The 72,089-nt window shown below is 39.2% G+C and overlaps 1 protein-coding gene across 1 annotated transcript; it reads left to right on the top strand.

Moving 5' to 3' along the window:
- The first annotated feature begins 23,048 nt into the window (after positions 1-23,048).
- Positions 23,049-65,203, top strand: znf644b (zinc finger protein 644b). Its single transcript, XM_053635971.1, has 8 exons — positions 23,049-23,053; positions 23,286-23,486; positions 39,553-39,599; positions 47,768-50,560; positions 51,549-52,073; positions 60,073-60,195; positions 60,388-60,493; positions 61,827-65,203. Exons 1-8 carry the CDS (start codon positions 23,049-23,051, stop codon positions 61,996-61,998), a joined length of 3,972 nt encoding a protein of 1,323 aa, XP_053491946.1. The 3' UTR covers positions 61,999-65,203.
- Positions 65,204-72,089: the final 6,886 nt, after the last annotated feature.

The raw sequence follows: 72,089 nt of genomic DNA, 5'->3' as shown, positions 1-72,089 counted from the left end.
CTGCTGACCCTGGTCATGTGTGTGCTGGGATAGTGGTTTCTCACCGTATATGGCAAACTAAACAGAAACACACAGGATTATGACCCTGGACCATTTACTCAAAGTGACTGCCTTGTTTACTTTAGTGTCCTTGACAGTTTTATTTTTCTTGCTGTAATATATTAGCATGATGGGACGGCTGTAGTGGCGCACTGCTACACTGAATACCTCAATCCAGAATATTTATGATACATTAACGTGTTGGGTTAACCGCCGAACTAGCTATATTACACTGAGCTGTGATGGTGAAAGACAAGGATTTTAAAGGTTAATACTCTACTGAAAGGAATGAATCCATGAAAATATTCCTCTTTTTCTTTATCAGGGACACATCTGAGTGGATTTAAGTGGAAGGACCATTTTAGTTATGGAGGAGCAAATTTTAGGATATAGAAACACTCTTCAGAGTCTCCCCAAATTCGTGTGTAATGCTGCCATGTTCTATGGTATGACACTTAAGTTTGAAAAGATGATTTGCGATTGGTCTCATTTATTGCCTTTATTTTATTTTAGACAGTTTCCAAATGTTAGCTGAGTCCCTCTCATAGCTATCAAACTGGGAAAGTAATGGCAAACACATTGGTCCTTGACCACCTGCTGCATCTTTGTGAACTGTGGGCGGCTGTGGCTCAGGTGGTAGAGCGGGTCGTCCACTAATCGTAGGGTTGGCGGTTTGATTCCTGGCCCACGTGACTCCACATGCCAAAGTGTCCTTGCGCAAGACACTGAACCCCAAGTTGCTCCCGATGGCAAATTAATGCCTTACATGGCAGCTCTGCTACCACTGGTGTGTGTGTGTGAATGAGACACAGTGTAAAGCACTTTGGATAAAAGCGCTATATAAGTGCGCCATTTACCATTTTACCAACTGCTGTAATGTCACAGGGTAGGCTATCTGCCCTATAGATGTCACAGATGACTGCAATCAGCCAGCATCACTCTGTGTGTTAGAGGAGAGAGAAATATCACCTTTACCACCCAAAAAGAAGGGCAATAATGCTCTATTGGTATCCCAAGCATGGATGACTATGGTGTTGTTGGGTTTTGGCCAGAATTCCTCTCCAAACACATTCCAGTGGGAGTAAGCTTCACTGCATGACTGAACCAGTCATGCCAAGATGCTTTCCATTAACCTCTATTCATTTTCAGACATTTTCTAAATGCAGATAAATTTGACAACTTTATCATTTGGTCCATAAGCATGGCAATCGCTTCGTAGTTTCAACATAAGAATTTTTCTATGACAGTGGAAAGTCATAAACTAATGACTCAAAGGACTATGATGTTCGTAAAAGAAGGTTCCACATTCAGTATTTATTTACCAGACCAGCAAGAAGCATTAAATCATCCCAATTAAATAATAAAGCGAATTTACCCTTTCAGTGCTTTTTGCAACAGAGCTGCTTTAAAGTCCCCTGCACTGCTATCTGGCACAATCCAATAACAATTTCATAAGAGGCCCACCCAGAAGTGATGCACTTGGTTTAAAATCCTGACAGCTGAAATAGCCTAACCCTAATGAGGGCAAAAGAATGTTTACAGCAATTCATTTGTATAGTACTCTTAAACAATAGACATTTTCATAAAAAAAAACTTTGGAGAAATTCAGACCAGAACCCTAACAAGGCTAAATGTAAGTAAATGTAAATGTAGGAAGTAAAAACTACCCAGCAGAGCATAAATATTGACTTTAGGATTCTGCAGCTCATTTTCTCTTTACTCTACTGTTGGAGTTGGGTTTGGTTTGTGGTATTGAACAGACACACTCCCCAGTGCATCAGACACACTGATTTTAAGACCAGTAAGCATCACATGATTTCACGTCACCTCACCTTTTCAGTGCCGCTTACTTTTCAGTTTGCCCTTTAAATAAACATTCCAGATCTACAGATGTTCTCCATCAGCCTCAATTAAACCATCAAATAAACAAAAGGAAACAATTACTGCAAATGAAGTAATAATCACCAGCATGGCATCATCTACAGCGACATTTTACTCACCCCAGTTCTCTGAGTGTTTATGCTCCACACTCACTGGGCTAATGTAACAGCTCATAAGGGGTGTGTGATAAACAAAAGTCAATGCAATATGCAATTACCTCTATATAGAGAGTAATACAATGTCTTCATGTGATTAAAGCAATATAATAGACTACCTGATGAGGTGCAAATTTGTTCCATAATGTTATAAACACAGTGGCTTTTTCTCAACAACACTCACGTGAAGAATGGGCATGCATTCCTTGAAAGAATGTTCTTGCCAAGTTACCTTGTAAGAAGGATATAAGAGCAGAAAATACTTCTATAAGAATTTTAGAGGAGCTGTGTACTTGCTTCTTGAACCAGAATGATCCGGTTAACGTAAAGTTATGACAGACAGTTATTTTTGCTTATCTAATTAGCTAAACTCTCTTCTCTTGATGAAATTTGTATAATCACAACTGCCTATACTAAATCTGCCTTTGCATTATACATTTGTTGCCTGCCTTATTGTATTTCAAAACCAGAATTTTAAGGTACCATTTATTTAAAAACACAAACAAAAAAGAAACTGCCTCATCCATCGTGAATAAATGGCTAATTATTTTGGGTTATGGGTCTTCCAAATCACTCTTTAAAAATCCCCATAATTAAAGCACACTTCATTAATGGAATTTGTGCACTAGAAGATGATGTAAACTGAGTACACAGTAATGCATTGTATCGAGAAACCCGATGTATTGAGGCCATGTATTGAGAAACCCCATGTTCAACCCCAAAGCAAAGTATATTATTATAATCACATTACACTCATAAATTACTAATAAGAAAAATTAAACAAACCGGTGCCAAGAACCTCAATTAGCCTCTGAAACTAACATGACCCTTTTGTGGGTCCAGACTTACATTCCTCGAGCTCATAACAACTTATATAACTTTATCATTAGGTTAACTGCAGTTACTGTGTTCTGTTTGTTTATAAGCACACTAATGATACAATCTTTATGTAAATAGCGTACATATAACTGCAGCAGTCATGTCAGATTTTCTCTTGTTATTTTCCTTCTTAGGGTGGAAATGTACTATGATGTGAATTTGTAGGAAATCACATTTTAACATTAGCTAGTTAGCTGTTTTTCTTTGGAAAACTCTTGGGTGAGGTCCACTTAATAATAAGCAGTTCCATAGCTTTCCAGACAAAAGATATCAGAGCTCATTCACATCTTCTGTGTATGCTTTTGGATGTTCCTGGAATCCATAAAGGTTTTGGGTTTTTCAACATCATGCACACTCCTCCAGGTAACACAGTTGAAGCTGATCAGAGTCTTCACTTTCTTCACTCCCACAATGCCCAACACACTGAAGGTTCTGGACAGAGATTGGGCAGCAAGACTTCTCCCTATGATGGTGTCAGTGTTAGGAATTTGAAAAGGATCCCAGCCCCCCACTCTGCCCCAGGTTACAAATCCCACCAGTGTTATGATGGAGCCTTAATTTTGCAGAACATTGTCATCTACTCTCCATCCTCATCTCAGGATTTAGACACCTTTGGATTGCACGACTCTCTATACTTCAGTTAGATGAACTTGCAGCTGTTGTTCAGGCACTCGGCGAGGCCCAGACATCTCATGAGACCCTCTCCAGCACCCTAACTGCTGAGATTAGCAGTTATGCTGCTAGGCCTTGCAATAGAGATTGCTCTATGGGCATCCTCTCACACGTTCCTCAGCTGAAGGTCCGACATGTCAAGATCAACTTCTTGCTTCAGAGGATCTACTAGAGAACTACATTCTGCCAATTCCTGGGACATCAAGGCACTTTGATGGTATGCTGATCTGTTGCACTCTTAAGTGTACAGGTATATCCATTTGTGCTGCAACTGTAAGCTTCTAATGATGACCCATAACTGAATGAAAACATTTGTTTTTCTAATCTTGGGAAGTATAAAAATAATTGTGACTTACTGGATATCATTGGTATACCTGCCTTCTGCAGTGAATAAACCTGGTAAGGCATAAAGTGCTCATAATTTTAACTTTTGCTCCATAAGTTTTGATATATTTATTGTCTGCGTGTGTGTGCGCGCACGTGGCAGTAAATTCTCTGTCTGTCTTAGTCTTTTCATGGTGGTAAAACCTGCTAAAGTTCCACCTGCTCCTCTCAAAGGAGCCACAGAAAAACATGTCACCTGGAGATCACCCAGAGAACTGGCTGTGTCTGGAAAAAGAGAGGGAGAAAAAGTATAGGAAAGTGGTGAGGGAGGAAGATAGCAGTGAAATAAGACTGAAGACAGAAGGATGGAAAGACAGCAAGCAATGCAACGCAATAAAACACAGTGTGTGTGTGTGTGTGTGTGTGTGTGTGTGTGTGCCATTGTGTAAAGGGACATTTCTCTCTTGTGCCAGGAGACAGATACAGCCAGACAGAGGAGGAGGAAGGACAGACATGACGGAACATTTAGTGCTGTGTGGGGAAAGGGCTCCCTCAGGAGCATTCACCATCACTCATGCTACACTTAACTGGCTGTCCTCTTAAACACACCACAGTCTGGACAGCAGTGTACATGTCAGTGTATGCATGAACTGTAAATTAAATATTCTCAGTGACTATACACATCTGATGCTGGTCAGACATATTTACCATTCCTAAAGTTTTCCTCAATTTCTCTGAATTGCAGGACGGGAGAGCAATACTGGTGCATTTTCAGAAATATAAAACATGTTTATTCAAATAAGAGTTTATATTTAGTGGACAAGGAAGAGCTTAGGAGAAGCTGGAGGAGTGAAGTTTCCAGGATGGTGGAAAGGCCTTGCCCTTATAAGCTTATTCGAGTTGCATAATGTTTGAAAGCTCAACTTTGCTCACAGAGCCTTTCAGAAGCAAACCATCGCTGTTCATATTAGAGACCTAATATGACATAATGAGACATAATGTAAACATTCTTAAAAATTGCAAATGTGAAGAAATGTATCCTGCAACACCACCATGCTTTGTAGCAGGACATCCATCCATCTTCTACCGCTTACTCCTTCTTCAGGGTCACAGGGGAACCTGGAGCCTGTCCCAGGGAGCATGGGGCAAAAGGCAGGGTACACCCTGGGTGTGACAGGGTGCCAGTCCATCGCAGGGCACAATCACATACACACCCATTCATATGCTACGGACACTTTAGACACCAATCAGCCTACCATGCATGTCTTTGGACTGGGGGAGGAAACCGGAGTACCCGGAGGAAACCCCCACAGCACAGGTAGATGCAAACTCCACACACACGGCCCCAGCGGGACTCAAACCCCAGACCCTGGAGGTGTGAGGTGAACGTGCTAACCACTAAGCCACTGTGCACCCCTTGTAGTAGGATATTTCATGTGAAATTGCCTGTGTAACAGATTTATTTATTTGGTTTAAGTGACTGTAACTGATGTTTGCTTCAGCATGTATTGTTTGCTGTTGCTTGAAGTATCATTAGCTAACTTAGCTAGCTATGTTAGCTAGCCAATGTTCTGTGCAAATATCACCTAGCAAATAGCACCTTACTAAGCAAGGCACATTTATTGTACTGAAAATCATTGTTTACAAAACTGCAAGTGTATATGAAACTATAGATCATAATGAAGGGGTCCTCAGACTTCCATGGCAAATGTATGAAGGCTAATAATAATAATAATAAGAATAAGAATAATCTGACAGCTTTAATTACTATTATTATTAACAAATATTCAGTATATTTATGTCAGGAAACCCCAGGTGGGATCTGTTGAGAAATTACAGGGTTGAGAACCTGTGTCATAGTGTATTATGGATTCAGATGATAATGTCATATCACAGCAAACCAGTGATTACATTTCCCATCCTGCACTGCGGCCTACAAACATTTCCCAGAATACTTACCTTGACAGTCAGCCTGGCAGATAAACCTGCCCTGCCATTCACCGCCTATTATATTCAGGCAAAGAGGGTGGGCCCCACACCAGAGCTCCAACCTGAGACCCACGAGGTGGTCTCACCCTCAGAGCTCCAGCTGGAGGTCAACATGGCAGCCTCCTCTCCAGAGCTCCGACCTGAGACCCACGAGGTGGTCTAACGCGCAGAGCTCCAGTCGGAGGTCAACGTGGCGACCTCCTCCTCAGAGGTCGAAGAGATAGCCTCCCAAGCCATGTTCCTGTCCAAGGTCGAAGAGACAGCCTCTCAAACTATCTTCACGCCCGAGTCTGCTTACACGGACAACCAAGTTCTGTTCACGCCCGAGTCTGCCAACGCAGACAATCAAGTTCTGCTCACGCCCGAGTTTGCTGACACCGTCAACCAAGTTATGCTCAGGCTTGAGACTGACATCACGGCCAAGCAAGCTCTGCCTACACCGGAGTGTGGTGACACAGCCAACCGAGTTCAGCCGGCAGAGCCGGTGAAGAACGACACTCAGCCTCTCTGCGTGACTGAGGATGCCGCTCGGCATCCCTGTACAACCGAGGATGTCTCTCCACCTCCCTGCTCAGCCGAGGACGTCGTAATTGGACACTCTGGATGGATAGATGGATGGATGGATGGATGGATAGTGTCCAAGAATAGCTATTTGTCTAATGCTAGCTAGATAACTTTGTTTGGATACAATCATTTATAGCTGCTAGATAGTGCTAGATAGTGAGATGTAAGGGAATTTCATCTAGCCAGGTGACCAGGTAATATCGAGCAGGCAATGTTCCCCACATTTGAAGACTTAAGATGTTCTAATCTTGTGTTTGAATGATCCACAAAATCCCACTTACATTGCAAAGATGCTAGGTCAAGTACTAAATGAAGTAAGATCATTTGCTTTCATTTATTTTCTGCCTACATATCTGAAAAGACATTTTGGGAGACCCTTTGCACTGACATTCTTTAATTTAACAGTGTTACAAGAGATGTAATAGAATTGTAGGATGTCATGAAGGCTGGAATGTAGTGATGCTTAAAAAGACAAAAACATGGAGAAGCGTGTCTTCAATAGAAGAGAGAAGACAGCACTCCTTAGTCCTTCAAAATCATTATTTGCAGATGGGAGCTGGTTGGACTGCATTGCCAGTGAGCTGTATGATTTGACACAACTGGACTGTTGTGGTTTCTCACGACGAGAGATTTTGGATGGACTTGGGCCAGACTGAGTTGTGTAAGTTAAAACCCACCAAGCCATGAAAACCTCACTTCTTTCAGTGTAACCTTAAACTGTCTATTCAGAAACATTTAAGGGGACTGACTTTTAGTTTATGTATAGGCTTGAAGATACATACAGTGTGTCTTCAATGGGCAGTGCAGTGGTAGCTCAGTGGAAAGTACTGGACTACTGATTCTAAGCTGCCAATGCTGGGCCCATGAGCAATTATTTTAACCCTTAACTGCTCAGTTGTATAAATTAGATAAATGTGAAAAAGTCACGTCCTTTCACTTCTATAAGTTGCTCTGCCCAATGAGTAAATGTAAACATAATGTACATCCACTAGTCTACAAACTGACCTTCTTCAACTGTGGTGAACTCTGACCTGTTGAACTGCAACGGGTGACTACTGTGTTATAACAGACTTATTGTTCTCACTCTTTTAGACAGCAATGAACAATCACATATGTGACATGTAACAGGTCCCTTAACAGCACATGTCTGTTTTATTGTCTCTGAAGATGAGTCACAGTTCTGACATTTCAAGGTAAGTGGGTATATATGAGAGAAGAGGCCTATTTTTCAGTATGGCCCAAGAGGTTTGCTTGTCTGGTTGTCTGAATCTCTCTTCCCATTCATCACTGGTATGTATCAGCAAACCACATCATGCATATGTGTGTTTGACCTCTCAGAGGGAAAGATCTAGAATCAGATGCATGCGTACATGTGAATGCAATTACGGGCACTGCCAAGCATAGCTCATAAAATATGTATAGGAAATCAGGCATATGCTAGCCAGGTTAGCCAACTTGAAAAAATGGAATCAATTAGCAATGAAAACAAATGAAATGTTAATAAATGGATCATAGTAGTGAGAGTGAAAACTTTAGTCCAAATTCAGTTTAGGGAGAAGCACTCCTTGGGCATCCTGTTAAGGCCAAGACTAATAGTGAGAAGAGTTGGCTAGACAAATCCTCAGAAGAGAAGCACGCCTGTCATGATCACTTAGAAACACACTTTTTGTAATATAGTTCATACGTATTCCAGCTCATTACTACAACAATAATCATATCCAGTATGATATCTGTGTGTCAGTACAGTACTGGTTGATTATTATGCTGTGAAGCTGGTACGGTCCAAGCTGTAATTTTATTACCTGTAATTCCCTCTAGTGGTTACTTTGTGTAAGAGGAGGTTAAAAGTTCTCCTGACATTACAGTTTTATCTGTTTTCTTTGCAATTTGTCCAAATGCATTCACAGCATGGCCTGCCTTCTGAACTCTTAGAAGAGTAAATATTTTCTACAGACCTGAACAAATATAATAGTTGCTTTGACTTAATTTGCAGTTCACGTTCACTGCAAAACACTACACACCCTTTTAATTTGTAAAAACATTATAATAATGCATTAGTCTGCTAACACATGAATCATTAAGTAAAATTAAAAGTGCCAATGAATGATGGCAATTCCTTTCCTGAAGAAACACCAATCTAGAGTCATAACTACTGAATACTGTATCCTCTTCACTAACCATTAACATATATTCCTTATATGCTCCAATTCCTAAAATATCTTATATAAAAAGAACACAATTTCCAGTATCTGTCAGAGGGGGATGAGCTCCCCCTACTGAGGATTGGTTCCTCTAAAAGATTCTTGCTCTTTATTTCCAGCCTAGGGAGTTTTTCCTGCCTCTGTTGTGCTTGGATAGTTCACTGAAGGTTGAGGCATGGTTGTCTCTAGATGCACCAAGACAATCTCAAGTATAATAAAATCCTACTATATTGCACGGTGCAAAAGTTTGCTTCCCCTTAGAACAAAATGAAGACACAAATATTTTTCAGTATGAACAACAACCAAATTATGTAAGTAAAGATATTAACAGGAAACAAAATATACAAATATAATGATATAAATATTCTTGGTACATTTTAAACCTGTATAACCCTTATAACTGCCTCCAACCTAATTTCCATCCTCTGAGCGACTTTTGCATAATTTCAATTGTAATATTCACACCAAATATAATCTCCGCCCATCATAATGAATATCAGTTACCTTTTGGTTTAGATATTCTATTTTTGTGAACCTCCAATTTTTTAGATTTGTGATCCAGCCACAAATTTAGTTTTGCGATTATACACACTGAGCCAACTACCAGAAGGTTTAGGTTAGCCCCAACTGCAGCCATTTTTAAGTCTGGCCTTAAAAAAACACCTGTTCCCCTGTGCCTTTGATTTATCTCTTAATGTCTCAGCGTATTATTCAGTTATTCGTCTTAGTCAGAAACTGTCATCACATACTCACAGTGAAACAGAGATCAGAAGCATTGGTTGTGGTTGCAAGAATGAGGAATGCATTAATCATTCCTTAATCATTTAAAATATGTTGCTTAATTTACAATTTAATTGATCTTTGTGAATTATTTATGTAGCACTGTATAAAGCATTCTGAATGACCTTTGTTTATAAAATATGCTGTACAAACAAACCTGCATTGCCTAGGTTTATAAAAGCTCTTTAGTGGGGGAAAAAAGTCATGTAAAATGGTAGGTTATGCATGTCAAGTCCAAGTGAAGGAATGCCTGGGCCATTTTCCAGAGCAAGTGGAGTTTTCCTATGTGTTCATTTACCAGCCAAGTACTAACAGCAAAGACTTTACCTTGTGCCCATGACCTTGCATGTGTAGCTTATAAAAGGCCCTTGCTACATCACTCTTGTCCTTTGACCATTCTTGTCAATCCAAACAGTGGTGCTCCATTTAGCTGTAAATCCTCGGTTACATATGTAACCTGCTGTTCTACTTCCTTACCTTACCTTCTAGCGCTTTGCATTCTCAGGAGAATACTTACAACATATGTGATAAATATCTGTTTTGGTGGGAAACGATGACCGCTCAAAGCATCAATATTGCTCTCTCTTGAGGATGACAATCACTGATGTGTGATGCTCATCCTCATTGAGGGTGAGATCCACTCAAGTGCTTACACTTATTTGAGAATAAGAATCACTCCAGTGCTGATACTGTTTCTGTTGAGGTTAAGAACCACTAAACTATCTCTCGACTGATGATAAAATCACTCTATTAATACTGTACTTTACTGAGGATGATAATCACTCCTACTAGTACATTCTTTTAAAGGTGTGACTCACTCAAGCGCTGATCTTATTTGAGGACAATATTCACTGAAAATAAAGTCACATTACTGTACTCTGTTGAGGCTGGGAATCATTCAAAGTACTAACACTGTTTTCTACTGAGGATGAGAATTACTCAGGCTCAAATACTATTCTTATTTAGGGGTGAATGTTAAACTCAACACAAAAAACAGAAAACATGGAGTGTGATGACACAATGTGTAGCCTGTACAGTCTGGTGAAGCTGGACAGTGAACTCCGTGTTGCCATTTCATGTACACCAATCACCCTCCTCTAAGTGTCACCCAGAAGGTAGCTGTACTGTGTGTATGGTATGGCATCTAATGGAAGAAGGCACCTCTTGCCCAGCATTTAGGTAAATCACTTCCTTTAACCAGCAGTCACAAGTTGAGAATACTTGGACCGCATGCCAAACAAACTACCATACTAAATATTATGCTAATAAACCACTGGCGTCATTGCAATTTAAGAATACTTAATGTGCATTATCTTGTTGTTGTTTTTTTTTTAAAAATCTTGCATTTGGACACAGTCTTGAATTTGCACAGAATTTGTATTGATTTGGAAGTTTGTGAGAATAATCTGTGTAGTGCAGCCAACCCACTGTACTGTACTCCAAACTATACTGAACTAAAGCTCCACGGGAGAGAATTTGGTCCCCCATCGTCCAGGCATGGAAATATACTACTTACACTATGTGGCCAAAAGTTTGTTGACACCTGACCTTTACAAACATTTTGCTTTTTAAATATCCCATTCAAGATTTAGTCCTGCTCTTTGCTATGATAATAACCTGCTTTTATAATTACAGTAATAATTCTCTGGGAAGTCGTTCCACACGATTTTGGAGCATGGTTGTGGGGATTTGCTCATTCAGCCACAAGAGCATTAGTGAAATCAGGTATTGATGTTAGACAAGGAGGCCTGGTGCACAGTCACCGTTCCAGTTTATTCCAAAGGTGTTCAGTGGAGTTGAGGTCAGGGCTCTGTGCAGGCCACGCGAGTTCTTCCACTCCAACCTTGGCAAACCAGGTCTTCATGGAGCTCGCTTTTTTTGCACGGGGCAATGTCATTCTGGAACAGGTTTAGGTCCCTTAGTTCCAGTTAAGTGAAATTGTAATGCTACAGCATACAATTGTGCGCTTCAAGGTTTGTGGCAACAGTTTGGGGAAGGAGCACATATGGGATTGTTGGTCAGGTGTCCACAAACTTTTGACATGTGTGTGTATATTTATATTAGCTGTGTGTGCTGTATGTAAATGTGTATGTATCTAAATCCGGTGTGTGTGTGCGCTCTGTGTATGTGAGTTTATGTGACTTTATGCGTTTATAACTCAGACTGCTTACTTGCCAAAGTCTGCATTCCACATCACTGCACTACGGCTCCAGAGCACACACACTAAAAGTCGGTTGTACAGGAAGTTGCTTGGCCGCACAGGGCTGCTGATGGAGCCAGAATGCTGGAACGTGATTTGGAGGAGAGTGATCTGATCCTTCTCTATTCTCCTACACAATGACACAATGTCTGTATAAACACTCTAAACCTAGAAGAACATAAATCACTGTCATATTTCACACTGTAGTCAATTAACCGAACAAAAAAACAAAGATTTGGTGCCAGTTGTGATATATACAGATGAGAATTGTATTTAGTTTTAGTTCAACTTACAAAAACATCTGTGAAGAAATATTGGTGTGGAAAATATACACTGATCAGGAAATTCTAAATAGTTATGCCCTTAATGCTATACCAGTATAGATAGTGACATCACAAAATATGATTCCATCTATTCCCAGATGGAAATCATTATAACATATAATTATGGTGTGAAATGACATACTGAAAATTATATGGTGTAATATACTGAAACTGATATACTGTGGTTTTATTTTGTGTATTTTAAACTAAAAATAGCCAATTTTGTAGTATGACTCAAAAAAATGTAATAATCCTTAATCACGCACTGCATTTCAACCAACGCAGTGTTTACCAACTTATTAACCAAATTTTGTTGCTTTTCACATTTATGTTTCACATTCTATTAAAAAAATGGATAGAAAGTATTTAGAAAGTATAAATCTGTACAGAGGTTGAATACAAAACAAAGAAGGGAATGGTGGAAGACCCTCAGTTTTTCTCTTTATACACAAAACATATGAAGCAGTTTAGTTCACTAAATATATAGCCTACTAAGGTCATGGTCCTTAAATTGCATGGATGGAGTTAAAGTGTTGATTGCAGATGTCTACCAACATTAATCCAAAGGGGATGTAAAGTTGTTGTTTTTTTTAAACTCTTGCGCTTCCCCTCAAGTAGAACCCTGATTACAGGCATAAAGATAAGATTGTATTAAAGATGTGCAGTAGCAAGTAGCAGACCGTTCCTCCATACAGAATCTCTCCAGATCCTTCTAATTTCGAGGTCCACGCTGGTGGTCTCTCCTCTTCAGTTCACCCCACAGGTTTTCTATGGGGTTCAGGTCAGGGGACGGGGAGGGTCATGGCAGGACCTTGATTTTGTGGTCAGTAAACCATTTCTGTGTTGATTTTGATGTATGTTTTGGATCATTGTCCTGCTGGAAGATCCAACCACGGCCCATTTGAAGCTTTCTGGCAGAGGCAGTCAGGTTTTCATTTAATATCTGTTGATATTTGATAGAGTCCATGACGCCATGTATCCTAACAAAATGTCCAGGTCCTCTGGGCATGAGGTACTTTTCCATATGGCTACCTCTCTGTGTGCTCCAAAACCACCTCTTATTGTTAATTGCCAAAAAGCTCTATTTTGGTTTCATCTGATCATAGAACCCGATCCCATTTGAAGTTCCAGTAGAGTCTGGCAAACTGAAGATGCTGAGTTTGTTTTTGGATGAGAGTAGAGGCTTTTTTCTTGAAACCCTTCCAAACAACTTGTGGTGATGTAGGTGACTTCAGATTGTAGTTTTGGAGACTTTCTGACCCTAACTTCTGCAATTCTCCAGCTGTGATCCTTTTTTTTTTGGCCACTCCGTCCTCTTCACAGTGCATTGAGATAATATAGACACATGTCCAATTCCAGGTTGCTTCATAACATTTCCTATTATTGCCCTGATGGTGGAAATGGGCATTTTAAATGCTTGGTGCTATTTTTTTTTATAGACACCTCCGATTTTCTGAAGTTCAACAACCTTTTGCTGCACATCACAGCTATACTCCTTGGTCTTACCCAATGTTATGAATGACTAAGAGAATTTGGCCTATGTCTTACCTCATATTTATACCCCTGTGAAACAGGAAGTCATGGTTGAACACTGTGCTGTTCCTAGTCACCTAGGTGTACTAAAAAAAAAATAATAATAAAAAAAAATAAAATATCAATGTGAATATACTTCAAATATATTTTTCTCATATGAATTCATAGGGGTGTTAATAATTGTTGCACACCTATATTTAACAAAGATATATATTTATTTGATAAACCTGTATTTTGTTTACAATGGTTTGAAATCCATGAGAGCAGAGTATTTATGTGAATTGCTTGAACAAAAGATCAAAAGGTTAAACAATAAAGACACTGTTTCACAGCATTCTTTGGCCATATTTACCAAGGGTGCAAATATTAGTGGAGAACACTCTATTTATAATCCAAACAGTACATAACTATATATATAATGTATAACCTGTTGTAGTCCAGGTTTATTACCGCAGTAAGATTATTAGAAATCATTGAGGGACAGAGATAGATGGAAAATTCTGTGTTTGAAGACCAGTGACAGACTGTAGTGACTTTGTGCCTTATGGAACTGTTTAATCTCTAAGTTATTATGAATAATAATAATAATAATAATTACCGTGTTTGTGAACACAAATAGTAACTTTCTAATTAAGTTTGCCGTGTAAGGCGTACAGTGTTATTTATTAGCTAGAATTAACTTCAATTGTAAAAGTATAGAGAAAGAACAGAGAAAAGAGTTGGCTTGAAATTCAGCCATCCACCAAAGGACTTGATTTATTTGACAGTGCCCAAAGAAGAACATTTCAGCCAGAGATCTTTTCTTTTTTTCTCCGGTAGCCTCAGCCAACATCTTTTATTCCTTTGTAATAATACATAAAGCGGAGTTACAGCGGTGCTCTATAATTCATTGACTATTCTCTTTATAGAGGGATGTGGAGAGGCACAAATCACTTCATTGCAGTAATGAGCACCAACAATGGGCAAAAAGGATCACAGGCCTTTTCACTCTTTTGAAAAGAACAAAAGAATCAGTGATACTTAAAGCATTTTTCTCTTTTGTCTGACTTCCTCACATATCTAGTGGATAGAAAACAAATATCATAGCAGACTTCCAAAGCCAGCTAACGTGCAAAAGTAATCAGTCTGCACCACTCATCCAAGGTCTCTCCGTTCTTGATGAGTTTTGTATCAGGATGACATCAAAGCAGAAGGAAAAAGACTTAGAACCTGCAATTTCTTTGTAATCTACACCCTTTTCTAACTTGTTTACAAGGACCAATGACTGGGATAGCATCTTTTCACAATGAACGATTTAATTGGTACGATAGCTGTAAACTTTATGTTTTTTATTATTATTATTATTTTTTTAAAATTCATAATTACCTCACTGATGCTCTTCTCATAACAAAGCACAAAGAAGTCCAGCTACAATAGTGCACTTTGCTGAGTTTACTGACATTCAGAGCTCAAGTAAATAAGTCAACAAAGCCTCTGGCACTGAAAGTTTACTGAGCTCCCAAGTTGGAGTTTGCAAGCTAGGAAAGAGCATGCAATGATAAAATGGCTGAATAAAGGGGAGAGCTACACTTTATTTATTTATTTATTTATTTATTATTATTATTTTTACAAAGTTTATACTTTTAAAGTTTGGAACTCTGCAGTAGGAGGCCAGCCTGAGTTTAAAAACAAAGATTAGCCAAGTATCGAGTAAACGAAAAACAAAGAAGCCTGAAGGGGGAAAAAAGTGCTTTACCATTCTTTACCAGTTTGTAGATTTTCATAAGGGCAGATTTTCATAAACGATTCTATGGAACAGCCATGAATAAATGATGGTGTAGCAATGCTGAAGATACAAAGCTGCAATTTTGTAACACAGCAGCCAGAGGCAGTACACGCAAGTCTCTTGAGGCTGTTCAACAAATCAAGGTCAAAATCCACAAAGGGCAATTCTTTACTGGTAAAACAGGCAAAGATCCAAACCAACTGATACTAGACACAAGGCAACAGGAGAAACTAGGACTAGAAACTATAAAAGGAGTAGAACAAGGGTAAACATGGCTTGGAATTACAGTATACACATGCAGGACTTAAAGACAGCAGACAAAAAAGGTTTCGATATACACCCAGTGGAATAGAGACACAGTGAAACAAATGACAAAGAACAAGTGAAAAATCATTATATGTAATTATTTGGTATAAAAATGATTTATTTTAACCAACCTAATATCACTGTAATAATGACATATTTAAGGTTTCTTTCATTCATGCTGAAGGTCTTAATAACTATCAGTAAGTGATCAATTATTATTATATAATTTTTTTCACTAATGATCTGTTTAAACAAAGGTAGTGTAGATTTGAAGATGTCATATAAACAATTCATCATAATACATCCATAAACACACAAAAATACTCAAAATAAATTCATTTGTCCACACAAGCAATACAATTAATCACAGTGGTAGATACAGTACTTTATGTACTCATACAATAAATGTCTACAGTGTGCCGTAATTTCATCAACTCTGGCAAAATATTCTCATCACACCTTGTCTCCATTCCTGCTTTACAGAGAATTAACAACAAATATCCCAAAATCCCAAATCCCACACCTTCGTCCTAGAATCAAATTAGGCGCTGTATTGGATTTTGGCGTTTGTGCTATAGCAGTCTATGATATTGGTGCACATATAGAGATGGTGGTCCCCCTTTGGGCCCAGAATATCCACTATAGATGGATGGAACATATTTTTGAAACAAATCTTCAAATCTTCTACACTGAGAAATTGAAAGCAGCATATTACATAAGAGACCACTTTTCAGACAAAAAAAACAACACAATGAAGGCTGCTGGGTTTTGCTGCAAAAATAAGAAGCGAGTGCGACAGTCAAAGTCTCCAGAAGAACCGTGTCTGCTTCTGCAAGATGCTCAATAAAACGTACAGCTCACTTCCTTGCAAAACTGCACTAATTGTACTGGAGACTACTATTTTTATTTTTATTTTTTTGTCACACCAAATATTGACTTTAATACTCATTTAATACTGCACTGTAAAACCGGATAGTTCATTTAACTCAGAAGATTTGAGGAAACTAATTACCTCAAAATTTTTAAGCTGATAAATCAATTTCTTTGAGCCAAATGCACTTAAATATAACAAAGAATTTTACTCAAACTTTGTAATTTAAAATTTATTTTTGTTATATTTAAGTGTATTTGGCTTAAATAAATTGATTTATCCACTTAAATAGTTAAATAATTAGTTTCCTGATTTTTTTTTTAGTTAAATGAACTTATCCAGTTTTACAGTGTGTTTACTGCTCTTTACAGTATTTTGTTTAAATGTAGAAACATGTGATTGTATTACTTTGAAGGCATGTTTGCTCTACAGCATTTCTTTGCATGTGCCTAAAACGTTTGCACAGTAATAATGTAACTCTTTCATTCATATGCTGTATTACAGCCCCTTGCTGGACTATATTAGAGGTTAACTGGGGGACATCCTGCCACCTTGTGGTTCTGCTGTCCACTGCAATAAGCCAATAAAGGCCTCAACCCTCAGACCATCCAATGAACTCATGTATGCTCTCTGAAAATTTTGACTAGTATTTGAGCCAAACATGTTTGAAGAGTAGAAGACCGGGACTGTTTGGTAAACAGATGAGCATGGGTACAAAATCCAGTGTCAGTATGTCAGTATTGTCAGTATTGATTTTGGCAGTGAATATATAGTCTATAATATTTAGTCATTTGATTTGGTTACTTTTATGTTCATTAACATATAAAAATATTAACTATAATGTTGTGTGTCTTGTAATTTTCAATTCATTAGCACCCGAGAAGTATGGAACTTGGTCAATGCCCTCAAACAGTGAGATATTTGGGAAAAGAGTAAAACACAACTTGGGAGAAAATATGATTGTCTCTTCCAGTATGAGTGGAGAGCCAATTACATTCAGTTGACAGAAAAAAGAATTACAGTAAAATTAGTTAACAAATGTTAAATAAAAACTTTAACTTTTTCACATTTCACACAAAATGTTTTTATTTTATTTTATTTTATTTTTATTTTTTTTTAAGTAAGCAAACAGCAAATGCATTAATTTTCTGTATTTTATTTTACTCTGCAAAATGTTGCGGTTTCCCAAAGCCTTTCTCCTTCTTTGATGTGCTTTGGTTAAATGAAAGCTTCAAGTAATCATAAAAGTGTAAGCATTTACTACTATTATTCTAATGATAGAGTAAATGATAATAAATGATGGTATTATATAAACTTAATACAAGTAATTAAAATTAATTTCAGTAACTTTGGTGTGATGCCATCAGTTGTGCTAGTTCTAGCTAGCTAGCGTATTCACTGCCAAAATACAATTCGCCTAGCATTACAGACACTAAAAAGCAATCTTTTTTCCAGCTGATAAATGTTTTATCACTCAGTTTTAAGATTTTGTGCTAGTTAGCAGAAAGCTGTGAGTTCAGATCACATGACCGCTATAAAGCAACTGTTCACTATTTAGCTACAGTTGTCTGTAAGTCAATTTGGGAAAACAGTTAATAAACATGAATACCCCATGATGCATTGTTTAAAATTCGACATTAATAATTCATCAGTTACATTTGAATGTGAAAGTCATTCACTCATCTTTAGCAGCTGGTTTCACTTGGTCAGGGCCACAGTGGTTCTGGAGCCAATCACATGATCACTGTGCACCATGCACACACACATTCACACCACTGAGCAAATTAAAAGTAACCCGTCCACCTACATGTTTTTGGACAACAAGAGGAAACCAGACAACCAGAAAAACTGCACATGAACAAGGGGAGAACATGCACAGAAACTAAATAGAGACAGTAACCTGAGCTCAGGATTGAACCAGGGACCCTGGCACTGTGAGGCAGCAACACTACCCACTGTTCCAATGTACTGACCCATGTAAAATTAAAAGGATTCAAATAAATATATCACTTAAGTAATGTGTTCAAGTCTACATCTACAAAACAAAAAGAAGATGAAAATGACTCAATATTTTATTGAGCACTCATAAACATCTTGGTACACTATATGGCCAAAGGTTTGTGGACACCTGATCATCACACCCATATGAGGTCCTTCCCCAAACTTTTTCCACGAAGTTGGCAGCACACAATTGTATAGGATGTCTTGTAGCATTGCAGTTTCCCTTCAGTGGAACTAAGGGGCCCAAATATGTTCATTCGTAGGTCCATTAAGACACAGTTTGCCAAGGTTGGAGTTGAAGAACTTGAGTCTCCTGCACAGACCCCTGACCTCAACAACACTGAACAGCTTTGAGATGAACTACGCCCCAGGACTCCTCACCCGACATCAGTGCCTGACCTCACTAATGCTCTTGTGGCTGAATGGGCAAATCCCAACGACCATGCTCCAAAATCTAGTGGAAACCTTTGCAGAAGAGTGGAGGCTATTATAGCAGCGAGGGAGACTGGAATAGGAAGTTGCAAAAAGGTGCCCGCAAACTTTTGGGCATATATTGTATGTTCCATATAGGAATACTTTTTGATTACTACAGAGTAAAAACTTTGACATAAAATGCACATTATGAACTTATATGGAAAATTATTCCTACATCCTCTTAAACTGCTTTGCACATGAGAGGGGTGTTACATTTTTTGTAGTTATTATCTTTTTGTACTTGTGTGTGTATTACTGATCCTAGTTAACCAACTTAATCACCGAGTCAACTTACTACCTAACTTTCGAAATTTCTGTACCTTGTAACTTTTAATTTAGTGTACCATCTCTGAGACACAGGTAGTTCCCATGGAAATACACAATAGAACTATACTAGAATACAGTGCAGACAAATTTAAGGTACATGAAATACATTTTAAAAAGTTATAAAACTATAGAATAACGTACATGCAATTCCGGACACACAGCTAAAGACCTCAAAAGCTTAGATATTTTGACTGTAGTCGAGTCAACACAGCTACTAGTTTGATGCCATGTTATCTATGGAGTGAGGAGAAAATAATATTCTCCACACAACTATGGAAACCCTTTGAACAGATGTTCTTCTTTAAAATTAAACATCAGCTCGTTTGACCTCCTACAGCCTCAGGAGCACATTGCACATCTGATGATGGACTTCCATCCACATTTTGCCTACTACTACAGAAACTTTTGACATTAACTTTTGACATTAGAGTTGCTGCCTAGATTTATATATAGACACACATCCATCATAGTCCCAGCAACTATGACCATAGCTCTCGCTATAAGCAATATTAGCCAGATCCAGGCATGAGTTGTTGGTTTAGATTCAGTGCTCTTACCAGTATTACTGACTTAACTCCATAGATTTGCAGATTTCAACCCCATGCAAATCATCCACATGCAGGTTGTGCAGTATTAAAGCTTCCTTAAGAACATGTGAACTTGGCCGAGAGACCTTGAAGCAACCAATGAAGCAATGCGCCTTCCATTAATGTGTAAAGAGTGTGGTGCTGAAGAGACAGAAGAGATATGTTCTCTCTATTAAAGTCAAACTTCCTCTGGTGTATTGTGACCTGTGTGTCGTTTCTTATGCCCTGTAATTCAAGTTGGTGCAGTGGAATAATAAAGCGTTTTTCTGTGATGATGTTCCAACACCATAGCTCCAGGCAGAAGCTTAGTCTGCGGCGCACAGGATAAAAAAAAAACCCAAAAAAAACAAGCCAGTGAAAATGAGAAAAGTGGCCCCACTGTAGCCCAAGGTAGGGAATAAATTGCAGATTATAACTAGCAGTGCCAAGCACAAACAGAATAAGAAATGGTTTAAGATTCCCTCCTTTTATATCAGACTCAAATCTGACAGGTCTGGCCATTAAAATAATTATTTCATGCTGCTATTGTCAATTTTGTTTTATCATAGAAAAGGTATGACAGACTCTCTTTCACTGTGCTCAAACATGGCCAGATTATGCTTTTTAAATGAAAATGGAAGTTGGAGTTGTGCAGTTTCTAGAAACAAAATGCACATTAATGCACATTTTCCTTTAACTTGTAGATCTCATTGCCTGGTTCCTCAATCACGTAAATACAGTACATGTAAGGAAACGCATACACATATGTGTCTTGATGACTTTTCTGTGGCAGAACACAAACCCCACTCCCCCTGCAACAATCTGGCATGTGGAAGTGTAAAGATTCAAAAGCCTTAATTTATGCCCAATAAATGAATTTCTTTTTTTTTATTTGCTTGTTCTATCTTTAATTTATGCCCACACTGTCGTGCACATAAAATTTTATTGAAGTGATGTACAAATAAAACTTATTATTAGCCCCCGTGAGCTAATGATCAATAGGCTTGAGGGAATACTCTATTAAATGAGACTGCTCCTGCTGCGTTATGGAAGCGAATTTCAGGGATAAAGACTTAATTACAGTCCACACATGAACAAATAGGACAACGGCTCAAAATCGTAGTCATCATAGTAACCTTTTTTTTTTTTTTTAATATAAATGACCAAGTGAAAAGAAAATGGAGGATTTCTTTCAGTGACACAATTTCAACTCATGTCAATTTAACCACAAACTTTTATGTCAAGCCCTGATATATAAAGTATAAATCCCTGATGCCTGTCTGTATTTCCACCTTGTAGAAACAAGACTAATCTGATATTACATTTAGATATTTATTTAAAGCTAGAAGATGTAAGATTTTGGACCTTGACCCTCTCTGGTAGAAAAATATTATTGCAAGCAACTTGCGAAAGAACATTTCATAACATGGTCTGTGCTGTGCTGTTTACCACTGGCTCTCACACAGCTACGTATGAGTGTGCAAATTCAGAGAGATTTCAGGGCTGCATCCCAAACTGGATAATGCACACAAACTAATATGCCTAAATAGTAATGACCCCAACGGTGAACTGACAAACTATTCAGTATGGTAGTATGCAGTTTGGGAAGAAGGCCAAGTGTCGAGGATATAATTAAATACTGCTGTTTCCTCAGTATTACAGAAACATTATGAGAATAAACAACTTTATTTTATATTATATATAAATAATATAATATTTTATTATATATTTATTTATATCAATGAGACTGTCAGAGTTACAGAGTATTAAGGTGAAAGAGTATAACCTTCACTGTAATCTCATAGAAGGGTGGTGTGTTGACATCTATCTGCATCGGAGACGGCTCTGCACATCTACAAGACTCTAGCTAGCTATCAAAAATACAGTGTAGAGAACAAATCTATCACATCTGGTCATTTCTGAGCTACAAATCTACAGAGAAACACACAAACACATTCCATAGTCACTAACCAACCATCATAAGTTCTCACTTAACACTTCATGTCTGGGTAATAAGGATAAATCGTCTGACTATCATTCACTAGCTTCCGACCAACTACAGAACAAATAAATACCTAACGTGTTAAGTTAGAATAAATCTTTAGCTACAACTTCATCAGTCCTGAATTCTTTTCCCTATAAATATTAGACTCTTTCACTCATAGGCTCCCATTTGATTTGCTTACATTCTCACACTCTCACCACCTTGGCTGCAGCTCCTTCCAGTCACCTGTTAGACTGACTTATTTTGTGCCTAAAGTCAGGGTGGGATGATTTTTGACTTCTAGGAGTATATGACATACGACATCTTTTCCTGAAATGTCCAACTTGACACCCTGGACACAACGCTGACTGTGAGTTACTATTACAAGATTTTCAGGACAACTCACAGCAGCTCAATAACATCAGATTCTAGAATATTTTTGTCCCCTGACTCAATAATCATGTTTATTATTTTTTTAACAACTGGGGCATTAGTGGATTAAACTATGTTACTGATACGAATATATTTTTAAATGGGCAACATATTGGAGCAGCGGGAAGTGTTGCCACCTCACAGCTTCATGCGCCCTGGTTTGATGCTGAGCTCCGGTTACTTTCTTTGTGGAGTTTCTGTGCATGTTCTTTGAAATAATCCATCCATTTTCTGTACCGCTTATCCAATACAGGGTCGCGAGGAGCCTTGAGCCTATCCTAGGGGACTCATGGGAACAAGGCGGAGCACACCCTGGACGGCATGCCAACCCATTGCAGGGCGCAATCACACACGCACACACACACTACGGGCAATTTAGAGATGCCAATCAGCCTACAACGCATGTCTTTGGACTGGGAGAGGAAACTGGAGTACCCGGAGGAAACCCCTGAAGCAAAGGGAGAATATGCAGACTCTGGTGGAGGGCAGAATCGGGAGTCAAACCCCCAACCCTGGAGGTGCGAGGCAAACATGCTAACCATGAAGCCACTATCTCCCCCCCGAAATAATATAAAATATAATAAAAAATGAAATAAAAAGAAAATCAGTCAATCAAATTGAATGCCAGTGTGGTGCACAAATATACACATTATAGGCCCGAGCAGAATATGGAGATTAACACAGCGTACAAAAAGGTAACTCCTTTTCAGCAATTAAACCAAGATTTAAACTAATCTTCAGACATTTCTGAAATATTTCACGTTAAATTCAGTCATTAAACGATGAGGTGTGTTCATTATACACAGAACATTCCCGTTTGTACGTTAATGTAACTCTCAACAGCACTAAGTTCACTCAGGAATGTATTAACCTTAGCCTCTTTTTTGGGTGGAATAATCCATATTCCGAGTAGGGGATCATTTTCAGAACTAAACACCGCAACTATTAAACAAGACAACGTTCTGCAGGTAAACATTATAACTGATATAAATAACACCCCTTTCTGTTCACTGTGGTAGTTTCACGAGGTTGAGAGTGTCCGAGGTCTCTGTAAACGGACGTCGTGATTTTTCTGGACACCCCTCTAGGAGTTTGTGGTTCAACCTGCGGAATTTAAAGGCAAAATGGCGACAGGGTGATGGATGGCAGCCGAATATCCAGCACTTAACCGAGTGTCATGGCGATCTTGTCGTTGCCTACAAATTTCCAGCGTCGGAGAGGTAGGTTTGATACTCGGTTATAAGCGTCCGCCATTATGTATTTAGCTGATATTGTAATATGTAATGACCGCCGACAGTGCGGTTGTGTCCTTTGGGGTTGGAGTCCTTGGGATGAAAGCTCAAAGACACGGTTGTGGTGGAAATGCAGAAAATGGCCAAGTCAGTGTGTGTGTTCCTGGAGGCATACTACTGTAGTGTTGAGTGTCTATACTGAGCATAATGTTGGCACTCAGCATGGAGTAATATTTTAGTGTCATCCCACTTAATCAGACTTGCTGAAGCCATTTAAGTTTTCTTAAATCAGCACAATGTAGCATCATATGCTCATCAAGTTTTCACTGTTTAACACACATGATCCAGTTTATAATCCTTTTTATTGTTATTATTATTATTATTATTATTATTATTATTATTATTAAATACTGATTTGGATCAGCTGTGTTGGAGTATGGAAAATTCGCTATGATAATTAATCCTCATTAGCAAAAGTTTCACTGCTACTGCAAGCATGCAGACTTTCACTGTTTTCCTTCTGGGAACAGATTGTATTATATCCATCCATACAAGGCTGGTGGTGTCAGGATGTACCTGGAGTGCTGTCAGTCACTAAAAAGCCAGAAGATTTGGCCCAGGATGTCAAACTTCAATCTCTACAGCCTATCTGAGATTTGGGATCTGATACTTCAAGCAAAACCTCAAAAAGCTATGCACAATGGATGTCCCCTGCTGAAAAACAAACAAAAAAACAACAACAGAAACCTTCATAGAATTTGTAGTGGTTTTAATGGTTATAAATGGGAATTGTATTGGTTTTAATGGAAACTGTAATGGTCACTGTGGGGCTCTACTTGTAATTTGTTGCCTTCTATTGGTGGCATGTTATGTCTAGTGGATACCATTAAGGACCGGTAATGGTTAGCTGATGGTTGGTAATGGTATTTGTAGTGGAAACCATTAGAATTTCTGTCATGGTTTCTATTGGTCCCCCCCAGCAGGGCCATCCTGTAGCTCAGTAATCTGAAGGCAAGTCTTTTGTTGAACATTCAGAACACATTCTTTTGAAAACGCATTTGGCATAGCAAGGCAGCGAGACATTAAGTGTGGTGGAAAATTGTTAAATATCTATGGCTTCAAGTGTGTAAAACAGCTGGCATTTGACTCGGCAAAAGCCCAAATAAAGTGAAAACCATTATTATGGAGAACAGATTTATAGATAAAGGGTATGTTGCATGCCATAAGCAGTCATTAGCTTCAATATAGAAAGACCAAGAGTCATCTAAAAGGTTTAAAAATGAGCCTGGAGAGAGAAGTGTGTCTGCACGCACAGTAATAGTTTGTGAATGGGGTTCTCTTAGCAGCCAAGGAGCCTTTTAAATGTAAAAGAAAATCTGCAGACACCCCTCAGCCCATATTTATTTTATGAGCTGTCCAAATATCAGACTTATTATTCAAATGTGTACAGTAATGTGCTGACTGTTTATTGGAACCAAACTTTCCAGTGATCTTTCCACATTAGGTCCATTAATCCATTTAGTTCAGTTAACCCATGTAATTAAAGTGACAAGTCAAACAAGCTATAATAACTCTTATAATAACAAATAAAACTTTCATAATGGTGGATTGTGATTTCAACCACTCTAATAAAACACAAACAAACAAACAAAATCCATCGGGGAAAAGAAAGTACACAGTCCGTCAATTCAATTATCTTATTTATCAGGGCGTAAATAATAATTTTGTGTTCCTCGCCAACTTCTATAAACAAACAAATAACATCATGTGACAACAATAACACATTTCAATGTGTATTCATTTCCCCTATAAAGTAAACCAAAATTCATAAACCAGGTGCTGGGAAAACTACAGCCAGGTCCATAAGTATTTGGACAGTGGTGCAATTTTCATGATTTTGCCTCTTTACACCACTACAAAGGATGTGAAATGAAACAGTCGATATGTGATTGAAGTGTACACTTTCAGCTTTAATTCAAGTGGTTGAACAAAAATATGGCATTAACCGTTTAGGAATTACAGCCATTCCCTCTATTTCACAGGCTCAAAAGTAATTGGACAAACTAAGATAATTATCAAAAATAACAATTAGTTTTTAGTACTTGGATGGAAATCATTTGTGGTCAATGACTGCCTGAGGTCTGGAACCCATGGTCATTACCAAATGAGTTTCCTCCCTTAAGATGCTTTGCCAGGCCTTTACTGCAGCTGCTTTCAGTTGCCGCTTATTTGAAGGTCTTTCTGCCTTCAGTTTGTCTTCAGTATGTGAAAAGCATGCTCAGTCAGATTGAGGTCAGGTGACTGAGTCTTGTGCAGACTCTGACGTGCTGACATTTAAGAACATTCCATTTCTTTGCCTTAATAAGCTCTTAGGTTGCTTTTGTGGTATGTTTTGGGTCATTATCCATCTGTACCAGTTTGGTATCTTATCACTTGTGGAGTTTTTGACTGAATCTGTGCAGAATGTATAGCTGTATACACTTCAGAGTTCATCCTGCTACTTCGGTCATCACTAAAAACAGTGACTCGGTTCCAGTGGCAGCCATATATGCCCATACCATAACACTTCCACCACCATGTTTGACAGATGATGTTACGCTTTGGATCATGGTCCCTTCCTTTTTCCATACTCTCCTTTTCCCATCATTCTGGTACAAGTTAATCTTGCATTACAACTGGGCAGGGTTTTCTATTTTTAAATGGTTTGTTTATTTATTTATTTAAAGCAAAGTATAATTTGTCCTTTCTGTTCTTGAGTGTGCATCTTGAGGTAGACCCTCTGTATTTACATTTACAGCGAGGGAAATAAGTATTGAAAGCGTCAACATTTTTTTTCCCAGTAAATATATTTCCAATGAGGTTATTCACATGAAATTTTCACCAGACATCAGTTTTAACTCAAGAAATCTGGAAATATAAAGAATTCACAACATTAAAGTCCATAAATGAAGTTATGTGTGATAAAGTGGAGAAAAGTATCGAAGATGTTAAGAAAAAGCAGTTCTCCAAGGCAAGGTAAGGCAAGAAACCATCTGACATCTGTATGTAGTTAGAACGTAATTATACCTCATATCTGTGCAAATTAATATCAGCTGGGTTAGTAAATTGATGGTCTTTAAAAAGGCTTTTCATTACCAAGGTGTTACGCAAGAAACTTCTCATGATGGGTAAAAGCAAAGAGCTCTCCGAAGACCTTCGCAACCTTATTCTTGCAAAACATATTGATGGAATCGGATACAGACGTATTTAAAAACTTCCGAATCTTCCAGTAAGCACCATTGAGGTCATTATCCACAAGTGGAAGCAACATCACTCCGTCATCAACCTGCCACGCACAGGAGCTCCTCGCAAGATTTCTGACCAGGGAGTCAGAAGAATAGCCAGAAGAGTAGCCCAAGAGCCAAGTACCACTCGGAAAGAGCTCCAGAAACACTTGGTAACAGCAGGTACCATCTTCACAGAGAAAACAATAGGCAATGCACTCCACTGCTCACGCTCACACCGCAAGACTCCATTACTAAAGAAAAGGCATGTCGAAGCTCGTTTAAAGTTTCCTACAACTCCTTTGGACAAGCCTATGAAATACTGGGAGAGTGCAGTCTGGTCAGACGAGAGCAAAATGAAACTTTTTGGCTGTCATACTACACACCATGTTTGGAGAAGAAATGACACTGCACATCACCCTTAAAACACTACACCAACAGTGAAGTTTGGAGGTGGAAGCATCATGGTGTGGGGCTGTTTTTCATCACATGGTCCTGTCAGACTTCATATAATTGAAGGAACGAAGAATGGAGCCCTTTACCGGGAGATTCTTGAGAAGAATCTGCTGCCATCCACCAGGATGATGATGATGATGATGATGATGATGATGATGAGACGTGGGTGGCCCTTCCAGCAGGACAACGATCCAAAGCTTACAGCAAAGGACACTCTCAAATCAAGGTGTCAGAATGGCCCAGTCAATCACCTGCCTTGAATCCAGTTGAACAAGATTTAAAGACAATATGTTTAGAAGAATGGGACAAAATCACACCTGAATACTGCGGCCCATTAATTTCTTCATACAGAAATCATCTTGAAGCTGTCATTACATACAAAGGCTTCTCCACTAAGTAATAAATACATTTCAGTTAGCGTGATCAATACTTTTTTCCTGTCATTCCACTTTATTACACATAACTTCATTTATGGACTTTGATGTTTGGATTTCTTTACATGTCTGGATTTCTTGAGTTAATACTGATGTCTGGTGAAAATTTCATGTGAATAGCATTACTGGAAATATATTTACTGAAAAAAATGTTGACGCATTCAATTTCTCCCACTGTATAAAGGCGTCTCTTGACTGGATAGAATGGGCTTTTTCCTAGCCCCCCTTTTATGAAAGCCATACTTGTTCAGTCTTTTTCTGATTGTGTGGTCATGAACGTAAACATGTAATGTGCACACAGCGGCCTGTAGGTCAAATGTTGTAGTTCTTGGATTTTTCTTTGTCTCTGAACATTGAACTGGAATTTGCTGGGACGCCCACTTCTAGGAATATTGGCAACTGTCTTGAAGGCTCTCCAATTGTGAACAATCGTTCTCACTGTTAAATGGAGAATTTCAAATTGTTAGGCATCGGTCTTATGACCCACCCCAGATTGATGAGCAGCAGCAATTTAGTGCATTTCTTTAGTAACACCTGGCTGCTAATTACTCTCTTAAAGATTGTGTAAGTAGGGAGGATGTCATTATTTTTTCCTACTTTCTTTTCCCCATGATGGTATTTGTGTATGTGTGCAAACATAATTGGATAGAACTGCTGTACCCGTCTGATTTTTCTGGTAGAAAATACAGGAAGAGGGATGATGGATGTATGGCTGATGCCATGCATTTAGAGCAAAGTCACATTGACACTCATGTAAACCTAGAATTTTCAATTTCTCACGTTATTTAAGTGGATGCCAATACATTTGGCTTAAATAATGCAAAAATAGGTTTATTGGGTATCTGATTATTTTGTAAAGGTACAAATGCTCACTGTTAAGCAAACAATGTGAAAGCAACATGTATAAGGAAATGACACTCCCTAGGCAGATATGTGGATGTCATTTTTGCACTGGTCCATATTTCCTTGTCAGACTAATGCACATGAGGAAAATAAATCATCAAATCCTTAAGGGTGGATAAAACAAAAACAACAAACCATCACACTATCATGGATTTAACTTGCCTACCAAATGAAGGCAAGAAAAATGTTTCACCAAAGCAAATGTCATGAGTTTTATAACAATCTTGTAAAGGCAGGCTGTACATTCTGCCCTGAGAAAAATTGGATACTTGAGAGAGTTGACCGTTGTAAGCTGTCAGGTAAGCAAAGTTAAGAATTCATTAGTGCTTCTTTACCCATTGCTTATCCTATGGTCCCGATTTTCCAGCTCTAACCTGTTTCACCTAAAAAAAAGTCATAAATTGAGCTGAACTCCAAATATCAAAGACGAGAGGATTGCTTTAGGCCTGCAGTGACCTGACTGCTCTCCATGCAGCCCACATGGTGTGAAGCACAGTTCTGTTCCCAAAAATCAGATGAAAGAGCAACCACTTTCCCTTTTGCTGCATTTCTGTCAACATCAGTAGTTCGTTGTAGGTGAGAGACCCTAATTTAGTCAAGTGTTCTCTCTAGTCCTCAGTGCTTCCAAACCCCCCCCCCCCCCCCCCAGCTCAAGTAGAGTTTTGTGCTATTGTAGAAAAATACTCTATAAATACAGTGCTGTGAAAGCATCCTGATTTTTTTTTTTCTTCTGTTTTTGTATCTCATACTAAATTGTTTCAGAAATTAAAACAAAATCTAAGATAGAACAAAGGCAACCTGAGTAAACACAAAATATCGTTTTTAAATGTTTTGCAGTTTAAGTGTTATTTATTGAAGCAAAAAAATTTATCCAATACCAACTGGGCCTGTGTGGAAATGTATTTGCCCCCGTAGTTATTAATTCCCCAAATCTATGAAGCTGCATTCATAATGGGGTTCAGCTGGACGAGACACAACCAGGCCTGATTACTGCAAACCCTGTTCAAGCAAATCTACACTTACATAGAATTTTTTCTACAGCATGAAGTTGGTTAAAAGGTCTTTCCCAGTAACACACTACGCCAAAGTTGAAAGAAATAACAGAAATGATGCGGAAGAAGGTGACTGAAATGCATCAGTCTGGGAAGGGTTACAAAGCTATTTCAAAGGCTCCCAAAGGACCACAATGAGAGCCAATATCTTAAAATGGAAAAACCCAGCACAGTAGTGAACCTTCCCAGAAGTGGCCGACCTTCCAATATTCCTCCAAGAGCACAGCAACTACACATCCAGCAAGTCACAAAAGAGCCAAGGAGAACATTAAAGGACCTACAGGCCTCTCTTTCATTAATAAAGGTCACTGTTCGTGACTCCACTATCAGAAAGACACTGCGCAGAAATGGCATCCATGGAAGAGTGGCAAGGTGAAAACCACTGCTAACCCAGAAGAACACTTAAAACTTGTCTGATTTTTGCCAAAACACACCTCAATGACCTTCAAACCTATTGGGAGAATGTTCTGTGGATTGATGAGTTGAAAGTGGAACTGTTTGGAAGATAAGGGTCCTGTTCTATCTGGCATAATCCAGACACCGAATTGCACAAAAAGAACATCATACCTACGGTCAAGCATGGTGGAGGAAGTGTGACGGTGTGGGGATGCTTCGCTGCTTCAGGGCCTGGGCAACTTGGAATAATTGAGAGAAACGTGAATTCTGCTCTCTACCAGAAAATCCTAAAGGAGAATGTTCGGTCTTCAGTCCGTAAGTTGAAACTCAAGCGCAACTGGATTATGCAGCAAGACAATGATCCAAAGCATAGGAGTAAATCCTAGTCCTAGAAGTAAGTGAAACACCGATCTCCAGTTATCAGGAGCGTTTGGTTGCAGTTACTGCTGCTAAAGGTGGCACAACCACATTTTAAGTTTAAGGGGCAATTAGTTTTTCAGATTGGTGATGGGTAGTGTTAACTTTTTTGCTTCAATCAATCAATCAATAAATAAACAAACAAACAAACTGTATTGTGTGTTTACTCAGGTTGCTTTTGTTTTATGTCGTATTTCATTTGAAGATCTAAAACTATTTAGTATGAGATGCACACACAAACAGAAGAAATCAGGAAATACTTTTTCACAGCACTGAATTTTAGCAAAACCTCTGTACTTTCGTTACAATCGGTACCAACGGAAATGCAGAAAAACAAGTACCGTCACGCTTTAAGAATGTTGGTACTGACTTGGTACTGGAGTATCGGTTCTCGTGACATCCCTAATACGCGCGCACACACACACACACACACACACACACACACAATTAAACAGATTAATGAAGAAAAAAAAACTGGGAACTGTGAGGAAAATATGAGAGGCTGGTCAATTTAACTGGATTATTTTCTAAAAACATTAAAAGTAAAACCTGCATTACCTGTTAGAGAGAGAGAGAGAGAGAGAATGAGAGCAAGAGAGCAGTGTGTGCACTCAAAGACTGTTGAACATTAACAGTGCATGTCAACAATATTCTATTTCCAGAAATAGTGTCGGCATTGGTGAAAAAATTCAGAATTTTGCTCATCCTGAACGCTAGCTTTACTGCTAGTTGTTGTCTTTGTGGCTGTACATGAAATACTGTTAAAGCTTATTTATTTTTTATGTTAGATATTGTGCAAAGGTGAGATTTGACTACCACATTCTGAATAATGACATGGAAAGCAAGTTTGGGTTATTGCACTTGCACAAACTCGTTCCAGCAACACTGCCTCAAAAACATTTTTACATGGGACAGAGCTCTAATATGCTCTGCTGAATATTTGACAAGAGATTCAGTGCGTTTACATGGACAACGATAATCCGATATTAACCCGATTAAGACAATACTCTGATTAAGGAACTAGCATGTAAACAGCAATTTTTAATTACCTTAATCCGATTAAGGTCATAATCGAAGTAAACACAAATGGAATGAAGATGGGTAGAGTACTCCTGTTTTAGTCGCATTATCAAGGTGTATTACAGATATTTACACACCTTAATCACATTAACGTCGTGTGAGAGTTTTCACTGTGTTTTGCGACAGGACACGATCACACACGGCAGTGCTCAACCGTTTTACGGCAAACGAGAGCATAGCTGCGTCCCAAACCGCGTACTTGCCTACTACAGGTCTATAGCAGGCGAAATGCATGTATCGCGGCTACTATACAGTAGGTAAGTATGCGGTTTGGGACGCAGCCCACGGCTTCAAGCAGTCGTCTACTAGCACGTATAGCGTGACAAATAATTAACTGTACTTAAAGCGTTCGTAAAAATAAAAACACCCGAAACTGTACACGGTCCCATAACGAAGACGAACTGTATGCTGATACGTGAAATTCTGGAGGGACGTCGGACGGCGTGGCGCGGTGACGTAATGACGTGTGCCGTTAATCTAATTATGTTCTAAAACACGTAAAACGGGAACATGACAGGAGTATTCTAAAAGCGACTCATGTGAACACCTTAATCAGAATATTATCTTAATCAGAGTAAGGTCAATAATTAGATTACTGCTGTCCATGTAAACGTAGTCAGTGTCACATACTAGCAGTGTATTGAAGTATTTCCACTACTTTCAAAGGGGACCATATTCAACCAGATTATTGTATGATGTTGGGCTTTTTCCTTTTTTTTTTTTTTTTTTTTCTTCAAACTTTCATTTGAATTAAATTTGTTGCCATCACATTTAAATGTGAAAAATGATCTGAAACAATTTATCATGGTTTCATTTTTTTACATCACAAAAACCTGCAATTGTAGCAGTGGTGTATAGATGTTTTATATCCATTTTTACATCTTGCGTTTACGGCACTTATCCAGAGCGATTTACGTTAATCTCCTTTGTACTACTGAGCAGCTCGGCAGTGCTGGGATTTGAACTCGCAAACTTCCGATCAGTAGTCCGACGTCTTAACCACTGAGCTACCTCTAACTTATAGCCACTGTACATTAGGTGTATAGTTTCAGTATAAATCTGAAAAAGCAAACATTAGACACAAAACATATTGGCTGATGTTGTGCATTTTATTTTTGGATGAACTTGTCCTTTAACATCTTTGCATTCAGTTGGAGAAAGTTCTTGATTTCGTACATAAGGAGGCCAAAATCCAGCTCACACCTGTGACACTGTGTATGCGTGCCACGATCAGGTGCTGCCCAAAGAGGACATGTTCCACTTTTGCGTCTTTTTAGTTCAAGTTTGTGCCCTCATGCCTTCTTGGAGGCTTTTTTTTTTCCTCATCGGATCATGGTCAACAGTTTTGTTGCCAGTTCTGCAAAGCTGCTTTGTGAAAAATACCTATAAAGTCAATAAAAAAACAGGTTAACCTGTTTAAACATCAACCTTCTGATCGCTAGCAGCATTGCATGTTGCAACATGTTCATTATTGCATGTGGCACAGCTGGGACTCGAAACCCAATTCTGAAAAGATTTTTTCTGACTGATGCGCATGGTGTTTACTAGTCATGCCTTCTAGGCTGCATCATTTTGTTTCCAGAGACAGCAAGGTTCACATCAAAGCCTTAAACTTTCCTTGCTTTTTCTTTCCTGCTCCATGCTGACTGCTGTTCCGTTGCTGTGCTGTTTTTCAGCCTCCGTTCTCTCTCTCGCTTGCTCTGAGCTTGTCATGATATGTACAGACATACCGTCATTTGTGATTATGATCCAGACATTGAGTTTCTGGATGGTGGGTTCAGCTTTGCCACGTTGTTTAGCCAGATTTTTAATCAGACACCGGCGTAGACTATAAAGTGTTCAGTTCATCATTTATTTCTTAATTCAAAAGCTTAATTAGTCCAGAAACTTATCCAGGCTCGTCACTGCAACCAAATCCAAACGACCCATTGAAAGCATGTCATTGTCGTGAGTTATTTGTATATGGATATGTAATAAACTCCACATGGGATGGATGTTCTGGTTTAAAATCTACAAAATATCAAGGATTTCAACGGAGCGTGTTTCTCTAGGTCTGTGACATGGCACACATCTCTATCAGTGATCTGATTTATGAAAGATGTATTGACAGTGATTTAGTGATGATTTCTTGGTACAAGTTTAATGTGATTCAGTCTTGTGCAGTCAGATTTGCTTAATTCTACAGTTTTTATTTTAAATGGGCAATGTTACTTTGAGATGTGTTGTACAGTGCCTTCAGAAAATATCCTCCCTTCAAATGTTTATTTCTCTTTTTGCTGTATTGCAACATCAAATATAAGCATATCAGAACTGCTTTATTTCTCTTCTGCTCATTTTGATGTGACTCGCTCCAGAAATAAAATTAAATAGAGTATTTCATTGTTCCGAGAATTGTTTGAAAATTTAAAAGCTGCTTAATTGATAAGTCTTCACCCCTGCAGTGTGAATTGTCTTTTTGCAGAAACTACAGATTTGAGTTGTCTCATATGTGTGTGTGTGAGCTTTGCTTGCGGTTGCAAAAATCTCTCCGGTTCCTCCTGCAGAACAGCAAGCCTAGAGCATGGTTCTACCACCAGCATTCTTGTTCATAGAATGGTGTTCTCTGGGCTGTATCTGGTTTGTGCAAAACATTGTGCTTTTTTGGTTTAAACCAATGGCTCAACTTTTCTCATCAAACCACAGTATCTTTTTCCAAAAGTTTGCAGATTTTCTACCATGGCCTGTCGCAGGAATGGTTCCCTTTTGGCCACACTCCCACAGAGGTCATATCTGTGAAGAGTTGATGTTGAGTGCACAGGTTCTCCCATATCAGCCAGTGAACTCTGTAACCCCTTCAGTGTTGCAACTGGACTCTTGGACACTTCTCGGCCAATTGCCTTTCTTGCCCAAGTTTGGCCTGGCCTTGTAGTGTAGTGTCTGATTTGTGCCACTTGTTTTAACGGATTTTACAACACTCCTAAGGAGGTTCGAGTCTTTGCTGATATTTTAATTTTAAAAAATGGGATGTTGCAATACAGCAAAAACTGGTAATGTAAGTAAGATCACTCTTGTGACGTTCTGAAATTTTAACCTTTGCTCGCACAATCTAGAAACATTGTTAGTGATTATGAAAAAACGCAGTGTGTGGCTGTCTGGGGGAAATCCGTTCAAGACACTATGGCTGAATTCTGGAAAAAGAACCAAAATGTTTTTCTGCCAATAATATACTTCAACAACAGAGAAAACATAAATATATTTACACAAATGACCTGGAAAAGCCATTTCTTTAGGTTACCTTGTAACCTTAACTTGAGTGTCATGTTGTGTAAGAAGCTATTTTAACATGCCTTGGCAGTTCATATTGGGAGATATGGGATCTATACTGTAGAAAATGGGAAATTTGACCATGTGTAGAGTTTCCCCAGGCCTCTACACAGTTACAATGTTTGGTCACTTTGTGGGATTTAACTCTGTAACTCAGCAGATAATAAACAAAATGGAAGCGTGTGATAACGGAGCATATCCCTAATTCCTCCGTCTGGGGATTAATAAAGTATTATCTTATCATATCTTATCCAAACAATTCCAAATTATTAGGGCATTCGCTAAATTCCAGGGTTTTCAGTACCGTGACGTAAAATGGGCATTTCTGGAGGTGTGGCAAAGACGCCCTCTTACAAAAAAAAAATGACGGGAGACCGAGCATGCGCAGAATACTTTGTGCGTGCATTCCCAGAGTCAGGGATGTAAGATGGACAAAACAATCATATCTGTAACTATTTTTTCATTTTTTTTAAAAACTTTTTTTTTTTTTTTTTTTAAATCCTGTAAATGCTAAATTAACTAGTTGAGTATGAAGTTGAGTATGAAAACACGGATCATTTCTGAGTTTTTGTTTTTTATAAAGGGGCAACAGCAGAGGAAATGATACAGAGGTTAAAAAGAACCAAGTGCAGATTTTTAGTCTTGCATGAGGAGCAAAGTGGGCTTATTTAAGTGAAACAAGCATTTCGGGACAATAGTATTTTTCAAACATGAAACCCTTGTGATCATGGACAGGTATCTGAAGTTATAGCCGTATAAATGTAAAAGGGTATTTGTGCATGAGACCCCTGTGATCATGGACAGGTATCTGAAGTTATAGCAGTATAAATGTAAAAGGGTATTTGTGCATGAGACCCCTGCGATCATGGACAGGTATCTGAAGTTATAGCAGTATAAATGTAAAACCCCTGTGATCACAGACAGATCTGCAGCAAATGGCTTTTCTTCCCAAACTGCTCATGATCATTGACCTGTGCAGATTCTCAAAATAGGCCACGCCTACCGGATGACACGATATCTGTTGCGCTGTCCTGAGATCCCTGGAAAAAGTGCCTGGCAAATTATTAGATCAAAGTTATAAATTGGATAATAAAATCATTCACCATTGGTATTACATGACATTGAGTGACCTTTTTTCTTTTTAAATCAATGTTTTAAAACTGGGCTACTAGATTTAGCTAAAAATATATTTGTTTGAATTAATACAGGAGCATTATTATTATTATTATTATTATTATTATTATTATTTATAACGGTGTTCCTAATTTGAAAGTGTAGAGGCTTAACAGTTCTAATTAGTTAACTGCCAAATGAAGTATGTGGCCTAAACCTACAGTTTATTTACAGCAGCCATTTTCTTTTTAAAGCAAACAGGCATGTGGAACTAATGCCTGAGGGGTGTCAGTAGAATATAAGTGGCAATGCAATTACACAGATATGAATGGGGGGTTCTACATAAATATCCCCCGTGTCACACGAGCCAATCAAGCCAGCCGATCTCTTGCAGACAGCCTTGTCAGCCTCAATGAGTGAAACACTGCAAGCCAGTATTGTGCAAATTGACCTTACAGAGTGACGCATAATCAAATATTTGCACAGGCTTGTATTTCTAGAATATGCACAATTAATAAATACTCATTGCTTCACTTCTGTGCACCATCATGTTCCAGTCCCGCTGTGCTCTAAATGTAAATGCTGGGAGTTACAGGAGCCTGAATTAGCAACCCAGCAGAACTGTAATCGGGCCGCAGAGGAATTTCAGCAAAATCCAGAACACGGAGTCCTCCATAAATCTATTATAGACACTTAAAAAAAGAGACATGTACTCCTCCTCAGCTACACGCCACATTTACCCTTGCATTCACTCACGTATTATATGGTTTAACTGTATTGTTTTATAATGCATACAAATGTGTATAATTCCTTTTGTTAAACCCAAGCAGAGTTTACGAAGGGAGAAAGAAGCATACTTTAACTGCATGATGTGGACAAATCAAGGTCATATTGGCCTTGTTCTGACTTGGTATTAACATCTGCCTATGGTTATCAGACCACAAGTGGGCGGTGTTAAATACAGATCTAAAAGAATAGATCTTAAATACAGTTGTCCAAAAACAGGGATAATGGCTCCTTGTGATCCGATCACAAGATATTGTGCCGCTCTAATTCATTATGCCGTGGTAGGTAACGTAGATAAACTATCTAAAAAAAAAATGTTGCCCATTCAGCCGATTTGTAACCATTATGAAGGCCAAAGAGTTGAAAAGGTAGGATATGATGAACGCTTTAGGATTGTATGTATGGATTGTATGTTTTGATCAGAGCTTGAAAAGCAGGGGCTTGCAGATGAGTTGAGGGATTAAATGTGGATTATCTGGAACTACTATGCAGAACAACCTGATGATTGTTGGTGACAGTCAGATAGATGTGAGACTAGGGTCAAGGTGTAAGCGATGGGAGGAGACCAGTGTCCGAGAACCTTGGAGTGCAAGCGGGTTGAGATTTAGAGGTTATGGATTAAATTATGAAGACTGGTAAAGAAGGCAGGATCAAAAGAACCTGATTGTAAAAGACAGTTGGGGTTTAAGGTACAAGGGGCGGGAGGAGGCCGGTGTCGGAGGAACGAATAGTGCAGGTTGTGTAGGAGTTGGAGTGGCATGGGAAGAGGCCCAGTGCAAGAATATCTGAAGTAGGGCCTTGTGATATGGCGATGCTTATCGTAGTACAATAGGAGTAGTCTCTCGATCAGTTAACGACCGACACCAGGTAGGATCTACCCAGCCAGACCTGAGGTCCAGTTCCAGAACTTTCAAACTGACGGTCCCTCATCTGCTAAATGAATAATTGTAAATGAATTAAAATGGTAGATATTTTCCTACATCACCAATGTCACAAAAGACACTTTTCATGGAGGAACATGGAGGAACGTGGCAGAGCAAAACTCCCCGCAACACTCCGACACAGAACAGGCTTTACTCCAACTAAAAGATGAGGAACTTGTACCTAAAAAGGTCTAACGTCTAACCTAACGTCTGTCCTTTTGTATTCCTGAAACTTGAAATTGAATAGAGCATTTTAATATTTACTTTTTACATTTTGGATTCATATTGTTCAGGTTTTAACAGTATGTTTTTCTTGTTCTCATTTGTGATGGTTTTGTTCAACGTCGCTTCCACATAAAAGGAGAAAAGAAAGTGCCTTTCACTAGCATGTAGCTCGCAGTAGGGCTGCAGGTAACGATTATTTTCAAAATCGATTAATCGGCTGATTGTTTATTTATTTTTTCATTTATTTTGAATAAAATCCACAAACTGAGTGTTATTTATTTATATATATATATATATATATATATAATATAAAAAATGTGTATGTGTGTGTGTATAACTTATAAAATTATTCAATTTTATATTAACACAACTGTTTGTCCTATCTATCTATCTATCTAAATATAAAAAATATATACGTGTTTATATTATAAATGCTTATGCATTATTTTAATGGATGCACAAAAAGCACTGATAATTAAACTACAGTCTGAAAATAAATAATAAAATCTCACTTTCACCGCGCCTTGTGGTTTGTTACTCGTTGCCTTTAGACATATTGTTTTACTTGTGTTTACTTTGATCGGAGCGTTTTAATTAGACCAGAGGATCTCAACCTTTTGTAACTAAAGCCTCCCCCATCATTTTTATTTATTTATTTATTTATTTATTTATTTATTTTTAATCGTCTGAAAAGTGGTCTCTTATGCTGCTTTCTTTAATGACATACAAATTCTTTTCGGTAATGTTTAATTTCGTGCAAGGAAACTAATATTTGGGAATCTAAAATGGTTTTTGTACTGACTTGATAATGTAGAAGTCGTAAAATAAATAAAATCTATAACAAAGTTTACTAAAAAGTAGGGTGCCCAAAACTTTTGCACAGTACTGTACATCATTTCAAGATTTGAAATGATCCATATTGTGATGTAAGATTTTGTGTCTGTCGCCCAGCCCTAGAATGAAGAATATCTGGCAGGTGGGTTAACGTCGGGGAGTGTGGGATGGTGAGGAGGTCAGTGCTGGAGAACCAAAGAGCGTGGGTGGGTTAGGATTATGTAGACCCGAGAACGTGGGTCTGTTGGGGTTTAAGCTGTGAGTGGTAGTTTGTGAATGAAGAGCTTCAGGTGAGGCCATGGAACGCTTTGGAAGTAGTCAGGAGCAGTTTGAATTTTCCTTCTGTGTAGCACAAGTTATTGAGTATAACGTGCATGAAGGAGTGGCGTTGCGGGTTGTTATACGTTTTCTTATCAGAGCAGACAGATTTATTTATTTTTTTAAGGGTCTGATGTAATTTACTTGCTAACGTTAACTCATGCTAAGCCTCAAAGCAGGTTTTGGTTTTGGAGAAGTTTTTTTTCTTTGCAAGAGCATAATAGTGGGAAGGTAAGGTATTTTTATGATGCAATGACCTGAAGTGATTATATTTAGGAGCTTTGTTCAGGGGCAGGTTTGGGCTGGTCTGGACCATGATTTGTGCAAATGCAGGTCTCCGAAATTCCTCACGCCCATCCTTCCCCCCTCCCATACACGATAGTATTTGTAACAAAAGTTATACACTGAACTTGATGAAAAAGGCTTTTGGGTTTTTTTTCTTTTTTTCTTTTTTTCTCCCCTAAGAAGTCTCATCTTGCTGCACAGCCTGATCTGCTGCATGTGCTTTGTGTTCAAGAAAACATATTTCTCATATATATTTTCTTTTCTAGGCTGGCGATCACATGTCTGGATGGTGCCACTGTTTTGGAAACTATTGGTAAGACCTGTTGCCAGCACATTCATGTAATACATATGTTATATATGTGGTATTATTTCTTAAGATTATGGTTTTGGGTTCATAATATCTTATAAAGTGAAACTCACAATTTAGTATAGTATTATATTTAAACAGATGGCTGATGGATATTGTTGCATACATTATATATGTAATTGCATTTAATATTATTATATTTCCTCATAACCTATATAATTAATTGCATACAGTATAATATATTGCATATAAAAAATAGATGGCAATGCAGGATCTATTGTAACTTTCAGCAAAGCTCACCCTAGGTGTACACAGTGTCGTGTTTGTGTGTGTGTGATGTTGCAGACGTTCGGCGACACTTTGAGTCGAGCTGGGATGTGTGAACTGCTGTGATACTATAACTGGGTGTGATCAGCAGTCAAATGAAATAAGAGCTGTCAGTCACACTTGCCTGGCAACCTCGTCATGGCAACGTTCGTCTTCTCTTCCTGGCACACCCCACAAAAGTCAAAAAGAAATCCGATTCCTGGTATCGTTTGCATGTGCAAACCTGACAAAACGACTTTGCGTAATTGGACAGTGATCTGTGACCTGCTTCGTGTTGCGAACAGATCGAGTAGCTATTGAGAACTGTGTTTTACAGTTGCTTGTGGTACCAAAGAGCTGTTTCTTTAAAGCTTGTACTCACACATATGCTGTGACTACTTGACTGAAATGGGACCGTGCTTTGCGTGTCTCTAAATCAGCAGCTCTTATTCTCATCCTGCACCTGCCAAACTCCTTATGTTACCGTAACTTCCCCGAGCCTTATCACGTTAACGGTTAATGGGGTAACGAGTTTCCTCACCTGAGGTTGCAGGCGTGAATAGGCTTCACTGAGATGTCCCTGTAGCAATCGCTTATCCACACCTGAACAGGCAAACGAGAGGCTTTCCTTAATTAACTACTTCATTAAGGGAATTACATGAAACGCAAAACCTCACACCTCCTCTCTAAAGCTGTACATGGACGGAATCGGCACAACTCGCATCAGACATCTCCACCATAGCAACGTCCCTGTTAGATTTATCACTAGGGGGCAGAATTGGATCACTGATTTTTATTTAACTCGCATAAACATTAACAATAATAATCAGCTGGGGTGGAGGATAGTCTTTGAAAACACGAGGGGATAACATTCTGAATTTACCTTCTGAGTATGCTGTAGTGCATTTCATTACAGTAAATTAATCTGTTTAGAATTGTCAGACAAAATAGATAGGATATCCAGCAAAAGACCTACTCATAGACATGAGTGATCATTGGGAAATACTATAAATGACAGCGTCTTAATAGTTGCTCTACACAGATTTACTGAAAGTTCTTTCTGAGTAAAATAATGGCAGCCCACATTAAAACCCCCACCACGCTATAGTATCATCCCGTGTACCTATATAACTTCATAACAGAAATATAACTATAGCTTGATTTTTTTAAATTTATTTTTTATTAATCATATTTAACAAGCTGAAGAAAACCACAAACCGCCAAGCACAGCCCTGTTAGTGTTTTCTCAGTAAAATCTACAGTAAATAGCAGATGTCTCATAGGGATTGCAGGATTAATAGTACCAAACATTTCAGCTTCATTCATTTTCTGGTATTGAGCAAATTAAACCCACACGGTCTGTCCTATGAAAGGTGCAGCAGTTTGAAAAGGGGAAAAGCCAAGGGCTCTCTGTCGTATCCAAACATTTGATTAACTTTGGATCAGCCAGAGGGAATGGATTGAAGTCGTGTGGTGATGATTATATATCGGTGTATAAAATTAGCAGTATTAGGAGAATGACGGTAGTCTGATACTAGCTGTGGTGTGTGCAGTGTTATTTCTGTTTACGATCACCTAATAACTGTGGGAACTGATTCACTAAATCTTCAAACAGGAAGTAGTTTGGAATTGTAATGATACTCCATTGTCCTTGATCATCTCTTTGAGATGTATGAAATACACGAAGACGATGTGGTTTTCAAAAGAAATGGCACGTATTCTTCTTAAACCTTGTCAAAGTCATGAATTTTGTTCGTCTGCACATTCATTTGGTACTCATGTCTTATAGGTGCCGTGACCTGTGCTGTAATTGTGAGGCCACCTGTTGGTCAAGAGTGAAAAGTAAATGGAAAGCAAATGTCATGGGCACGTTTTAGACGAATCAGAATGGAGATAAAGTACTGAACGTATTGACATTTATTAATTGCATTCAGAGCAACAAGCATGTGAGGAAGACTTGAACTGAACAGTAGAGCTGAATGATTCAAGGTTAAGAGTCTTGCTAAAGAGCCCAACAGCTCACAGGCAGTCGCAACCTTTCCTTGCCAGAGAAACGAACCGGTCAGGCAGTTTTAAATCGCTACCATTAAGCATTGTACTGAAATTCAACTCGATGTAGCTCTCATTTAAAAAAAAATAAATAAATAAATTTCCAATCCAGCACGTCACATCTACAGTACATTAACCTGACAGAAATGAAAACGACAATATAAACTACAATAATGTGTTTGTGTATAGAGGAGGCATCAAATAGGCTGGAGGATTTAAAGCCTTGCTTTCTGAACTTATTTTCCAAGTCCTGAAAATGAGTGCTAGTTTTCTTAACTTTTTTTTGGGGGGAAATTTTTCATCAACTTCTTCACCTCATTAGATTGTACCAATTGAAGCGATATCGTTACATATGCTATCCCTCGTACAGAAGAACACACCGCTAAACCTCCACACACACACACACACACGCATGCACACACATCACATTACATTGTCTATCATATGTCAAAGGAGACATTTTGATCTTTTTTTTGATTCGGTCAGTCACATTTTGATCTTGGCTCTGATGCATCATTAACATTTGAACATTTCCCCTTATTCCCTCGCAGGATTAATGACCTCGCCACACCATCCCCACGCCCCCTGCTGCTAAACCTTGTATTAATTGGGACGTCAAAAGCCACTTCTCCCACTCTTTATTGTATACGTTTACCATTAGACTCATTAGCTCCCTGTCGCTTCCCGTCCAGCCTCTCCTTCCCAGCCAGGCGTGACTCTCCTGGGAGGACATTTCCATCTTTCCACTAGGCCTGTCTCAGCGTTGTCCCGGCTGTAAACTCCTCTCCTCTGATGGCCCTCTTTTGATATTTCTTTTTTTTTTTCTTTTTTTTTTTAAGGTCGCTCTGATCAAGGGCTGCTTGGGTGTTAATTGGCGGCTTGTGTGCGGCTCCGCCTCTTCATTCAGCTTTAATGGTCACCATTGACAAACAGCAGGCAAATAACAATAGAGTGACTTTTTTTTAAATACCCTCAGGGAAATGTTTGAATGAGGTGAGGTGATCAGGAGGCCCTGTGTGTGTGTGTGTGTGTGTGTTTGGTTGTGTGTGTGTGGGGGGGGTTATTTATTCATTCATTCATTTTTTAAAATTTATTTATGTTTTAAAAGGACTGTGCATTATGGGAAAGCCCTTATTTGTTAGGACTGTTTACATGTTGACGGACTACATAATGTAATTGTTTTGCATGTAATGTCTGGTGTATCAGCAGAGCTGAAATCGTTCTAGTTCTTTACTGATCCTCTCTACTTTAAATTAACTTCCCTTCTGCTGCCTTATGTTGTTCGCGTCTCGCTCAGCACTTCGCGCTACATTTTAATGAAAGCTAATAAGAGCGGCCTCGTCCCAATACCTCCGGCTCTTGACATTTCTCTAAATGTAAGTGTGCTGGTGGCTGCTTGCCAGACCTGATCCTGTTTTTGGAGCCGAGCGTCGACACCGACATGGGATCGTTTTCATCTGATCAGTCACTTGTGTAGGCGAAGTGATGGTGACAAAGTTAGGGCAGCCCCCCCCCCCCCCACCCAAATAGAAGTCAAGCAGAGACAGATGGTTGAGCGTGTGTCCTCAATCACACACACATCTGTGCATTTTTCAGAGTTTTAAAAGCAACATAAAAGGAAAATTGAGTACATGAGAAATTGATTGTGAGCCTCATATTTTGAGACCTACAGTAAACCGGGACAGTGTGCTAACGATCAGTGTCAATTTCTACAGATTTAAAGCAATATTTCAGGCCAACCGAGTGGGGGGGGGGGGGGGAAAGAGCATACGATTTCTCCCTTTAGTCCAAATGATGTTATTTAAACTGTCAGGTTTTTCAATATCTCAAACACACTTGTTTATGTTGTATCTGACACTGTTATCCACAAAAAATGGACGAATCACATCACATGGCCAAAAACACAGTAGCAGCAGCATCCATCTTGAAGCCAGAATCAGTTTCTTCTACAGTTTGGTGTCGCTTTGCACAAATATCAGATTTAAATGCAGTTCTTGCATAAAAAAAAAAGCCTGAACCACGACCCAACGTCACCTGTTTGTAGTTATGTGAGCTGTATTTATCGTTTTAACTTATTTTTTTCTTAGGTTTACATTTAGGTTTACATTGCTTTTTAAAACTGGAAATAGTTCAGTTTTAACTGAAGTCTGATTTCATGAAAACTTTTATTTATAAACGTACGTGAGCCAGGTTTCCATCCTGAACAAATAAAGAAATCCCTCATTCAGAAGGCCTGTTAAAACACCGAAAGAGATCAATCAGCCACCGAAAATCCGACTACCAAGAAGAATAAATTTGCATTAGATGCAATACCATTTTTAATTTTGATATGGAAGTGTTTTACGTTCAAAAGATGTGTTTTGATATCCAAATTACTTTTTGAATCGCCTGAGCCGTGGTTCGTCTGTACAAGACTCTGCTCCCGGGTCAATATAACAGCCACATGGTGCTCTTTCGCTCTTGCTCTTTGTTTCTCTTTTTAAGAAAAAGAGATGGAAGTTGAAACCTAACAAAGCCCTGGGAAAGCCCCATCAGACGCCTCCCTCTCTTAATCCCTTTAATTTTGAAAGGTATTGTTTAAGGCTTCAAAGTTGATATGGTTTAATCCCTGCTTGAACACTACTGGATGGTAAATGAGACCGCGTCAGCCGCTAATCTACTCACCACAACAAAATCCTTCTTCAAGATGAGGTTGCACGGGCTTCCTGTGAACTCGCCGTTTGATGTTCCCTACCTGCTATCGAACACGGCTTCTGTCTTAACCCGACTGTCACTCGCTGCCTGTCCCCTTTTATCAGACCCTTGCTGCTTTTTTTTTCTTGTCTTTCTTTCTTTTTTTTCCACCATGTTAAAGCTAGCATCAAGCATGAACCTTGCTCAATAACGAACTTTCCCTCTATTTTGGGAATAGTTGATGAGCTCTGGGAAGAGGTGAATAGGTGTCGAATTTCTTTTAATTTGGCTTTGTAGAGAGACCGTATCAGGACAGGGTGTGTTGTGTTGTCGTTTTTCGAATTCGGTGGTCCATTTTTAATCGGGATGAGCTCACGTTGCTGCAGCTTTGCATCAGCGTAGCTTTCAGCAGCTGCCCAGGGAAAATGCAGCCTCTCACCATTTGTGCCGTCTAGGATGTTTGAATTGTCAGACTCTGCTTCTCGATGAGCGCTAGTTTGTTTGAGGGTGAGATTTTATTTATTTATTTTTTTTGGAGGAGATGTTCCAAGCGAGCACCTCTGTGCTGTGAGTAAGTAGTGTAATAAAGGCAAGTTATTTCTGAGCTCTTATTTGGAAAAGTGTTCAAAAAGGGAAGTTTTTGGGCTGTGCACCTTTCTGCCTTCTCTGTGAGGGGGGTGGGGGGGGGGGGAACAGCAAGTTGCTTTTAGTAACCTCCCTTGATTAATTTTGCAACTTGTGGAACTGCAGCAAAACTTTTCCTCAGTGGTTTTTTTTAAAGTATACACCCCAGGGATGTTACAGTCGGAATGAGCAAAAATGACAGAGTTGCCAGTTTATTAGTTAAACCTGCATTGTAGCTACACTCGCTGTCCATTTTTAGATATGGACAGATACGAGGTCACCGTGTTCCTGACAAGTGGGCAAGTGCATGTAGAGGTGCACAGGTGGCTCCTCTGACTCCGTTATGCGTTAGGAGGTGTTTTGTTGGCATATTTTGGGTCCACATGCCCCCTATGTCACTACAAATCAATACAAAGTCATTCTGACTAATCCCCATTATCCTACGATAAAACGTCCATCGTGTATGGCGTGTTCTCCTCCAGGGTGACTCCATATCCACAGGGCACGAGGGCTCACTGAATGGTTTAGGAGTATAAAAAATTGTATTACGCTATATGCTAAACCTACATACGTATAATAAATGTATAAATTGTTAATCACAACTAATGGTATAACTGCAATTAAATACAATGATTACAATAAGCAAGGAATTTATACTAGTATATTTTCTTTACGGGCGTTATTACTGAGTTACTAACACCCCCCCCCCCCCCCGCCCCAGATTAACAGCAGTCCTTTTTTTTTTCGTTTCTTTTATTTTCTTTATTTTGACCAATCAGTGTAATTTGTATTTATAGAGCACTTGTGTGTATTTTTCAGAGTAAGTAGGAAGAAAAGAAATTAGAAGTTCAAAACACAAAGTAGATCATTGCCGGTAGTTCTTATTCCCCTCTGATTAATAAATATATCCAAGAAAAGTTTATCTTCCGGGATTGCAGAATAATGTGTAATGATAATATGCAATTATCACCTCAGATTTATTCAGCAGTAACCTCAAGATGAGGTGTAACTTAAGTGTTAGAGCAAGTGCTGATGGAGAGAGCAGAGAGCGGCAGAGAGAGAAAGCACAGTGACATATGTGTGTCGTGGAAGTGTTAAGTGCTCTTTTACTTTTGCAGTTAATTTAGACAGATCACAGTGGGCTCTCTTCTGATTCGTCCTCGTTTGTACATTTGTTATTGAACATGTTCAAAGGCAAGGAAGGAGGGAATGAAAGAAAAGTGAGCGTGAGATTGGAAGAGGGAGGAAAAAAAGAGCTAATCGCTTCAGATTGATCCCTGCACAGGAGTGCACAATTTATTTAATCTTGTAATCCTTGTAAATAGCTCCCAGCAAGGCAAAGTCAACCTTTTAACATTGATTAAATGGAGTAAATAGAAGTGAATGCATTTTTAAAAGATGCATTGCATTTCACCCCTGTTTGTGGTGTATGGAACAGATTGGTGTGGAAGCTGGCAGCTAATGAGGCCTGTAAATTTAATACCGAAATCGGCTTCTGATGGCTTTGCCACCCTGCTGTTCAGGGCTTTCAGTGAAGTTTGCTTTAAATGTGGAGCGTCTGTTCCCCCTCCGAAAGCCCCCTCACACCAGAACAGATGGAGAGAATATGGAGCCGGGAAGGTTTACCTTGGAGGTGGTAACAGTGAAGCCACTCATTAACACTGAATTTACCACTTCGTTAGCAACGCAGCTTCCTGTTGAGAGCAGCCAGTGCTGGATGTCAAATCCTCAGAGCATACATTTATCCAAGCAAGTCTGGACCCTTTTAAGGGGTTCGAGTTTTTTAGTGAGGAGAAAAAAAATAAGACTCGCATCCCATTCTGCAGATTCTGCTACAAAACCATATAATGGTTAATATAATCCTTCATTTCAAGGTGCAAGTTTGTCACTAGCCACTTTTATTTTTCATCTATCAATCTGTGCAGTGTTTTGGGGCTGTGTGTGTGTGTGTGCGGTTGCACTTGTGTGCCAATTTGTCAAGAATCAAGCAACAACAGTCTCGTGCTGGGATGTGCTTTGGCACCATCAGAGAGTGCTAAGATAGAATAATATGATCTCATTGGAGGTGTACTTTGTTCCCATGGAAATTGGTCAATTTTAAGAAGTGGCTGAGAACTTTAGTGGGAGGAACAGGAAGGTCTGATCCCAAAGGTGTGCTCACATAATTAAGCTTCCTCACCAGTGTTTCCAGGACTAACAGCAGGGTGTGCTGTGAATAGATATGGTGGCAGTAGGTGCGGAAACCCATAATGCAGCTTAAAAAATAATGGCCTTCTTGGTTTTGGCTCCTCTGAGAACATTTTGCTCTCTCTCTCAAGTAGAAAATAGCTATTTATACATGGGCAAGAGGTTATAATTTTTAGGTTTTACGTTGGCCAGTGCATCTTTGCCTGAAAATGGGTGACCACATTTGCGTTTTTACCACAATGTCATTTAACACATTTTCTTTCCTTTTGTTTAATTATCCAGTTATTGTACCTTACATGATAATGGATCTGTTTAATGCCAATTGTGTTTTGTAGATGCTGTCTCTGCCATGGCAGCAGTGAGAAGTAGTGCCGAGAAAGAGGTGGAAACCGCTGAATATTGCACTCAGGAGCTGTCAGGCTCTCACACTTCCTCTCCCACCACCTCTACCTGCAACAACAACAACAGCAGCAGCAGCAGCAGCAGCAGCAGTGTGGGACCACAGCAGTGCCAATCTTTGGACAGTCACCAAAGCCTTTTAAATGGAGCACAGCCGAACCCATTTGTCTGTGGCAGTGTCCTGGCTGCCCCCTGCACAGATGATTCATTGCCTTCAGGAGCACTTGTTAATGGATCTGCTTCACACTGTACCTCAGAGGAACCCCACGTCCCCAACAAGGATTCGTCCCCTTTGCCTGGGACAGACACCAACCCTGAGGTGTTGGAGCCTCCCTGCGAGCTTCAATCAAACACTTGGCGAAAAGCAGAAGGGCACGTTCTGAAAGCACCATCCACACGGACCCTATCCGAGTCGGACAACAGCGACTCTGAGACTCCCTTGGTGGGGAACGATGCAGATAGCGGGGCAATCAGCCGGGTAGGGACAAACAACAGCGTCAAAGCAGGATCCTTGTGGGATGTTGTTGATTCCGAGTCCGAGTTGTCAGAAAGCTCCTCTGACAACTATGATGGCCTAAACAGAAGCCTTCGAGAGAAGTTTATGTGCTTCCTGTTGAAAGGCAGGATACTTGATGAAGTGGTGAAAGGAAAGATAAAGGTGGGAGGCCTTCAGTCAGCCAGCTCAAGGAGGAGGAAACGAAAAACATGCAGAGTTAAAAGGATACCAATGGAGGAAAAAGTTAACGAGGGCTTCAGCTGTGCCTCCCTTATTAACATGGACTTGGATTTTGAGTCGTCTGTTAGTGAAGAACGTTCCTTGAGGCAGGAGTCGGAAAGTTTGAAAGCACACATAGACTCGCATCTGGGGAATTCCCAAGACAAGAAGAACTTAATTTCAAGTGAGAATGTAGGCAGGCCCAATGAAGCAGACACCTACGTGGGTGGCCAACCTATGCCATTAAAGAGACAGCTGGAAATAGGCTTGGAGTCAGAGCAGTCGTTCTTCCAATGCACAAAGTGCAATGTTAATTTCAAGGAGAGAAAGCATTTGCATAGGCATATGATGTATCATTTAGATTGGCATAATCAGGTAGGGCAAGCAAGCATCCTTTGCCCCTTTATATGCAAAGAGTGTGGGCGTTCGTTCTGCGAGCGTTCTTCCTTGCAGAAGCACATGCTGATCCACCAGGTGCGAAGGGAGAGGTTGATGGAGGAGATTAAAGATCTGAATGACCTGAGAAGCCAGGGAGGAGAAGCTCGGCTGCAGTGTCCCCAGTGTGCTTTTAGAACTAACTGTCCACAAACATTCATCGATCATGCCAAGACCCATGAAAAGGACAAACATTATTACAGTTGTGAAGATTGCAGTCACATGGTGTTGAGCAAGTCAGATATGGAAGCACACCAACAGATCGCTCACCTCCGTGCATGCCAAGGAAGAGTCATAAAACCACTGGGCATGCTTATTTGCAAAATTTGCACATTTAGAACAAAGTATAGAGACATTTTAAGAAAGCACCTGGAACTCGTACATGACCAGCCACTTTGTGATTATGAACTTCAGTCACACAATATGGTAGCTGACCCTGCAGGGTCTGTGTCCAAGCAGGACAGAGTAACGGGCCAAACTGAAGCAGACAACTTCTCTCCAAAGTTCCTCAGAGAGAAGCAGAAAAAAAGTGGAGCAGGGCTGTCCACATGGTCCGGTGGCCTTGCTGACCTTTTCCTGAGCGATAAGGGCACACAAAAATCCTGTAAAAGTCTGAGCTCTTCACTGGTCAAATGGAGCATTGGCAGCTTAGCAAACAACCTGTCACCATCTTCCCTGCAATGTGACAAGCCAAGTAAATTATCTCAGCCTACAGAGAGAATAAATGTGACAACAGGTCTCTCCTATGTTGAAGAGGACAATCAAGAATGTGAAAATGTTGTCTCCAAACAGAACACAAAATATCTCTCCAGGTTTGACATGAATCTTGCGATCAAGTCTGCAATCTCCAGCAAAGCTGTACGTCTGGACCACGATGTTGTTAACACTTCCAAAGATCCCTCACCTGGAAGCAGTTTAGCAGTACAGAAACAAAAATCTCCCTCTAAAAGAAAAATGTCCATTCCATATCACAACACTCCTAAGAAAATTCCAATGATTTTACCAAATCATGCATCGCCAACTCCAGAAAGGCTTGATATTTATTCTTCGCACAGTGGTAACTACAATGGCACGAATTTTGATTATGCCAATCAGGCAAATGATGCCAGTTATCCCAGTGAGGGCATAGCACACTTCCTGGATAGCAGCGATGCCACTGACCCCGTAACCCAGCAGGGATATTTCCTTAAAAATGACATCCATGACTCTCCCGATCAGTCAGATCTTGATAGCAACGTGGAAGACGATGATGAGATCAGCACACTCGTAGTGAAAGAAGAGAACATGGAGAGTGCTGTGAGCGAGGACAATCCAGAGTGTACCGATCCTAATCTCAGTGATTCTTACAGCAGCTACTGCGTGTCCCCCGTGTTTGAACCAGATCGGAAATGCTGTCCGTATTGTCCTGCTGTGTTTGAGTCCGGGGTGGGTTTGTCCAATCACATCAGAGGACATCTGCATAGATGTGGCTTAAGCTATGAGGCTCGTCACATGCTGTCACCTGAACAGGTGGCGTCTCAGGACCGGCAGCCTCGCATTCGCAGAAGAACACCCTCCCTGAGCAACAGAATCAGGAGAGGTGAATTACAGCTGAACACTTACCAAATTAGGTTTAAACTAAAGTCAAATTTAAATGATTTTTTAAAAAAAACTCCTTTCCACAAGAAGAAAGTAATGGGAACCTATTTAACTAAAAAATATATGGTCTATAGAATCAAATATTATGATCTGTAATCCCAGGTTTAAATAAACACGCTCATAAAAGATCTGGCATAGACCACATTTTATTAATTTAAAAGCTGAATGATACTAAATGAAAAACGAGTGGTTCCTGGTGTTCAAGATGGCTGCCTATTGCTACACTGTGGCATTAAGGGACCCCAATGATGATCTGTTGTTGTTGTGTGGTGGGTTTTTATTTATTTATTTATTTTATTAAACAAGTTTTATTTATTTTATTTTATATTTTCATGTGGTGGTTGAAATCATAATCCACCACAATTCAGGTTAATAATGATGATGATGATGATGATGATAATTAATTACTAATATTATAAATAAGTAGTAGTTGTTGTTGTGGTGGTGGTGGTGGTTGTTCTTATAGTCATTAGCCTGGTCACTTGAACTTATTGAACCTCAATTACTCAAAAAAAAAAAAAGTAGCATTTAAATATAAATAATGTAATCTTGGACCTAATATGTCCTCTTGGTGCAAAGTTCAGAAATAACAAGCTTCATGACTAGAATATTATTGTGCATATTTAAAATAATAAGCCCAATATTTGAATAATTCATTAAATAAATGTGTACTGAGGGGGTCCATGGAATTTAGTTTACAGTTAAAGAGGTTGGAAAAAGTTTGAACACCCCTGACTTGCATTATAATTCATAGCTTCGTTTATTTTAGATCCCACCCAGCACTTTGGGGTTAAGTTGTACGTTAAATACATTAATGTATAATACATTTACAATCAGATGATTACTTTTGTGATTGAATACAATATAAACTGCACAGCGTAGTAAGAAAATTGTGTGAATTTTCTTCCTTTTTTTTTTTGCCACAATAGATAAACCTGAGTCTCAGACTGAACACACCTGCCCCCTGTGTCTGGGATGGTTCGATACTAAAACCGGCCTGTCCAATCATGTGCGGGGTCACCTGAAGCGGATCGGCAAGCCAATCTCAGGTGTCAGCAAGTCTCCCTTGTGCATCCTCACCGAACTCCTGCAGGACGAGAACGAGCACAGGAACATTCTCCGAGCACTTGAGGCCAAACCTCGCATCTCCAGACCTTTCGTTTCCCAGACGTTTGCAGGAAGCGAGGGCCTGTTTCTTACACCTACTGGGGTCCCAGTGAAGATCCAGCACTCTGCTAACAGACTGGTCTCTGAGGAGGGTGAGAAGAGGAAGAGGAGAGAGGAGAAGATGAATGAGAACAGTGAAAGCACTTTAGTAGAACTTCTTAAAAAGCAGAGACTGGACCAGAAGCTGGCTGTCACATGCCACTCTAAGACTGCCAGAGCTCGTTTTATTGTTTCTCCATCCAAGAAGATTTCTCCTGAAGCTCTACCGGACTCCATATGTAGCCAAGGTGAGAAACTCACAGAATCATCTGCTTAAGTGGGGGAGTGGGGGTGGGGAGTGGGAGTTTTTTAAAAAAACATTGCAGCTTCCCAAAGGGTTCACAGAAGCAATCATAAAAGTAATTAAAGGAACTAGGGATTTGCAGTGTGGTGAATATATTACACTACTGAAACATTTAGTGTCAGAAAGTGCCACGAATATAGTAATGTCACAAATATCTATGTTTTTAATAACGTATAATAATGAAAATTGGTACACAACAGCTGATCAGCCAAGCCATGTTTAATCTATAAAGACTGCATATTTAAAGGTGCACTAAGAAAGATTTGTCAAAAAAGTTGGCAAGATTAGGTCTCTGCGGGTTAAATAAGTGGAGCTGAATCAGATTTGAATGTTTTTTTTTTTTTTTTTTGATGTTATCTCCTTGAGCAAACCATGGACACAGCTCCAGCCCAGGACTAGAGTTAACATGCTAACGAGACTTGTCATAACAATCCTTGCTAATGCTATCACTTTCAAGTGAATTCAGCTGCTTGAAAGTGATGATAAATGTCTATGAAGATGCAAAATTCTGCTCATAATTTGAGGATGTTCACTAGTGCAGTTGCTGTGTGGTGGTTTTTTTTTTTAAATCCCCCACCCCCCCCCTTTTTCCCCCCTTTTTTCCCCCTTTTTTTCTCTTTGTGATAAACTCTTATGAGCTCTCAGCTATGGTATTAGCACATTAGCTTTTGGTAGCTAAATTAGAGGCCATTTTAAGTTGCACTTGATATACCGTATACACAAATGTCAGCTCATAGTGATTTAATGAGTGTTCATGAGTGCCATAACTGTCCTTTTTTCTTTGTTATGGGGAAAAAACAGTTTATTATTATTTTTTTTTAAAAAGGCAGTTCAAAGCTTTATACAGATTGCCTTTACATACCTGTCCAGGAGCAGTGTTGCTAATTTTGCATCCATCTTCACTAGTAGTAAATGACAACATCTTGGAAAAACTCTGCTAATATTTATTCTGGTTTTACTGGTTTTCCTGTTGCTACGATTTTGCGTAGCACAGAGTGATTTATTCATTCTTTGCCCACTGGAGCGTTTTAAAATCACCCATCCCAGTCTGAAAATGCCTTTTTTTTTCTGCAGAGACACCATTCTCACCATTTGTGCTGAGACCATGGCTTAAACAATTTTTTTTTTTTTTTTTAATCACGTTCTACATATTTTCCACATTATTTGTTCAAGTAAGAAGAAAAAAAAAAAGGACTATTGCACTTTTTTAAATTTGCATTAGAGAAGGGGTTCCTAAACTAAATCAAGTCACTCCTCATCAAGTCACTCCTCATCAGAGGAACTCGGCCTCCTCTTTTTGTTTCGTTCATTTATTTTACAAATTAACATTATTAATATCAATCGTAATTTGAAGTTACGGTTAGTCACATTCAGGCAAGCCGCATTTAAATTACTAGGGAGCATGTTATTTTTGTCTTTCACTCTCCTGACACTAGTTAGTGAGCGTAAGTACAGTCCTCTCTGATGCATTTCACCTTCTGAAGAGGAGACTGAAGGGAGAAACAAACAACTGAAAGAGGCTGTGGTAAAAGCCTGGAAAAGCATCACAAAATAAAACAACAATTTGGTGATGCCAGTGAGTCGCAGGCTCCATGCAGTTATTGCAAGCAGAGTATATGCAACCAAATATTAAGTGTCGTTTACTTTAAAACAAACTGTTCCTATACTTTTGCCCACCTAAATATTGGGTGGTCTACCACCAAAGGTGCCATGTTCTGAGTTGTTTAACACATCTATCTATATATGAGGAAATGAAAACTGAAATTCTGATCTATTGTCTCCTATTTATCTTTTAATACTCTTCTCTTCAATAAAAAAAAATAAAAATACTCTAATACTTTCAGAGGGGATTGTAGATCAGCAAAAAGAGACAAATTTTCCAATCCATCCATCTCTGCTAAACATACAAGTGTTGTCTCAAATTACAGGCTTGTGTACTACTCAAGACTCCAATTATAATTAGATTTAAAAACGAACAAACAAACAAAAACATCTCTCGTGTGACCTTCAGATCTACTGAAAAGTCTCTCTTGTGTACCAGGATTTTCCAGATCCGTAAATACTTTTGAATGTGAGGTCAGAGTTTCGATTTGAGACCCGGCTCATGACAGCAGAGAAAATTGGAAGAGACGGAGCTCGTCAGTCTAACGTTGCTGAGCATGATCTCGCTAAACATTTTACAGTTCAATGTGGCTCTGATGTGCTCCCTAGTTTTGTTTTATTTTATTTATTTATTTTTATTTTTTAAATAAATCTTCCAAATGTAGTACATTTAGTACAGTAGTACATAAGACATGCACTGACCGTATGAGTAATAGTATTGCCTGTGTTGCTCCTGCTTTTGCACGTGTGTGTGCAGAACCTTGTGTCAAGCATAAACCAGGTTCTTTTGAGCTGTCTCCGTGTACAACACCACCCTGGTGTGGATTATTTTCCTATAACGACAACGCGACACTTCCCACTAGACTGGTCAGTAAGTGCAAGGAACATTCCTTTGGTTTTTAGTCACGTGTTACACACACACACACATTTATTTTATATATATGTATATGTATAACATAGTGTGTGTGTGTGTGTGTGTGTGTGTGTGTGTGTGTGTGTTGTTAACATAATAAAATGTTACTGTATAAGAGAGAACTATTAATGGAAAATATGTGCTGAGGAAAGAAAGTGATTCCAGCTTCAGAAAAGACTTGTGTCCATAGAGCGCCATGAAGTATCAAAACACACAAGTGGATAGTAACAGTGCTTTCAGCTATAATTGGAACCTGGTTTTAAATATCACTGCCTCATCACATCTTTTATAAAGTAGATATTCAGTTTTCATATTAAATACAGTCCTGCTCTTCAAATCTCAAGCAGAGTCCTTAAACCACACGGACAGCGACACATCGACCGCATTACAGCGATCTGACACGCGTGTTCTGTTTTCATTCTCTCAGATAAATTCTAAAGCTGTGAATAATTAGAACTATACAAGACTAGCTCAAATTTAACTAGTGGTAATCCTGTATGAAATACAGTACATCCATATATTAAATCATAAGTGTTACTATTATCACTACCTTTGTGGGGTTTTTTTAAATTTATTATTATTTATTTAATTTGTGAGAAGGCTCCTTACGCTGAGAGAATTTCTGTTGTCAGTCAGATTTACGAGAACATATCATGTATAGTTTACATACAAATATCAAGTTTCTCATCAAAACATGATTTAATATCATATTTCTAATTACTAGATTGAATTATGCAGTGTGTGATCAATTCATGTAGTATTAAGGTAAAGCAATAACATTATGAAATCTCATGAGGACCTTGACACTGACAGGAGCTTTAACTACAGGATTAAATTAACGCTGTTTAAACAGGTGGTAGAGTAGTGCAGCGGTAATGTGGCTGTTGCAGAAATGCCATTGACCTGGGTTTAATCCTCAGTTAGGGTGAGCGCATGAAGTTTGACATTATTCAGGGCTTTGAAAGTACACGTGCGGTCAGATATGAAGCATGGTGGTGGTGGCAGCTCAGGGGTTAAGATCTGCTACTGCTGTGCCTCTGAGCAAGTCCGATTGCCGAGTTGTGTAAATTGGATAAATGTAAGTTGCTCTGGATAAAGGCATCTACTAAATGCCATAAATGTAATGCAGGATAAGAGAGAAGTTTCCAGTAATGTCTAGTACAACTTCTTTCAAAGTTTATTCTATTATCGGTTTCATTCACTGGTTTAGTGATGATTATGTACAGTCCAAATACCTGTACTGACAGATTTATATAAACATTTGGTATAAAAATAATTGTTTAAGATTGTTAATCCAGTTACACTTTCACTCCTAAACTCTGTGCCAGTTAAATCAAGTAACGTTTTAACCAGCGTGCATGCTGCTACAGCAGCCGGAAGTATTAAGCTGCAAGGCTTTTGCTGTGCATTTAATATTTCTGTTCATCATTTCAGTGCAGCCCTGTTTACTGTGGTGCTGAGATCAGAAACTGACATTAATATACTGGAGCAGAAATTGTTTGCGCTTTTGTCTCTAACTACATCTCCACCTGGGTTACAGTCAGTACACCATCACAACACACACCGCTATATACACACAGTGTTTCCTGTTAAAGGTTTCTGAAGACTATTGCTGATTTTTTTATTATTATTATTATTATTATTATTTTTTGTATAACCATCTTTATTTACAGTCTTCCCTTGTAATGTTAACCGAATAGAAGTGTACATAAACTCTTCATCTCAGCCAGTTTTAATGAGCACACAGCTTCATTGTAACATGAGGCCTTCTCTCTGTCTCAGACAGCTGTGTGTATGATCCGTCTTGTCTCTACTGATGTAGAATCAAAGGCAGCGGGTGTGATGTGACAGACCGGTAATGGCTAAACTGTATGATACGCTGAAAAATCTGGGTCACATCTGAGAACAGAACATTATTTATTCTCATAATAATGTACATACTGTTATTCTTTAGGGCCTCTGCAAGTGTGTAATAATGGATAAATTTCCGTGGCACTAATCTGAGACATTTACCAAGGGGGTGATGGTAAATGTGCTACAGCAGTACAAAGCCTTGTTTTATTTTGTATGTTTTTACACCCCTAACTCTTTCATGTTTTAACCACCCAATCCACTGTTAAATATATGTGGCAGACAGCCCACACTTCATAAAGCACCAGTGCCCTCTTTGTATCCCTCGAGTCTTGTATGTATGCCTCTGAAAGTTGTCGAAGGAATGAAGGAGAGAGGGGAAAAAATGACTTGCTACCCTTCAAATTATTATAACACACATTGAAAGATGGAGCGTTATCTGACACTGCTTTGAAATTCAAATTTTAAAACCGTGCTCTTTGATGTAATGTTGGAAATGCCTCAGCCGTGTTTACACACCTGTGTTTCATGTCTGTCCAAATAAGCATTTCAGTAGAATTAGCAGAGAAAATGAGTTTAAAATCGGATTCCTCTTGCTCTCACGCACAATAGGGATTTGATTGTTGATAGGACTCCGTATGATGTGATTCAGTATCGTGTACCTGTGGGGGAATAATTGGTATCTTTAAGTGAGACTGGGACTGACTGGTACTGATGCCACGCATCCTTCCCTGTGAATACCGTGCACAGAGGCCACGCCTCCTTCACTGAGACTGGTGGGTACGGATGCCATGCTTCCTTCCTTGGGACTTGCAATCACAGAAGCCATGGCTGCGTCCACATATCCCTACTACCGTAATATACAGTAGGCAGAAAGCAGTATGCCAAAGAAGTATATTCGAATTCTCAGTATTCGTGTAATGAGTAGGCGAGAAATACCCAGCTGACCTACTGCTTCTGCTGAGTTTCTGCAGTATGGACCCACTGGACACTGTGGATACCACGCTATCCCATAAGGCAACGGGACTGGCTCGGAAGAGCTGTCAGAATCTGCGTCACATAGTACGTCCATAGTGCGTTCATGCTTACCGCTTCTACAGATCAGTACATACTGTATCAAGGACTGAGCAGTAGGTACTGAATTGAATGCAGTAGGTACTGTCACAGTATGCGATTTTGGATGCAGTCCATATCTCTTTCATTGAGACTGGCAGGTATAGAAGCCACACCCCCTTCACTTTGACAGACCACATTTATATTCTACCTACACACCCCAGTTTAAAACCGGCCATTTTTATTGAAGGTGCCATTTTGTGTTTTGGCCGAGTTGAGTGCTTGCCTCCTTGGCAGGAAGTACAGTTTGTCTGTTGGATTGTCTGAATCCTAAAACCTTTTTAAAGCCCTGCAGTGGCACTTTTTTTAGAAAATGTTACCTTTTAATCAAGCGAGAGGGGAAAATGTGCCTCAAGATACTAGGTAGGTAATTAAGACATCTGTTGGTTTGTTGCACGTAATTGTCAGTACAACAATTTGCAGGTAATTTAAAGAACCTTTGGTGTCTTGTCAAGGAAAACAAGTCCAAGTAGCATATGTTTTGCATGGTTTGGTGTGAAATAACTAGAAGCTGTTAGAATTTCCCCACAACACACCCTGTATGTACCGCAGTTCATCTTTTGCATCTTTTTGTTTTTCATCCATCCGTATGTCCATCTGTTTACCTGGTAAAGTACCTGGAGCCGGGTGTACATGTGAGGCGGTGGAAAAACCAGTGGGTGTGTCTGCATTCTGGAAAACAAAATTAAAGTTTTTCTGCTAGTAAGACATCTGTACTTTTAAGAAACCGTAAATATGTACGTTATTAAAATGCCATGGAAATGTAAGCATAATTACATAAGCCTGATCAGTTCGGTTTGTAATTTCAATTCAGGCTGTCGATATGGATTATAATTTGTGTGAAGCTGTTTTCCGTTTCGCCTTTTGATTTGGAAAATTTTTTTTTAAAATCCTGCATGGTGGTATTTTAAATGCAAACAAAAATGACGGTCTTCAGTGAAGATTATTTATCCTTTGGCATGTAATTTTATTTTTCAGAGCATTTGTCATCATCATGTTTTTAAGGTCTAATTCAGCCTGTTGCACCTTAGCAAGAAAAATAAATTACTGAATGATTGCTGAAAATTTTTGTTCTCGTTTGTCAAAAAAAAAAAAAAAAAAAAAAAGGCCACACACAGTGTAGCGTGTATTTTGATAAACATTGTTCTCAACAATACAGAAGTGAGTGTAAAGATTTGACAACAGATGGAATGAGCGGGTGAAGACACTGAGGGAGTCACAGTTTATTACGCTCAAGCTGCTGGTGTGCTCAAAACGTTGCAAACCCCCCCTCAACACACACACACACACACACACACGGATCTAAATATAGTGTTCACATGTTAATAAATATATCTGTAGAAGTTGGGGTAAGTGCTCACATACAGCATGCAATACATTTAAAATAGTCTCTTAGTTACCTGAGTTCTCATCTGGTGATTGTAGTGTTTAATGCAGAGGTTTGTACCCCCATGGTCTCTGTATACAAAAAATGTAAAAATACACCAGTATTTTGTATTATCTCCAGAAGTTAAAATAGAAATGTGGATGTATCCTGGAACAAGGAATAATAAGCAGAAAAATGCAGAAAAAAAGACTGCATAGGAAGCAGGGAGTTGTTTTTTTTTGTTGTTGTTGTTGTCCTCTTGGTCCAGAATAATCAATGACTGCGGTTTTGAATAACCGCTTATCTGGTGTGTTTTTTTTTTATTTTAAAAAGTGTTTTATTTTCTTACATCATCAATTTACCAACAATTACAGTTTTGTAATTTATTAATTGAACAAATCATATTTTTAGTTGTTTATAGATACATTTAATAATGTGGAATGTCCACGAGACAAGTTCTCTCTCTCCCTGTCTCAATCTCTCGGTCTGTCTCTCACTTTCTCTCTCTTCTATTGATCGCTCTCTGTCTCTCTTTCTCTCTCTGTTAAGACAAAAAAGCCAGAGAGCGCAAAGCCCTCTTTTCGGAAGACTCTCTCCTCTGGCCGTGCTGACACTGGATACTTCTACAATAAATGTTAAATAGATGTCTCCTCATGCAACTCATCACCAGATCAATGACTATACATTTAATAACAAACAGGCCTTTAACTGCAGCTATTATTAGTCTTAGATTATGTGGAATGTCTGCCACACATGTCCTTGTGAATGATTTGTTACTACAGAAACAACAATGTTTTAGAACAAGCACATTATTATAAACCTGAACTAGAACTGGCTGATCGTGGCTAGATTGACTGGATTATCCGAGCTGCTGTTTATAGAAAATAAATCGCCACCTTCAGTCGGGATTGAGAATTCAGCAGTGCTGTGCTATAAAAAAAAAAATGGAATAACACACTACTTAAAAAGTTATTTTGTGGTATTGTAGGAACTATTGTGAAACGTAAAGTATTATATGTTGGTATGGTTTGGTGGCATGCACTCAGCTTTATCGAATTACTTTGATTTATATTATTATCATGTTTGTCTTTTTTACAGGAAAATTTGATGGAAAGAAGATTTGTATCCACTGTAATGCAACTTTCCACAGCGGGGTCAGTCTGTCCAATCATCTTAGGGCTTATGCACGCAGGAAGAGGATCGCCATGCTGGAGGGAACGTGTACGTCCTCTATCCATCTTATTCACACACCATACTGTACATATGACCACATCAGGAGTGGGAATCTCTCCTGCTGAGATATGATGTTTGGAATCTGTACATAATAAGATTAATACATGGATTAGAATCACTCAGTCTTTATGCCCCTACTCTACACGCACTTTGCTAATTGTAATTGTGTGTCTTTTGCAGCCTATGATTGTAATCAGAAACTGCCTCGGTCGAGGTCTGGGCCAAAGAGGAAGGCGTTCCACGCTCTACACACCACCTCTGAAGTGATCTACACACTGACATGCAGGTACTCCACTCCAAACCATATATATATAAATAAAATAGAAGTCTGTCATTTAGATATGTATTCAGACACTCGGGAACCTTTGGCAGCACTTTCAGCTTCGAGTCTTCTTGGGTAAGTCTCTACAAGTTTAGCACAGCTGGATTTGGGCAGTTTCTCTCGTTCGTTCTGGCAGCTCCTCTCAAGCTCGATCAGATTCGATGGGAACTTCAGTGAACTGCCATCTTAAAGTCTCTCCACAGATGTTCTGTGGGGTTCAACAGATGTTATGTGGCCTGGGCTTTGGCTGGGCCATTCAAGGACATTCAGACACTTGTCCTGAAGCAACTCCAGCATTGTCTTGGCTGTATGCTTCAAGTCGTTGTCACCTTCATCCAAGTCACATGTGCACTCTGGAGCACATTTTCTTAAGGACCTCTCCCATCCTTGCTATTGAGAGGAACCCCCACAGCATGATGCTGCCACCACCATGCTTCACTGAAGGGATGACTTTAGCCATTTGGTGAGCAGTGTCTGGTTTTTGCCAGATGTAGCACTTGGAGTGCAGCCCATAGAGTTCTTATTTATTTATTTATTTATTTATTTATTTATTTATTTATTTATTTATTTATATCTGATCAGAACAGTGCCTACAAAATATACTTTACTCAGGAGTGGCTTCTGTCTAGCTGCTCTCCCAGAAAGGCCTGGTTGATGGAGTATTTCTGATATGATTATTCCTCTGGCAGGTTCTCCCATCTCTTCAGGGGACGGCCAGCTCTAGGAAGAGTCCTGGTGGTTCCAAACTTCTTCCATTTCACAAGCACAGAGCCCATCGTGCTCTTTGGAACATTCAAAGCTTTAGAAATTGTTTTATAGCCTTGCCCAGATGTATGTTTTGACACAATTTGAGCGTTCTTCGGACTTCATGGTTTGGTTTATGGTCTGACGTGCAATGTGAATTGTGGGACCTTATACACGCAGGTTTGTGTCTTTTTGTAAAGCATGTCCAATCAGTTGAATTTGTCACAGGTGGACTCCCGTCCAGTTATAGGGACATCTCAAGATAAGCAAACCAAACAGGATTCACCTTTAACCAAAGTTCTGAATACTTAGCTGAATGAGAGATTTCGTTTTTTTTTATTTCTATACATTTGCAAAAAAAAAAAAAAAAATCACGTGTTCACTTTGCCATTATGGATTATTTTGTGTGGATTAATTGCCCATTTTAATCCATTTAAATTATATCTATAACACAATACAGAATACATCTCAAACCCACTCTATCTGTTTTATTAAATTTAATTCACTTTTTCTGTCTCTCTTTCTGCCGCTTGCTCTTGTCCGTTCATCTCAGGTTCTGCGATCTGGTCTTCCAGGGTCCGCAGTGTGTGCAGGAGGACTGGCTGAAGCACCTGCAGAGACACCTCATGCACACTGCTGTCAGAGGCACAGGCACTGGGATGGTAGAGGTGCCAGTTGTGTGTGAGGAGCCATGTGCTCCGGACTGTGTCACTCAGGGGCTCTAAATCACGTTTACACTCAAGCTTTATTCACATTACCACTTTTGTGCATATGTAAACAGGAAGATAGGAAGAGACTTGCAGAAATTTATTCTATATCGAGACATCTCTGGACAAGCGTAGAAATTTTTATAAATATATATATAAAATACACAGTTGCAATCAAAATGATTCAACACCCATTGCAAATCAGGTTTATCTACAGTCTTTCAGCTGTTTGCAATGAACAGATCACACAAATGCTTCAAGTGGTGTCTCCAAATTCAACTGAAAACACAACTTGTGATTCCTGCAGTTTCAAAATTATTCAACCCCTTCATAATGAGTCTTTATTGATCACATATACTTATGCACAGTGAAATTCTTTTCTTCACATACCCCAGCATGTCAGGAAGCTGGGGTCAGAGCGCAGGATCAGCCATGATGCAGCGCCCCTGGAGCAGAGAGGGTTAAGGGCCTTGCTCAAGGGCCCAACAGTGGCAGCTTGGCTTAAACCCCCGACCTTCCGATCAGTAACCCAGAGCCTTAACTGCCAAGCCACCACTGCCCCTTCATGGCAAGCATCTTTAGTACTTGGCCCTTTTGCTGTTATGACCTGCTGCAAACGAGATGCAGAGCTTCTGGCAGCGTTCCTGAGGAATCTTGGCCCGTTCCTCATGAGCAATGTCCTCCAGTTCAGGAATATTCTTGGGTTTGCATGCTGCAACCGCCGCCTTCAAAACCCACCAGAGATTTTCTATGGGGTTCAAGTCAGGTGACTGTGATGGCCCTGTAGAATCTTCCAGGACTTCTTCTGCAGCCAAGCCTTGGTGGAATTTGAGGTATGCTTGGGATCATTGTCCTCTTGGAAGGTCCGATGACGCCAAAGCTTCAGCTTCCTCACAGACGGCCTGACTTTTTCTCCTAGGATCTCCTGATACTTCAATGAATCCATCTTGCCTTCCACATGCTGCAGGTTTCCAGTGCCAGAGGATGCAAAGCAGCCCCAGAGCATCACCGAGCCTCCACCATGCTTGACTGTGGACAGAGTGTTCTTTCTTCATTCTTCTTCCTCCAGACGTACCTCTAATCCATCATGCTGAAAAGTTCCAGTTTTGTTTCATCGCTCCACAGAACAGAATCCCAAAACTTCTGTGGCTTATTTATATGATTTTGAGCGACTTTTCTTGTGGGTCAGTAGTGGTGCACATCTTGGAATTCTGTCATGGAAACCTTCTGCGTTTAGTATGCGCCTTACTGTGCTCACTGAAACCTCGGTTCCTGTTGCCAAGTCTTGCTGCAGGTCTTTTGCAGTCACTCGAGGGTTTTTCACAACCTGCCTTCTCACAAATCTGGTAGCCGCTGTAGATATCTTCCTTTTTCAGCCCCGTCCAGGTATTTCATAAATTTTCTACCCCTAGCCAGTTCAGGTATTTCATGTGTTCCAGCTCAAGCACACCTGGTGCAACTAATGAAGCCCCTGATTACTTGCATCAGGTGTGCTCGAGACAACACCTGTTTTGCATATTTCTACTGTTCTGAGGGATTCTCTTCAGTGGGTTGAATAATTTTGAAACTGGAGAAATCATAAGTTGCATTTTCAGTTGAATTTGGGAAAACTTGAAGTGTTCCTTGTGTTGAACTATTTCAATTGCTTTTGTTTGATTTATTTATTGCAAACAGCTGAACCTAAAGCTGAACCCATTTACAATGGGGGCTGAATAATTTTGATTGTATGTGCGCATATATATATGTATATATATTACACACACACACACACATATCCAGTGCCCTCCACTAATATTGGCACCATTGGTAAATATGAGCAAAGAAGGCTGTGAAAGTTTGTCTGTATCAGGACAATCCTTAAGAAGTTCTAGTCGACTGGAAATGTTGGATCACAGCTGGAGAATTGCAGAAGTTAGTGGTGTCTTTGGATCAGAAAGTCTCCAAAGCTACAATCTGAAGTCAAGAGCACCACAAGTTGTTTGGAAGGGTTTCAAGAAAAAAGCCTGTACTCTCATCCTAAAACAAACATGATCGGGTTCTATGGTCAGATGAAACCAGAATAGAGCTTTTTGGTAATAAACACCAGAGGTGGTTTTGGAGCACACAGAGAGGCAGCCATATGGAAAAGTACCTCATGTCCACGGTTAAATATGGAGGTGGATCTTTAATGTTTTGGGGCTGTTTTTCTGCCAGAGGACCTGGACATTTTGTTAGGATACATGGCATCATGGACTCTATCAAATATCAACAGATATTAAATGAAAACCTGACTGCCTCTGCCAGAAAGCTTCAAATGGGCCGTGGTTGGATCTTCCAGCAGGACAATGATCCAAAACATACATCAAAATCAACACAGAAATGGTTTACTGACCACAAAATCAAGGTCCTGCCATGACCATCCCAGTCCCCTGACCTGAACCCCATAGAAAACCTGTGGGGTGAACTGAAGAGGAGAGTCCACCAGCGTGGACCTCGAAACTTTTAACTTGTACATTTACATACATTTATTCATTTAGCAAATGCTTTTGTCTAAAGCAACTTACAAATAAGAAAATACAAGCAAAGCGATATATCAAGCAGAGAACAATACGAGTAGTGCTACCATACAAGATCCATTAATTGAGTTCCAGAAGAAGCAAAGTGCGCAGAGTAGAGGTGTAAGTACCAGAGTAATTTGGGTTTTTAAAATTATTTTTTATTTTATGTAAAAAAATTTTTTGGGGGTTGGTTAAGTGTTGACGGAAGAGGTGGGTCTTTAGCTGTTTTTTGAAGATTCTGCGGTTTGGATTGAGGATGGAAGTTCATTCCACCACTGAGGGACAGATAGTGTGAAGGTTCTGGAAAGGGACCGTGAGCCATGCGGAGTCAGCAAATTTATAGAATCTGGAGAGATTCTGTATGGAGGAATGGTCTCAGATCCCTTGCCATGCATTCTCCAACCTCATCAGGCGTTATAGGAGAAGACTCAGAGCTGTTATCTTGACAACGGGACTTAGAACAAAGTATTGACTAAAAGGGTGCCAATAATTGTTGCACACCTATATTTAACAAAGGATATACCTATGTTTGCAATTGTTCGATATCAATGAGAGTATTTTTGTGATATCTTTTTCTTTTTAACAAAAGATCAAAAGGTTAAACAATAAAGAATTTTTCACAGCCTTCTTTACTTATTTTTACCAAAGGTGCCAATATTAGTGGGTGTGTGTGTGTGTATATGTGTGTGTATGTTATATATATATATATATATATATATATATATATATATATATATATATATATATATATATATATATATATATATATATATATATATATATATATATATATATATATCTCAAATGGATAACGAGAGAGAATTCCTATACTGCATACATGTCTTCTATCCAACCCCAATCCCCACGCCTCCACCTATAGGCATGACATTTGTCAGAAGTGTACAGTCTGGTATTGACCTGTTCCTACGTTCATATAGTCTTATACAGAGCTGAATATGTGCTTAGAGATAATGTGCTCAGATCTATTTTTAAACCACAATCATACATGGTGTTACATATATTGCTAAGACTTCTTCTGTAAGTGTAATTCTTGTGTAACTAGGGATGCGCTGAAATTTTGGCCACTGAAAAGTTTCATTTTTTTAAAAGATTAAATACAACGAAGTATTGAACAGTATCACTTCTAACTCTTAATTAGTGGTTAAAAAAAAAACCTGGCCCTTATTCATCAGATTTGTATAGAGTCAAATCTGATTGTAAAACGAGCGTACGCAAATTCCACCCTCAGTTTCCGTATTTATCAGTTGCTTTGGCAGATCTGTATTTTTAAAAAGTATATTTTTGATAAGGGTTTTTCTTAGTCAATGTACTTAAATGAAAGGTTTGACTTCAGGGTGAGATTAAGCTAAACAAACACAAAGACAGTTTTCCTAAACTTATTTTGTCAGATTTAACAAGGGTGCCAATAATTCTCTGACTGTATATGATATGTAAATAAGGGTGGGAGCTTGTTACCACACAGTAGCAGATGATTTGCTCTCAAATCAGTCGTTTTGATGTTATATGACAATTTCACGCAATAATTTGTTCACATATTATACCAAGTCCTCAAATCTGTGCTTGTTTTTACACAAATTTGATCAATAAGGGCCGTTGTGTTCTGCATCCCGTGCTCCCTTTTCTGTGTTGCTATTCAACCAACCCCCCCCCCCCATCATTTCCTGTTCTGAATCGCTGTGTTTACTGAAATTGCCACCAGCGTCACTGCTTTATCTGATTTGCATTACATGTGTACCTTTTCTCATACAAACATGCACATCACATTTTCCAGAACTGAACAGCTGTGCGCAATTATCAGCCATAATCACTTGCAGTGTAGGATTACCATTTAATGCTACTTGTTTGTTTATTAGTGATTATTAGTGATTAGTGTTGGGTTTTATTCAAAACACTCAACTAAAATGCAAAAAAAAACAAAAAAAAGCATTTTGTAAAATAGAATTTATGCAATGATTTCAAAAACCAAATGAGCCAAAAATTATATATATATATATATATATATATATATATATATATATATATATATATATATATATATATAACACACACATAATCCACCATTCCGTTTTCCCAATTTGTTTTTGATGCAGTGTGTCCTGAATTTTAACTTCTGCCAAGGATTTTAAATTCGGCGCATTTCCAGATGCATCATAAAGGGTCTTTTAGAGGCTTGCATTTACATTGATGTTTGCATTTTTGGACACACTAAATCAAAAGAACTGTAATCTAAACACATCGGATACCAGGACATGCGCTATATATGCTTATTAATAAGACAATACAAAAACGCTTGATATGAGCTCACCTGGATGTGTTAAAAGCACATAGTGATACTACACTGCACTACACTACTGTAACAGCTGCATACACTGCTTTTTGTAGGAATATTAATATCAGATCTGATGCCAGATTTAGTTAGGGCACTGTTTATGTGGAACACTCACCTCAACTGTGAGGCATCCAAATAGTCAACTCTTACTTTTAAGATTTATTGAAAAAGAATCTATTACCTTTCTGTGCTTAAACTATTTATGGACAATTTTATATGTGAATAAGTGACATACTGTATTTTCCAGATTATAAGATTTACTATTTGCCCTCTGCATCATATACATTGAAGCAAGATATGTTCTAAAAATTTTTTGCTTTAGCTTAATTATAATATGCCCATTTGTTAAGGTTTTTTTTTTTTTTTTTCCTTGTTTGTTTTTAAACAGTAGACATGCTACTCCAGTAGTTATGGTAGTTTCCCCATCCCATGTATTAACAGAGCAGCATTATTACTGAAATGTTCACTGCAGAACTATAGATAAGTTAAAAATAAAAAAAAGAAATGACTCATTCTACTGGCCTCATATGTCTGAAACGTGTACTATTGTATGCATAAAAACTAATGTTAACTTGGCATTAACAACATGGAATCCTATAACTCTTATTATTGAGTGGCAGTGACTGGAGAAACAAATGTTACATTGTAACATAAAAGTTTTGGTCTCCTTTAAAGCTGACAGAATTTAAGTAAAGTAGTATCTAGTAAAGGCCTTGGGATAGTGTACGTCACTGAACTCGCGCAACTGTGATGGAGAAAATTGCTAGTATAAAGAATACCGATTGTTTTTGTTTGTTTGTTTGTTTGTTTTTCAGAATGTAAGCAGGATTTTTATATTGCACTTACTGTCCAGAAAACATGGAAGGCTTCATCTAGATTAAGCTTTTATTTGCTTAATTTACATGTAGCAATATCAAGGACTATTAATACCATCAAACCATTCTAGATCGAGCCTAAGTGAGTTTGTCTGAGCAATAGCAGTTTGCCAAACGTAGGCTTTTCAAAATCGCTATAATTAATAAATCAGTTTATGACAAATTTGTAAATTTGTGCTCTTTTTTTTTTGGTAAGCTTCGTGGTGATGCCATTTTCTTATGCTATCACTGAAAAAGCCACATCAGTGTTACGTAATCAGTAATCATCTCCATCTTGCTGCCCGGCTCGCTACATGACCCCTCGGTTTATCGTGGCCAGGGCTTAGACAGGCGATCAAAGCTGTACAAACCAATTGTCGTCACGTTCCTCCAGAGGGAATTCGGAGTACGTTTAATGCCCCTGCTTTGGGAAGTAATTGTATCTCTCTGTGACTTCATTAGGTGCTCATGGCCGAATCAAAAGCGGCCTCTCGAGCGAGACCGGGCATCCCCGGGGGCCGAATGAATAAAAAACGAGGGATTATAATGAGATTGAGCTAACCGTGACCAGGATCGCATTTTTTCTCCCATTATTCTATTGGCAGCATTATGAATGGGCAGGATCGAGGGGGAGGCAAGGAACATAAAGAAATGTGTATCTAGTGTAAGATCCGCACCAGCCATCTGCCACCAGCGCACGCTTATCATTAGGCAGCAAATCAAAGAGGGCCGCTCTCAGGAGATTCCTCTATTAAAAGTGTGTAGACCCGTCATGCCTCCTCCATGTGGAAGTACAAGCATGGGCGAGAGAGCATGCTTAATGTGAGCGGAGAGGGATAACGAGTTGGCATTGCGAAACGACAGACGAGGCAGCTACGTGTACTCCTACTATCGTCGTATTTCGTTTGTTAAATCAAGACCTCCAGATGTGGCATGATGTTTTATATCAAGAACATAACCTTAGGTGGTAACTAAAAATGCTCCACAGCCTCCACGCATAAGCACATCCTGTTTATCATCAGAGAAGTAGTGACTGAGGTGGAGTGAGGAGGTTGTGAGTTTCTCAAGTTAGGTTTATCTCCTTGGTACAGTGTCTCAGGTGGCCAAGAAGACTAGTGATTGATTGATGGGCACTTTGTCTTTCTGTCGCCCCCCGTTTTCTTCACCTGAGGTGTGTCTTTCCTCACTTGTCATGTGGCTGGAGTGACCTAGAGATCACGAGGTCTTAGCTTTCGGACGGTCACTCTAAAAGCACCAGCTACCTCCGTGGACAGGAAAAGGACAGGCAAATAAAGACAGAGGCTGTGAAAAAAAAAATCAATAGGTTTCCATTATCTGGTGGGCAGTGTCACTGGCGTGTCAGTGATCCCGCTACACTCCCTGCGCGCTCGATCGCCACTGACAAGAGGAAAGCATGCTGACAGTGTGCAGGAACAAGTCAGAACACAGATTTGCACTTCAAGAGCGCAAAGGGCCATCATACGCCAAGGGGCCATGCTCAGGGGGCACGGAGGAGCATGGGGTGAGGAGGCAGTGGGCATTGGATCAGGGCTTTTTTTGGGGTGGGGGGTGGGGGGTCGAATGTGGTCTGGCTTTCACACCCTACCCCCCCTCCTCGGCTGTCTGACTGTCTTACTTCTCTCCACTAACGCTTTTATCCCTGCATCAATTATTTACCTTTGGATCCACCAAAGGAAACCCAGGTGCACTGATTGTGGTGGAGAGAAATTCATCACCTTCACAGTCGGCCACTCGCTCTTTTTTTTTCCCTTTTCCCTCTTTCGCCCTCTCCTTCTTCTTCTTTTTTTTTTTTTTTCTTTCTTTCCCCCAACTGCCCATCTCCTGCCCCCAACCCATACTGAAGAAACCCTGATGCATGTAAGGGTATTATAATGGTGTGTATGTGTGTATGAGGCTGTGTGAAATATGTGTGAGCGTAATGTTCTTGGTAATGGAGCCGGAAAGTAGCACTTTTTTATTAAATTAAATTACTCCAAAATCCTAAAACCTCTAATCGATTAGATCAGACCATTTATTGTCAATTTGTCATGTTATATTGGTACAAAATTGGTATACTTGGGGTGGGGTGGGGTGGGGAGGCAGTCTAAGGGTTTAGATAAACGTTATCTTTTTTTTAAACTACTTAACAACGTGCAGTGATGTTCAGAGATCTTGGCCAGTCTTTTGGTGGTACAAAGGGGTTAAATAAACAAAATAAAAAGCCAATCATAGTGTCCGTCATCCATCAGTGCTCATTCTGAAAACTTCGTCTACCAAGGAGTAAATATTTTCTTTACATTTGCATTACATACTCTTCATTCACTCTCTCTCTCTCTCTCTCTCTCTCTCTCACACTCACACACACACACACACACACACACACACACACACACACACACACACACACACACACACACACACACACACACAAATGGATATTTAAGGTGTTTACAAGAAAAAAAAATATATAAATAAATAAAATTCATATTACACACAAGTTATATATTAGTATATAATATACGAAGGAGTGACGTGCAGGTGTTCGGCCGCCATGAACGGAGCTGATGTGTGTATGGTGTGATGATGGAGTTAAATGCGGTTGTAGCGTCTCATTACAACCGTCTCAGTAAGGGCAGACGCTTTACACCGATCTGCTCCCGCTGACCACCTTCGCCATGTAAGAGAGACATCAGCTGCTCCACAAAAGTGCAAGAAATCAATACATTTTGACAAGGATCAAACCTGTTTCAGGTTTCACCATTTTGGTCCTCCATAAATATGCTTTTGCCCATGTCAGATGCAATTACATCTTTTGCTGAAGTCAGGATCAGCCCTGTGCTGTGTAATGCCCAGCTTTTACACATAATAGAGCAAGAACATGCTGAACTGTGTATTAAACTGTCGTATAACCTATGGAGATTCCACCATATTGTCCATATTATTTTTAATTTGAGGCTTAAAGGTCAGTGAAAAAATAGCTTTGAGCATTTATAGCAAAAGAATTTTTTCATTGGAGGTTTTTCTTTAAAAAAAAACAAAAACAACAACAAAAAAACCCCCAAAACAACAAAGGGGAGAAAAAAGGGCCAGAGGCATCATCTGATATGTGGCAAGGGCTTTTAATTAATTCATATAAAATGCCAATTGTTTTTCAATTAGCATGCCTCTTTCTCCTCCCCTTCCCCTTTCTCTATGGCTTTTCTAATGCTGTAATTCAGCCCTAAATGACTGCAGGGAATTGGAGTGAATATGTTGACAAGCCTTAACAATAGCAGGTCGTGTCGACCTGCACGCTTGGCTGAGTCGGGTCACTTCAGCAGCTGACAGCTCCTAATCACACACTGCCCTAAAGGCACAAAGGACTGGAATTACAGAATTACACACTGCTTTGCCAGCTTTAAATTGAGACATAATTAGGGCTGTAGATGGTGTAATTGTGTCTGCTGATTGGACAGATACAAGTGTTACTGAGTTAGTAATATGAAGCAAGATGGTAAAAAAAATGGATTTTTACTGTGTAGATTTGTACTTTAGTGTATTTAAAACAGTCGTTTAAAAAAAAAAAATAATGGTGTAGATCAGTGTGTGATTGGAGACCTCAGCATATTAAAGAGATTATCATTTTTATACTTTAAATAAATAAATAAATAATAATAATAATAATAATAATAATAATAATAATAATGAAATAAAAAGGCCCAGGTTTTCTATACCCACCTAAAAAATAATCATGGAGTATGGCAGAATCTCCATGTCAGGCCTCAGTTCATAAATGTCAACCACAATAACTAAAATAATAAAGCAGTCAGTGTCCTGTTCAGACGCACAGCCATGCTTTAGGGCGATGTTGCACCATTATCTCCCATGAATCCCTGTGTGAAAGAAGACGAGCTGTAGGTAGGTGAGCTCCTCGAGCAGCTGGCCCTCATCCCTTTGGGCGCTTCCTGACCTCCTTTTCTTCCCTCTGCTAAAGCTGAGCCTTGACAGGCCACAAAGTGATTCGAATTTGAGATGAAATGCAGAATATGAGCCAAACGTGACGAGTCAGACAGCGTGCGGAACGTGAACTGGGCTGTAACACGTCAAGCGTAAAACATCAACCATTCACATATGAAAAAGCAGATAAGCAAAAGCATCAGCTCAAGTGTCACCAGATCTCAGTATTGTGGACCCTTTTATGTCTGTGATAGTGGTGATAGCCTACAACATGCATCTCATCATCATCATCATCACCATCACCACCATCATCTATCATATTCTGTGAAAGTTAGAACGTTGATTCTGGTGGTGTTTTAGGCCTGATGCATGTGCTAATAACTGTTATTATAACTTCCCCATCAGCAGCTTTTTCATGTCAGTTTAAATCTG

This window comes from Ictalurus furcatus, chromosome 11, assembly GCF_023375685.1.
Source record: "Ictalurus furcatus strain D&B chromosome 11, Billie_1.0, whole genome shotgun sequence".
Lineage (NCBI taxonomy): Eukaryota > Metazoa > Chordata > Actinopteri > Siluriformes > Ictaluridae > Ictalurus > Ictalurus furcatus.
This window is presented reverse-complemented; position numbering and strand designations above follow the sequence as displayed.

What these genes read in the sequence shown, in the direction of transcription:
- znf644b (XM_053635971.1), top strand. An exon ending in GAGCAACAGAATCAGGAGAG is followed by an intron (nt 50,561 to 51,548) that starts GTGAATTACAGC and finishes TTGCCACAATAG; the next exon opens with ATAAACCTGAGTCTCAGACT. An exon ending in CGCCATGCTGGAGGGAACGT is followed by an intron (nt 60,196 to 60,387) that starts GTACGTCCTCTA and finishes TGTCTTTTGCAG; the next exon opens with CCTATGATTGTAATCAGAAA.